At 34.4% G+C, this 60,980-nt stretch overlaps 1 protein-coding gene across 1 annotated transcript; it reads left to right on the plus strand.

Moving 5' to 3' along the window:
• Positions 1-28,316: 28,316 nt before the first annotated feature.
• Positions 28,317-54,000, plus strand: LOC143248390 (acyl-CoA-binding domain-containing protein 4-like). Its single transcript, XM_076496748.1, has 4 exons — positions 28,317-28,392; positions 42,153-42,273; positions 45,493-45,565; positions 52,708-54,000. The coding sequence occupies exons 1-4, from the start codon at positions 28,329-28,331 to the stop codon at positions 52,780-52,782; spliced, it is 333 nt and encodes a 110-aa protein (XP_076352863.1). The 5' UTR covers positions 28,317-28,328; the 3' UTR covers positions 52,783-54,000.
• The last annotated feature ends 6,980 nt before the right edge of the window (positions 54,001-60,980 follow it).

The following is a 60,980-nucleotide window of genomic DNA, read 5'->3' on the forward strand; positions in this document are numbered from 1 at the left end:
GTTTGTCGAGAGTTTTGATATTGTTGTTCCTATTAAGAGAATGGTTTTAATTTTTGGCACTAAGATTATTTGGTTTATTATTAAACAACAATTATAACGACAGGCACAACCTGCTTGGTTTAATATTGAAGTGACCAGATAACAGAAGTACTTCCATGATATATGAAAAGAAAACACTGTGTATTTGTGACTGATTTGGTGCATCGACATTTTGAAGACTGTTTCGAACTATAAGGTTTAAGGCTTGTGCCTTTGTTATCCGGGACTTAAGAATTAGTGAATAAATATAACGATATTTAAAAATAACAAATCTGAAAGTATTTGTTTTTCAAGAGATTATTTATTTCATATTAAGATATGAAGTTTGTTAGAAAAGAAAATTTGTCAGTAAGAAAAGATTTAATCTGGCCAAATAACAACCATAACAAATAATACATTTAAAAAACTCTCATTTGAAAGCTGATGCCCCAAGCCTAAAGTTTTGAAGATTACCTTAAGTTTCTAGACAAAAATAAACTTTTCAGTTACTTCTGTCTGATGTATTTTTGATCTCCAAAAAATCCATCTCCGAATACGTTATTAAGAATATATACATAGGCAATAAGCAGGATTACCTTTCTTTTTGTTATATTTTACAGAAAATGTAATGTTTACAAAGCTAATTTTTAGAATAATACGGCCTCAAAACTTACACAAATTGTGGATATTAAACTGTTTTCACAGTCTAAATCTTACTTTAAGTTGATTCTCTGAAGTCTGAGATACATTTATGTGGTCTAGAATATTACACTTAAATACACCTCCAATACAAGCAGTAGAACAAATTTGAATTTGGAAGGGGAACACTCAGGAGTGAGAGCACTTATTTGCTATGTTGAAAGAGCAACTTTCAATTCTCCGTTTAAAGGGACACTTAACAACAACAAAGTCAAAAGTTGGGGGCACGTATCCCATCTGCCTCACCTTGGCGGTTTCTTAGCCCATGATCGCCAGTTATGTACGTGTTTCACATATTGTGTTGTGAAAATACACGGCTGTTTAGGTGCACTTGTCTCATTCGACTGGCCTATATTTCGTCTTCAGATTTGATTATTAGTTTATTTAGTGTTTTGGTAATTAGTTCAATTTTCGTTATTGAACGATAATGTTGTTAGCTGATCACAAGTAGACATTACTGACTGATCAAAACTAGAGGTATGTAAAAATAATCTTTCAGATCTATCTTTTGTCTCTCACAAGTTATTGTCGAAAAAGTTGTTTCTACTCACCTGTGATTTGTAACCGTAATGGATGACAAAATACGTGATAAAAACAACACCTGGATTTTTGTAACAAAATTTGGATTTATTGGTTTCCGATTGTTCGCCAGCCTTAGGCGTTCAGACCATTATTAATGAAAGTATATATTATATCTGGGTTGTTTAGGAGTTGCTGTTAGGATACTGACGGAAATTGATAAAAATGTGGATTATCACACTTCTTCATGTCATTGACATCGAATCAAAAACTGTATATAATCAATAGCATTCACATTCTTGGACAAAACAGGATGTGAAGTTAATGTGTTTTAAGTGAAAAGTTGTCAAATGTAGCCGACTATGATTTAGAAGCTATACTATTAGTAGTAACTACAAAAAATGACCCATAGGCATTTATGTAGAAATAAAGAATCTTTGAGAATATGTGAACATTTTAGGCTAAAGTTCGGACTTTTAAAGTGCAAACGTATGAACCAGTCTGCGATACATATTTGAGCCATGCCGAGCACTGAGTCCTGTCCACGGGCGAATCACTTTTTTTTTTTTTAAACAAGATATCAGTGAGACTAATATTTCGACGCTTAAATAATTGAAAGGTTATAATTAAATACGTCGCATGTATTTTATTTAATTTATATTATTAATAAAACACCGCATTCAATCTTCAATTGAATGCAAAAAATGTCACTGCTTGTTTTTTGTTTTATTTTTTGAATTTCGCTCAAAGCTACTCGAGGGCTATCTGCGCTAGTCGTCCTTAATTTAGTAGTGTAAGACTAGAGGGAAGGCAGCTAGTCATCACCACCCACCGCAAACTCTTGTGCTACTCTTTTACCAACGAATAGTGGGATCGACCGTCATATTATAACACCCCCACGGCTGAAAGGGCGAGCATGTTTGGTGCGACCGCGATTCGAACCCGCGACCCTCGGATTACGAGTCGAACGCCTAACGCACTTGGCCATGCCGAGCCAAATGTCAGTGCACACGAAAAACGTCCCTGATTTTTGTTTGTCTGAAAGCCTACACTAATAGTTTTATACTGAATTGCTACATGTTGTCAGCTATCTACGATAACGCTGAAAACAGCTTTGTTAATTTCGGTACTTCACCAAATGTAGTAACATGTTTGGAAAACAGTATAATATATAAACAAATTGTCAAAAAATGTGTCAACCTATTGGTCGTTTTTATTTTGTTACAGTTGTTTGTTAATACATCTTAAAATGGAAAGCGTGCGCATCATTCAGTCCAACAAGTCACTTTGCCTTATTAGTTTAATATCATTATTGTTTTAAATTTCTCTACTGCTATAGTGTATCCTGAAACTGTTAACAGACCATACGGTCATATATTATTCTGTGATGAAAAATACTTGATGTTTTAAAATATATGTTTATTCTTATCTGGAACTTCTAGTTTGATATATTCTGTTTCCTCAGCACATTGTCTTTCATGACAAAAGCCTTATTTCTAAACATAACTAGGTAGTAAGTACAAAACATTTAACACTGAATAATTTACATTGTTTCATCAGAAGGCCAAGTCATAAAATAATATATTATAAAATACAAATGTATAAAACTTTTGTGTTTAATAGTTATATAATTCTTACATTCCTTCTGGTATCTTGTTCTTCTTTTAGTTGGATTTTGTTCTGTACACTTAAATCTGAAATTAGCACTGTAATAAAGTTTATCTTACTTTCCAAAAACCCAACTAAACACGAAATGATTTCTTGTGATAATAAGTTCATGACATAAGTCATTATATGTATGAAAGGTTACTAAGAAAGTATTATATATAAAGAAGAATGGGGTATGATACTACAGTTATTGTTTCTTAATTTTTCTATATATTTAATTCGATATTTTCTTGATATATCTGGTGGTTTAATTATTCCCCCCTGCACCGTTCTTCAGGTGTGTGTTTTCGAAATCTAGTTAAGAACTATTGTGAGTATTTGTTACTCGATGGTCGTTCCTCAGATATTGATAAAACTCACGCAATGTGTAAGTGACCTAACAATTCTTTGTTATTTAGGCAATGACCATTTTGGATCATGAGCAGTGCACGAAGACTATTCATACAAAGCCAGTCATCGAAATGATTCTTCTGTATGTGGTTGTGTATCATGACGAATTAGTTTGGAGGGGACGCTGAGGCTAAAAAACTTGGTTTCATAATACCAACAAGTTTTTCTTTGTTTTGAAGTTAGGAATGTGCAACAAGTAATGTCTGTAGACCTGCCTTTAAAAGGAGAGAACATTTATCAATTAATTTAATCAACTCAAGAGATTATGCAATCATTAATAATTTTTAAAAACTTCAAATAAAAATAAACAAATATTAAGTAAAGACTAAGAGTGTATGTTTTCTTATAGTAAAGCCACAGCGGGCTATCTGATGAGTCAACCGATGGGAATTGAACCCCTAATTTTAATGTTGTAAATCCCTAGACTTACCGCTGTACCAGCAGGAGACAGAAAAGACTCACTCAAATTTAATTTCGAGAATAGGCTATTCTTGAACCCTTTATTTATCATTACACAACAAAACAGATCAAATATATGGACTTGTTTCGTATGTCAAACTGTAATTGTGTATGTAAAATAAAGTATAATTTTAGCTCCTTCTCTTTGTGTATGTAATATATAATATTGTAACTACATCTGTAAAATGTTAAAACATCTACCAAACACATGATTTGAATATCGATTCATTTAGGCTAAAGCTTTATTTATAACATAGCATATATAGTACAAATTCCATTATTATTATTTTTTGTATTATTTTAGATGCTGGTTTATTATTTTTGTTTTGCATCGTTAGTTACCTTCAAGCAGCTATAGTTGTAGCTGTATCTATAAAATTGGAAAGGAAATTTAAATTTAAATAATTTCAATTAGCTCCTGGTGGTAAAGTTGTGCTATAAGTTAACAGGCTTGTGAGGTGAAAGAAAGTGTTGTGAGTTATCAGGTTTTGCAGGCTTGTGAGGTGAAAGAAAGTGTTGTGAGCTATCAGGTTTTGCAGGCTTGTGAGGTGAAAGAGAGTGTTGTGAGCTATCAGGTTTTGCAGGCTTGTGAGGTAAAAGAGAGTGTTGTGAGCTATTAGGTTTTGCAGGCTTGTGACGTTGTTGTGAGCTATTAGGTTTTGCAGGTGAAAGAGAGTGTTGTGAGTTATCAGGTTTTGCAGGCTTGTGAGGTGAAAGAAAGTGTTGTGAGCTATCAGGTTTTGCAGGCTTGTGAGGTAAAAGAGAGTGTTGTGAGTTATCAGGTTTTGCAATGGAAATTGCAAGTACACTAATTCCATGTGGACTAAGAACAGATTTTAAGATGATCAGAGACATAAGGACTAGGAAGATCTGAGCTCATAGCTAAGACATATATCTACTAATTTCAGTACACTATCACTTTACCATACTCAACATTTAATTTCAACTAAGAGAAACTGTTAAAACAGACAAGATATTCACTGAAAATGGTTCAAATTAGTATATATTTTTCATATTAAGTGGATCACTGACACGAACATTTGGCATATATTGCCTAAATAAACACGTTAAAAGGTATTCAATAAATAATCAATACATTTTTAACTATAAAAAGTTTTATGCAATTAAGTACAGAAATAACATTGAAATATTGTAAAAATAGAATGAAATAAGAAACATTAGCTTCCTTTTTAGAAGAAAGGAAATAAGCAACCGTTATATGGTTTAGTTACGTAACTACAGTTACGATAGAAAGTGTTCGTACCCCTGCGTCGTGAGTAGTTTTTTTCTTATAACTTAAAAAGTATCAAGATTAGGATAATGAAAGTATAGTATATTATAAATATTATACTAACACACATCTACACAATTTTTATGTAAATTAAACGACAAATAAACTGTTGATAAAAAATAACCAAACATAGGAGAGGCAGAAAGTGTTCGTGCGTCTACTTTAATGGTCAGTTATGTAGCCTTTCAGGTGAATAACTTGGCGCAACCTCTCCTCATAGCCCTCCATGATTGTGTGACAGTACTCGACTGGTATTTTTTCCATTCTTCTTTACAGAAGGTCTCCAACTCTTGCAAGTTTTTTGGATGACGCTGATGAACCCTAGTCTTCAACTCATGCCAAACGTTTTCAATTGGGTTGAGATTGGGTGACTGCGATGGCCACTCCAGAACGCTTATATGGTTCCCCTGCAACCAGGATTGCACATATTTCGATGTGTGCTTAGGGTCATTGTCATGCTGAAAAATCCAACGACGCCCAAGCCGTAAGTTTCAAGCATCATTCTTAATGTAAGTGCCTAATATATCAACGTACTCTTCTTTTTTCATGATTCCGTTAACGCGGTGAAGGCTGCCTACACCAGAAGAGCTGAAGGAACCCCATAGCATGATCGAGCCACCTCCATGTTTAATTGTAGGAACGGTGTTGTTTGAAAGATTTCGTTCCCCCTTCTTATGGAAAGTATTGCGAAAATCATTGTGGCCGAAAAGCTCAATTTTAGTCTCGTCTGACCAAATAATACTCTTCCAATAGGTAAAGGGTTTACCTACATGCTTTCTTGCATAACTCAATCGCGCTTCTAAATGAAAAGGCTTTAAATATGGTGTTCTACGAGGACGGCATGCTTTGAACCCAGAAGAGCGTAACATGTTCGTAACTGTGGAGGTGCTTACTTCGACCTCAGTTTTCCTTACCAGTTTCTGTATGTCATTACGTGTTAAACAAGGGTTCCTACTAACTTATCTGAGAACCTTCCTCTTGGTTCTCTCTGAAATTTTGGTGGGGCGTCCGGAACTAGGGAGGTTAGTAGTTGATCCTGTAAGCTTAAACTTGGAAATTGAGCTTTGAACAGTAGATTTCGGCACATTAAGTTATGTGGCAATACCGAAAAGAGACATGAGACTTGTATTTTACAATAATTCGTTTTTAAAATCACTGGACAGTTGTTTCCTGTTCGCCATGATGACCAAGCGGAGACGGCGCTAAATTGCCGGAAGTACATTTTTTGCTGGCTAAATTCCAATAATTATGAACCCAGTGTCTAGTTCTGGAATGGTAGAATGTAGTTTACTCTTCAAACTAAACAAAATTTTTACAGGAATATCAGTTTTTCAGACTTTCTGAACTGTACGAACATTTTCTGCTCCTCCTATTTTTGGTTATTTGTTTTAAACAGTTTATTTGTCGTTTAATTTACATAAAAACTTATGTAGATGTGTGTTAGTATGATATTTATGATATATCGTACGGCTATTACCCTAATTGTGATACATTTAAGTTATGAGCAAAAAACTACTCGGGATGCAGGGGTACGAACACTTTCTGTCGTAACTGTATATAACTGTCAAGTTCCACATAGGTATCTCAGCAACTATGTGCAGAAGTACCACGGTTTTTACAGTCACGCCTCATCACAATATTTCATGAACTTATTTACTTCAACTAGATATTGGAACGGTCATTTGTACAATGATTCCTGTCTTCTTCTTTTGTTTCTAGATTTTAAATTGTTTAACCTTAGGACTCTAGCTTATAAATTTTACAGTGTAAAAAATATTCCTTGTTATTTTTAACGCAAAACTATATAATATCTTATTGGTGATCTGCCCATCGTGCGGAATCGAACCATGGATTTTAACGTTATAAGTCCATAAACTTGTGTGTGTTTTCTTATAGCAAAGCCACATCGAGTTATCTGCTGAGCCCACCGAGGGGAATCGAACCCCTGATTTTAGCGATGTAAATCCGTAGACATAACGCTGTACCAGCAGGGGAATCCATAAACTTACCCCTGACTCACAGCTAGAATGAAAAGAAATGCAATTTAAAATGTTAGAAAGAATTTTAAAAACAAATCGCTGCTAAAGCTACACATAAAGAAAACATTCTTACTTAATCAAAACTTTATGAGTTTTGATAGCTTTATAGAGAGGCCCGGCATGGCCAGGTGGTTAAGGCAGTCGAATCGTAATTCTAAGTAATTTAATAACAAACAAGCTTTGTATTAGAAAGTTAGAATGTTTTATCTTTCTGTCACTGTAATTCTTTGCTTACTTTTGATATCCATTTCAAATATATGTTTTCTTAATGTCGATTTTCTGGTATTATTTAGTTATGAATTTCTTGTCTCGTCGCATATTTAAAAAAAACCGAAAGCTCTTTTGTCTTGAAATTAGTGTTCACAGATAAAATATTATTCATTTATAATTGAATAAGGTTTACAGAATTCTTAAATTACCTAGTTATAGATCTTGAAAGCAACTGATAAATGCTAACAGATATTAATTTTTTGTCAAACAACTGATCCGTAAGTGTTTTTTACGGCCAAATAAATATGTGTTTAAAAAATTCAGTGAATCCTATGAACAGTGTCTCATAAGTAACTATGTTTTCTTCCTTTGACTCATAAGTAACTATGTTTTCTTCCTTTGACTCATAAGTAACTATGTTTTCTTCCTTTGACTCATAAGTAACTATGTTTTCTTCCTTTGACTCACAAGTAACTATGTTTTCTTCCTTTGACTCATAAGTAACTATGTTTTCTTCCTTTGACTCATAAGTAACTATGTTTTCTTCCTTTGACTCATAAGTAACTATGTTTTCTTCCTTTGACTCACAAGTAACTATGTTTTCTTGATTTATGAGTAACTATGTTTTTTTTCCTTTGACTCATAAGTAACTTTGTTTTCTTCCTTATAAAATATATTAAAAATCCTTTAATTTGTAAGATATCTTATAATTATCTAACTCAAGAGAGATAAATGAAACTCACTGTTCTTATGGCAACATTCCATAGAGAGATCTGTATAAATGTAATAGTACTGTCTGTTGTAGATCTATGTAACTAATTGGCAGGGTGTAGATATATCTTCGCCAAAATGTGGCATAAAGGTTTAGTGGGTTTTAGCAGAAATACATTTAAACTTGCAATTTCTCATTTTGTGTTTTACAGTTGTTATTGGCGTGTTTTTTTTTTTGCATGTTTTACTATTACTTATAAGGGAAAGGGCTTTTCGTGTGCTAACAAATCTTTCAATAGTCACTGATTGATATAACTCCCGTCCAGGAGTCGGTTGTTCCAGCTAATTTTAAAATAGAATACTATTTTTAAACCTTATCATTCTATTATTTCTCTATGTTGTACAAAGCAACTTACTCAGTATTAAGATACATTTAGAAGAAATCTTAGAAAATGACTAAGTTTAGTAATATTTTTAACTTTTTAAACTGGGAATAAATATTAACAGCTTTTTCTGCGACTAGATCAAGTTGTTCTTTTTTATTTTTAAGCACGAAGCTACACAACTGCACTGTGCCAACCGCTGGTATCAAAACCAGGTTTTTAATGTTACAAGCCTTGCACCTTCCGCTGAGCCACCAGGTGGCAGGTGAAGTTGACTAAACCGTTATATTTTCAGTAAATGCCAAATTCATAGTGAAAGAAATCCCCCAACCCTAGTGACACAGTGCCTATGGATTTACGGTGGTAGAAACCGAATTTCGATACCTGTGGTGGGCAGAACACAAATAGTTCTTTGCTTTGCTTTATCTTTAACAAGAAACAACAAGCAACAATCACGATGAAGGTATTACAAATAAAAGAGTTTTGCTCGCAGACGTCTTTAACTAACACTACGTCACCTATTTGCTGAATTTTATAAATATGAAACTCTTATGGAGATGCTGTTAAATAGAAATTCAAATAAGGTGAAAAACATATAAAATAATATTTTAATGATATACAGATATTTTAGTATTCACAAAGTTTCGCACTGGGATTTTAACTCTGATGGAACAGAAGGTATGATTACATAAGAATTATTGATTTAAGCAGAAAACAACATATCTAAAGACTGTGTGTGTTTTCTTATAGCAAAGCCACATTGGGCTTTCTAATATTAAATTAATAGGTTAACAGATCTAATTTAGATACCCTCTGTAATTTTATCAGTTTTGTGAATAACTGCCGTCCGTCCCTGTAGTAACAAAGTAACAATTCGAACCATTAGTATGTTTCTTGTCATTATTCTAAATAAGAATAGCATTTCAAAATCGATATGTTAGAAGCCCAGCGACACCGATTCTCTCCTGGATTACAACAACATCCATCACACATCCATTAAAGATCCTCTCCTCATTGTTTTTCCCGTCTCCAGTTCTGAATCCGATTTTTACTCATACGACTGGTGAACTGTCGGTTTGTTTTCCAAGATACAGGGTTATCTTCCAGACGTGATCAATTCAGCGTGCAGATGTGTTATAATAGAACACAACAAGAGTAATCACAAAAATCTAGTTCCGTTGACTTTGACAACTCGGTCACAAACCATCCAGGTATCTATCATACCTGAAAAACAGTTCTGATGTGCTTGAAAACAGTAAAAAATTTGAGAGATATATTTGGAGAAAAGTAATTATTTCAAATGAAACAACAAAAAGATGCACTGGTTAGCGCACGATTGAAAACATCACATCTTCTATGTGGTCAGGATTCTCGTGCATGTTTAAAACGTAACATGCGGTCAGCACTGTCGTGTATGTTTACAATGTAACACATGTGGTCAGCATTGTCGTACATGTTTACAATGTCACCAAAACTTTAGTACTTGGACCAATTTCTACGTACAGTGGTATGTCTGCGAGAAACCGGGTTTCAATACTCATGGTGGTCAGAGCACAGATAGCCTGTTGTGTAGCTTTGTACTAAACTTTAAACAATCAATCAGACTCCACATAATCTATATAATAAGATTTGTGTGTGTGTGTGTGTGTGTTATGTAACTCCTCCTAAATAGGTGGCTGCACCAACTTCTAAGTACTTCCAATAAAATCGTTTAGGTCGAAAGATTTGCGTGAAAGTAAAAGAAAAACAAAAACCCCCCACCCTTCGATAAACATGATTTCCAGAAAATCTCTTTTCCTAAACTGCTGGAATTTTATATGGTGGTAAACGTATAGTCACGGCCTCAAAGTTTTCACGAATGTTAAACTTTTCACCCAACCTCTTAAGAAATCTGGGTAATTCGCGAGAACACTTTTACGTGGATTCTAGCACACATAAAGAAATAGGCCCACTAATTACCGTAATTTGACTAAATACATTGAACTTGTATTATAGCGACAATGATCATTAAACTGAAAAGTGCAGCTAAGGGGCTCAAACCTCATATTTACATTACAGAAACCATGTGAGGGTGGGTCCTAGTCCCCTAGTAAAACAACCATTTCTCCTACCATTCAAAAAACTGACCCTCCTTCAATCGTCCAGAGCCAATAATAAGAGGAAACAAGACAATATTGAACTCATTTATCGTCTTGGCAACACCCACACGAATAGAATATATTTAAATAAGATATTTTCTTTCCTGTATCTCGTACATATGCGCATCTACATGCGCAGTACGTACAATTAATTATTCTTTTATTACCATTATTCAACATTTTTTGTTTTTCACCATTGATTTTTGTATTTTATAGCATTTACTTTTAAACATCAGAGTACCAGCTGTCTTTCAAACTTTAACAACTTAAAACGTCATCACATTGTAAAATACGCTCTATGTACCTGTTATTACCACTGATTACTTTCCAAGAGTAAATCCCCCCGCTAGCATAGCAGTAAGTCTACGGATTTACACCAAAAACACACACTCAAAAAAATAAAACCTCAATATTTAATTATGTAAATAGATAGAGGGCTCATTTTATGCTAATAAATATTTATTGTTATGAGTTTATAATACTAATTTACATCTTATCCGCGTGAATATTTTTTAGATCGCTTGTATCGTTTTCGAATGTCATATAGCTGATAATACTTTATGGTTATCTAATAGTTTGTTGGTTTTTGTTCACCAAAGCGTGAAATTGCGAGTGGTAAAGATGAAAAAAAAGATTCTTTATTCTCTGATTCACTATTCCCGCTGTAAAAAACTAGTTCGGGTTTGTTTAGGTGCAAAGTGAGGGACTGTATATCGAAATCTTTAGGTTTGCTCAGAAGGTTAGTAAAGAACTACACTTCGAAATGAAATAAATACTAGTTTAGGTTTGTTTAAGTGGCGAGTTTTATTATAGAAAAGATACATCAGACTATTGGCTGTGTTTACCGAGTGGAATTGAATACCTGATTTTATCTTCAAAATCCGAAGATATCCCGACGGGCAGCAGGTGGTGATTAAAGAAATATTCATTGATTTGTTCACTGCAGAGTCTGTGCAGTTTTAGGAATTGGAAAATGGAGGCGACAGAAACGTATGACGTGGATGGGGAGAGTCGTTGCAAAGTCAAGAATGGGAATCTGTGTGTTTGGGTGTCAAGGTGGTTAAGGAATTAGATTCGACTCGCAGTCTGAAGGTCGCAGGTTCGGATACCCGTCACACCAAACATGAACGTCCTTTCAGCCGTTAGCGCGTTATAATGTGTTAGGGTGTTTCAAATATGTGTTACTCCTTCTATTGGCCCGGCATGGCCAAGCGTGTTAAGGCGTGAGACTCGTAATCTGAGGGTCGCGGGTTCGAATCCCCATCGTGCCAAACATGCTCACCCTCCCAGCCGTGGGGGCGTTATAATGTGACGGTCAATCCCACTATTCGTTGGTAAAAGAGTAGCCCAAGAGTTGGCGGTGGGTGGTGATGACTAGCTACCTTCCCTCTAGTCTTACACTGCTAAATTAGTCTTACACGGCTAGCACAGATAGCTCTCGAGTAGCTTTGTGCAAAATTAAAAAAACAAACAATACTCCTCTACTTAAGTTAAAGTTACATAACTTCGCATTATCATACTGATACCATGTCTCTGTCTATACTTCCTTGGTAGGGTAGTCTGTGGGCGACCCCATCTCAAGGAGTGTTTGTTTCATTTTGAATTTTCGCGCAAAGCTACACGAGAACTATCTGCGTTAGCCGTCCCTAATTTAGTAGTGCACGACTAGTGAGAAGGAAGTTAGTCATCACAACTCACTGCCAGCCAACTCTTGGGCTACTCTTTTACCACCGAATAGGGGGACTGACCGTCTCATAATAACGCCACCACTGCTGAAAAAATAACCTTATTTGTTGTGATGGGGATTCGAACCCGCGACCTTCGGATTACGTGTCGAGCGTTGTAACCATCTGGCCATGCCAGGCCTTCAAGTTGTGACACGTAATTTGTAGAAATTGGTATGAGTCGTATATCTTCTCACATATGTGTTATTTGTATTTATCAGTGATCTGACAACTTAGGATTATGATATACTACTTGTAGCTCCATTTTCTATACAGAAACTGTAGTATTTTAGAATAATTCTTGTCTTTGCTCTGTTTAGACTTTTAAGAAGACTTTGCTACCCCAGCAGACACTGAGAAGCCATTACACGCATTATAAAGAACGACCTATAAGTTGAGACACATACAGTCGTTGTAGATAAAAAAATATATATATTTTTCACTTGTGTACTTGTTTTCTTACTGTCGGTATTTGATTTATTTTCCGCATAACGTTTCCGAAGTCTGTATTTTGATAGTTAATTCAAAACTTGCCTGTGTGCCTGAATTTTGCAAATGTAAATTCCAACATAGTGATTAATGCCATCCTGTGAGCAGATAAGAATTCGACCTCGTTTCAAGCTAACTCTTGCGTGATTTGACTGAATATCTATGAAGATTAATTGCTTCTATATGTGCTATTATTATGCAAAGGGCGGTGAGCCCTAAATGTCTAAATTGCACAAGTTCACCGCCCAATTTACTTCTTAGCTATAATGCTAAATTTAGCAATGGACTGAATACTGTCTCTTCTGGTTCATCAACTAAATGTCAAGTGTGGTTTTTTAAACTGAAAACTAGAGTTGTCTAAAATGGAGTTATTAGGATCATAATGAATATCCTATTGTATCAGCTTATACTTCAAGCATGCGTCCCTGGGAAAGAAAAGTGTGAAACAAAGATTGTATTTTTATGTCTTCAAGAAGTCTCTAGACTGCAGAAAATAGTAAAATTTTTTTATTTTGAAACCAAAACTAATGAAAATGCACTAAAAATCTGTTTTTAGAATAATTTAATCCGCAAAGTAGCAAGATTAGGTTTGGTTTATTTGTTGTTAAAAACAAAGTCACACAGTGGACTATTTGTGCTCTGACCACCACAGGTACCAAAACCCGACTTCTAGCGTCGTAAGCTTGAAAACTATTCACTGAGTCAGAGGCAAAGGGACAAGAAACTCTCTCTTTTTGGCAGTTTAAGATAGTTTTTAAATAACCAAAATCACTGAGTTTTAAATGCTTGAAGGTTGAGTTACCTAAACATAAGGAATTGTTGTAATCTCTGGGTAATTCTCGTCCTCCGCTAGGACAACGTTATATCTTCGGATTTACAACGCTAAAGTCGTGGTTTATATTTCCCTCGGTGGGCTCAGCAGATAGCTCGATGTGGCTTTGCTATAAGAAAACACACATATACACACACTCGGGTAATTCTCACTCGCATTAGGATAATGCTTCATTTTCTTAACCTTATCTAGGATAACGTTCCTTTCCTTGTTCTTCTCCAGGATACCGCTTTATTTCCTGTTTCTTCTCCAGGATACCGCTTCGTTTCCTGGGTCTTCTCTAGGATATCGCTTTGTTTCCTGGTTCTTCTCTAGGATATCGCTTTGTTTCCTGGTTCTTCTCCAGGATACCGCTTTGTTTCCTGGATCTTCTGAATTTGTCCTAAAAGTCATTTGCAATCAAATAATAATAAAACTGTTTAGTGGCTTGTGAACATTCTTTAAATAGTGTAGAGAGCAGATTTGTTTTTATCGTTTCAGTTACAAGACGTTTAGGTATCAAGATGTTTGGAACGTAAAACTGAGTTAAGCAGCTGGAAATAGGTCTCCAGTTTTGTTGTCTGTGGAACTCTATTATTCACATTACTTCCAAGAGCTAAGCCTTTCAAAAATATCTTAAACCAGTTTGGAGCAATTATCACGTCATTTTAAAAACGCACTACTTTGGAGAAACCTTCACAAACAAACGTATTTTTTAAAGTTTTGGCTTCTAAAATTTACTCAAGAGATTAGCATTCGTCAGTGCAACATAAAGTAATTGGTAAATCTTACAAACGAAACCATTTAATATTTTTTAGTTTATCATCATCACTACAACAGATGTTTACCACATAAAACATTATTTCTGCAGACTATAACTTATATCTGATAACGAATGTATAACAATTTTAAAACCTACGTTTTTTAAAAGTCTTTTCATCGGATTTGACACAAATATCGTGTCAACTGTCACGTTATTTTACAACTGATATCTCGTGACAAAAAGAGTAACGTTTTGTTTAGTGGCATCTGTCTCTTAATACAGTCCTTTCGGCCCGGCATGGCCAAGCGTGTTAAGGCGTGCGACTCGTAATCTGAGGGTCGCGAGTTCGCATCCCCGTCGCGCCAAACATGCTTGCCCTATCAGCCGTGGGGGCGTTATAATGTAACGGTCAATCCCACTATTCGTTGGTAAAAAAATAGCCCAAGAGTTGGCGGTGGGTGGTGATGACCAGCTGCCTTCTCTCTAGTCTTACACTGCTAAATTAGGGACGGCTAGCACAGATAGCCCTCGAGTAGCTTTGTGCGAAATTCAAAAGACAAACAAACAATACAGTCCTTTTACCATTTATTGTTATGATCATGGTTTATGATTTCTATTTATAAGAGTTCATGACTAAGATACATGCATATTAAAACCAGTTTCACTTATACAGGCTTACACTTTAACAGGCTGTCTTCAAAGTCACTATGTTTTGTAAGGGAATGTTAAATATATTTTCTTGCCATTATTGATATAACCACCTCAAAAATATAATGTCTACTTTTTTTACTGGTAATTTTTTCTAAGCGCCCGCCATGGCCAAGTGTTGCTGGCGCACGAATATACAGCTAATGAAAAGCAAAAAAAAAAAAATCATATATTAATTTACTCGGGGCTACTGAGGATTTCCTTTCGTATAAAAGTATTAACATGATTAATTATATTCTCTTGTATAAAGACAAACTACAAGTATCACGTGTGATCCAAGGAAACTGTGTGAAATCACAGTGATTCACAGACATTAGGAGTTATTTTTGCACATAGCAGTTAGCTTATCATTCGGTTCTAGGTAACTCCAGTGTCTCTTTAGTTAGCGTGACACTATTTACAGCTAAGAAAGATAACTTAGCAGTTTCTTTGGATCATGCCTGATTTCCGGAACGTGACTGCAAACCCACGCATACTTCGCTTGTGAACGAATCGATCTTAAGAATTGTCGACCATTTAATTACAAGCTGATAGCTCGTTCGTTAGGCTTATATTTGCAGTAACGACAGACTTAAATCGTTCGAGTAAAAATTATCGTATAAATTCCAAAAGACATGGTGAATGTAGGACGTAACGTCTAAACATTGCAAAACAAAGAAAAAGAAATTACGTTTATGTTAGTATCACATAACCTACGAGGTGTAAAACGTGAAGTACCACTTAGGCCTCTTACGTTTGAGAAATAATGTGCTTGCTTGGTTTGTTTTTGGAATTGGGCACAAAGCAACACAGTGGACCATCTGTGCTCTGCCCACCAAGGGCATCGAAACCTGGATATAGAGGTGTGAGTCCGCAGACATTTCGCTATGCCACTTGGGGAGATAATGCGCTATCGTTGCGTTAACAGACATTGTATGTGTGTGTGTTTTTCTTATAGCAAAGCAACATCGGGCTGTCTGCTGTGTCCACCTAGGGGAACCGAACCAATGATTTTAGCGTTGTAAATCCGAAGACATACCGTTGTCCCAGCGAGGAACACGTCAAAGTTTGATAGCGTGTATTTTATTAGAAAAGTTCGATTTTCAAAACCAAGTTTGATTGATTAAAAAGGTATGTCTCGAACCTTGATTAAAAGGTATGTCTCGAACCTTTTCTGTTTGGGCTCCCAATGGTACAGAGATATATCTGCGGACTCACGCCACTAGAAACCAGGTTTCGGTACCCGTGGTGGGCAGAGTACAGATAGCCCACTGCGTAGCTTTGTGTTGAATTTCAAACAATCAAACGAATTTTCCTTTTGGTGGCCACAAACGGACCGTTTTGAAAATAACATCAGTACTTCAATAAAATAATATAATTAATAACTAAAACATTATGTTGTATTTATTATTAATCATTTTATTTCATAGCATTACTGGTGTTATTTTCAAAACGAGCTGTTGGTGGGCGCTAAAGGCCCTACCTTTCGAATACAATGTGCAGGTGTTGAAAAGTCCTCATTCATAAAGTTGTATTTAACATGCAAAATGTGTTTCTTCACAATGCTATATCGCTAGGACGTTATGCTCAAAATCACAGTAATTCTCCGATTATCTTTACGTGACTATAATAAAACGAGTCAATATGAAAACAAGGTCTTCCACAGGACTCGAATGAGTTCAATCTGAGGACGTTCACTTTTTTCCATCCGGCTTCTTATTGGCTAAAACGGAGAACAAAGAGGTTAAGGGCCTGTAAGTGAAATACTTTTAAATAGTTACCTAAAATAATACAAAAAAAACGTGTCGTACATGAATTACAAACTAGAGGATTTCTTTACAAGAATAACTTTCATGTTCAAGCTTGATGATGTTATTAATAAGTTGTATGAATAAAAGATAAATGTTAAAACGCTTAACTTAAAAATTAGTATGCATAATTTATGGGAACATTACGCTTTTATTAGATTCAGTTTGATGTTCCTTAGAAGAAAGGTATGCTTCAATTTTTAATGTGACAGAATTCATATCTCCTATTTCTGCCTGTTACATAACGTACTTCTTAGGTCAAAATTAACCCTATTTTAAGTATAAAAAATTTCAACAGACTTAGTTATAACAGTAATATATAGAATACCATTGTGTTTTATATATTTCACCCACTAGACAGGCTTAATTTGTTCTTACTTGAAAAATTTTAATAATCAAACCTTCAAGTTGAGAATATAAAACTGTACTCGACATCACGAGCGCTAAAAAAAAAATTACAGTGCCACCTACCCCATCTTGATTTAAAACGAAGAAAAGCATCATAATTATATTTTCGCGTGGGTATATGTTGTTAGTGTGTAGTAATTCTTAATTTTCTAGGTTCCTCTTGTTTAATTTTTAACTATGAATTTTGTCTAATTTTTAATAATCGTAATGGCGTTTGCTGTGTGACGTCATCAATTTTAAAGTAACACTAACGGAACCGGAGGGGTGGCGTGATTCTTAAACCAGAAGAAACATTTTGTCGACAGGTTGAATTTTCTTAATGTAAGCTCACTTGTACAAGCACTTCCAAATTACCATACAGTTGCTTCATTTTCGTAGTTAACTACTTTTCTTACATGTTCGCACAGTAGTAAAACACACGTCTTTTGTATAATTTTTCTTAATCATGAGCATTATAATTTCTGGTTTTCATAAACAAAAAATGAATGATGTTATTATTAGTTATAATGTAAGAGTTCTATAATTTTAATTGGGTAATTATTTATTACGTTATGGACAATGAAAAATTTTGTTTAAGTATTCAACTGGTGCCCGGCATGGCCAAGCGCGTAAGGCGTGCGACTCGTAATTCGCGGGTTCGCGCCCGCGTCGCGCTAAAACATGCTCGCCCTCCCAGCCGTGGGGGCGTATAATGTGACGGTCAATCCCACTATTCGTTGGTAAAAGAGTAGCCCAAGAGTTGGCGGTGGATGGTGATGACTAGCTGCCTTCCCTCTAGTCTTACACTGCTAAATTAGGGACGGCTAGCACAGATAGCCCTCGAGTAGCTTTGTGCGAAATTCCAAAACAAACAAGTATTCAACTGACTTCATTTAAAATATATATAATTATTTGCTAGCTCTTTTAATACTTTATAATTAGATAAAATACTAACAAAAATAGTTATAATAAATGAAAGAATAATAAGTTGTTTATATTTTGCGGAATAAAAAATAGCGTTCATTCTAAATTTCGAACTCTTAGGTTATTTGGTGTATTTTTAATACTTGTAAATCTTGTTAACTTGACAATATTGCATGTAGTTACATGCAGTTTGCATACCCTCAATATAGTGTTAAGATCTGGTTTCTGGGTAAACATTCTGAGATACGAGTATTTTTTCACTGCTATTGTCCATAGATTGAGCATGTTTTTGTGGGAGGAAGCACTTTTACCCTAAAATGCATATTGATCAAAACCTTATCTATAACTCCATGCCTTTAAGGTATTTTGATATCCACGGACGTTTGACAAACATCCCCTGTGTCTAGAATGCAGAAGAGCACCCCAAATTTCAACGTACTCTCTATATTATCATTTACAGTTGTCAGGGCAATGGTTAAGAAGTCCACCTGCCTGGATACAGATAGTAATTTGGACCTCTATTCCAAGGAAATTTGATTGGTCTGCAATTTTGCGACCGTTTGTCAGAACACCAGTATTGCCAGACTTGAAAGTAAGCACATTTAGCTCCCTTGAGAATGATGGAGTTGATATCTAGCTTGCATTACCTCATGAATTCAAAGTACCAACTTAGATACGATTTCCGTTCAAATCTTGCTGAAATGAATACAACAGAGCTACTGGCAGATTATTATAAAGACGATTTCCAGTACTTTCCAGCAATATTAATGAACGTTTGTCATGTTTCGACAGCATATTCAGCCAACTAAATAATTCGTTCAGACATTGTATTATTCGAATTACCTCATACTTAGTAGATCACATGTGAAAAATCATTATAATTATTTCTTATATCAACGTTCCACACTCTCACCGGTGTCTAATATTTTCTGTGTCTAATTCACATAACTTGTGGCATTTTGACATCTAGCATATATAGACGGTAGACTGTGCTATATTTAAAAAGTTTTTCATGTCACATAAGAACTATTGCCGATATAAAGTCAAGATAGCCCGAATGTTTCAGAACTACAATTCTACGTAATCTGCGCGACGGGTTCGCATCCCCGTTGCGCCAAACATGCTCGCCCTTTCAGCCATGGGGGCGTTATAATGTTACGGTCAATCCCACTATTCGTTGGTAAAAGAGTTGCCCAAGAGTTGGTGGTGGGTGGTGATAACTAGCTGCCTTCCCTCTAGTCTTACGCTACTAAATTAGGGACGGCTAGCACAGATAGCCCTCGAGTAGCTTTGTGCGAAATTCAAAAACATTTCAAAAACAAATCGTTGTTGCTTCTATAGTACCAGATGCTTGTCTATTATGTTATTAGTTTCATGTTTAAACAACCGAGCAATATATATGTTTTTTGTTATCTTAGAACCACTAAGACCATGTCTTTAAATGTAGGCGACTGATAACCCATGTTCGGCGTTTCCATGGACACAGACGTCAAGTGATTCTTTGTAAATAGTAATGGTGATTAATAAAGTGTTTGTTTGTTTGTTTGACTTTCCTTCATAACATCTTGCTGTGACATCAGGTAACAAAACTCATAGAATTACACCCAGTAATAAAACTTGAAGTCTTTCAACAGTAAATACAAAGAATCTCGAATTCTTGTTGATTTTTCTTCCACAACATTGGAGTTAAAATGCCATTTTTATTGAGTTTAAGATATTAAGCAAAATATAAAAGATAAACCTTTGTATGATTTGTAAAGAAGTTTTGAAGATTTTTAACGCTTTGTGTTTGTGTGTTGTTTTTCTTTCAGGCAGTAATAAAATAAAAACTATTCTCAAAACGAGTCAACGTCTATAAGTTTGTTTTTTACAAAGTCATATTTTCGCTGCTTTTCATTGCGTGAAAAAAATCACTTCAAAGTATTTTCCCAATCCTGTTTCTGTTATATGTTGAATTACAAGCTCACTTCACACAAATATTCAAGATAAAATTGTTTTCACTCTCAAAGTTTCATGCTAGGAGTCGAAGAACCAGATTAATATATAGCGACATCTAATATTTCTAAACATTTAATCAGTAATATAATACAGAATTTTATGATACTGTAAACAATCTTTCATTCATCCCAAAAACAATCGTGTTACAAATTGAACGAAAGCAATAGTTCTGAAATTATTTTATGTCTTCATAAAACTTTTAGACTTTGAAATTCGGTGACACCGTGTTCTAAGAATGTTGCTCAAAATCCCAATAGCTATAATTTATTAATTCCTTACCTTAAACATTAAAGGTACTATCATAAAATAATGGTACTATCAACCAGAAACACTTCCTGTGACCCTAACGTATTCAGTTATGTAAAGTTCGTTCTCTGGAAGGAATTGACAATAATATACTTCTGATATTTCAACTTAAGTTGCACATAAATTAACAAATGTTTTGCAAGCCTGTTTGTGCATGACAGCAGTGTTCAACCTTCACCTAACTCTTTCAACCAACTTTGTCAGAAAGTCTTTTATCATACGTAACAAGTTCTAACAAGCATATAATGGATGTTTGGAGCTGAAACTGCTTGAGGAAAATTAATCATGCTTTTTTTTTAATAAGATCTGTAGCAAATCTTCAAATAAACTTACACCATCATTAAACATTAATTTTAATTATTTTTAATCGATTCGAAAAACAGAGCACTACATTCGAAGATTCATATACAAAGGATGTCAAGACATACAAAGTAAATTTCAAGATTTCCTCATTTTTCTAGGTCAGAGGTGACACCTGCTTAATTATTCAATGGAAAAGTTACAGTAGCAACAGCTATCTTTATAGTAAAGAAAATTAAAACAGCTGATGTTTAAAAAATTGCATAGAAAGCCATTTACGATCAAAATATTTATCTTCATAAGAAAGTTTCAAACGTCTTTCTCAAGTTTTTTACAGACCTTTACTTGAAATCTGGTTTCAATTTTTCAGGCTGCCTCCCTCCGGACTGTTAGGTCAGATACATCTTACACGCTAGAATATTTCTTATTGGAACGCTCTGTGTTGGTTAAACTTCCTACAATTACCATTAGTATCATTTTGGGAATGAGGTCACGAAATACTGAAAATATGCAACAGTTATTTTATTAATGAACCTTTTTCTGAAGTGAAGTTGTGACCTCTTGACTACACTAGGTCCATAAAGACAACCTATTTTCTCTCACCATTAAATATTCCGTGTCCAAACTCCTGAGAATAGTTTTTCATACAGTTAAACGTTTAGGCAAACGTTTATAAATTGATTTGGTCTTTGTAACAACTATATAGAGCAAATAAAACGGTAAAGATTAATGATTTCTATACATTAAGAGAGTACATAAAACTGTAAAGATTAATAGTTCCTATGCATTAAGAGAGTAAATAAAACTGTAAAGATTAATAGTTCCTATACATTAAGAGAGTAAATAAAACTGTAAAGATTAATAGTTCCTATACATTAAGAGAGTACATAAAACTGTAAAGATTAATAGTTGCTATACATTAAGAGAGTAAATAAAACTGTAAAGATTAATAGTTCCTGTACATTAAGAGAGTAAATAAAACAGTAAAGATTAATAGTTCCTATGCATTAAGAGAGTAAATAAAACTGTACAGATTAATAGTTCCTATGCATTAAGAGAGTAAATAAAACTGTAAAGATTAATAGTTCCTATACATTAAGAGAGTAAATAAAACTGTAAAGATTAATAGTTGCTATACATTAAGAGAGTAAATAAAACTGTAAAGATTAATAGTTGCTATACATTAAGAGAGTACATAAAACTGTAAAGATTAATAGTTCCTATACATTAAGAGAGTACATAAAACTGTAAAGATTAATAGTTCCTATACATTAAGAGAGTAAATAAAACTGTAAAGATTAATAGTTGCTATACATTAAGAGAGTAAATAAAACTGTAAAGATTAATAGTTGCTATACATTAAGAGAGTAAATAAAACTGTAAAGATTAATAGTTCCTATACATTAAGAGAGTAAATAAAACTGTAAAGATTAATAGCTGCTATACATTAAGAGAGTACATAAAACTGTAAAGATTAATAGTTCCTATACATTAAGAGAGTACATAAAACTGTAAAGATTAATAGTTCCTATACATTAAGAGAGTAAATAAAACTGTAAAGATTAATAGTTCCTATGCATTAAGAGAGTAAATAAAACTGTAAAGATTAATAGTTCCTGTACATTAAGAGAGTACATAAAACTGTAAAGATTAATAGTTCCTATACATTAAGAGAGTACATAAAACTGTAAAGATTAATAGTTCCTATACATTAAGAGAGTACATAAAACTGTAAAGATTAATAGTTCCTATACATTAAGAGAGTAAATAAAACTGTAAAGATTAATAGTTGCTATACATTAAGAGAGTACATAAAACTGTAAAGATTAATAGTTCCTATACATTAAGAGAGTAAATAAAACTGTAAAGATTAATAGTTCCTATACATTAAGAGAGTACATAAAACTGTAAAGATTAATAGTTCCTATACATTAAGAGAGTAAATAAAACTGTAAAGATTAATAGTTGCTATACATTAAGAGAGTACATAAAACTGTAAAGATTAATAGTTCCTATACATTAAGAGAGTAAATAAAACTGTAAAGATTAATAGTTCCTATACATTAAGAGAGTACATAAAACTGTAAAGATTAATAGTTCCTATGCATTAAGAGAGTAAATAAAACTGTAAAGATTAATAGTTCCTGTACATTAAGAGAGTAAATAAAACTGTAAAGATTAATAGTTCCTATGCATTAAGAGAGTAAATAAAACTGTAAAGATTAATAATTCCTATACATTAAGAGAGTAAATAAAACTGTAAAGATTAATAGTTCCTATGCATTAAGAGAGTACGTAAAACTGTAAAGATTAATAGTTGCTATACATTAAGAGAGTACATGAAACTGTAAAGATTAATAGTTCCTATGCATTAAGAGAGTACATAAAACTGTAAAGATTAATGGTTGCTATACATTAAGAGAGTACATAAAACTGTAAAGATTAATGGTTCCTATACATTAAGAGAGCAAATAAAACTGTAAAGATTAATAGTTCCTATGCATTAAGAGTGTAGACGAACCTGTCAAGGCTGCAGGAATCCTTCCTACCAATAGAGCAGATGAACCTGTCAAAGCTGCAGGAATCCTACTTACCAGGAGTGTAAATGAATCCGTGAAACCTGTGAGAATCCCGCCTACTATTGAAGTAGATGAAGCTGTGAAGCTTGTGAGAATCCCACCTACTATTGAAGTAGATGAAGCCGTGAAGCTTGTGAGAATCCCACCTACTATTGAAGTAGATAAAGCTGTGAAGCTTGTGAGAATCCTACCTACTAGTGAAGTAGATGAAGCTGTGAAGCTTGTGAGAATCCTACCTACTATTAAAGTAGATGAAGCTGTGAAGCTTGTGAGAATCCTAACTACTATTAAAGTAGATGAAGCTGTGAAGCTTGTGAGAATCCTACCTACTATTGAAGTAGATGAAGCTGTGAAACTTAAGGCACCTATATATCAGAAGGGCCTATGACTCTGTCACGGCTGTAACATATACTAGAGAGAATTCTCTTCCAAGTGGGGATCTCATCTATCAGAAGAGTAGATACAACCAGGAAGCTTAGGGGATCCTTTCTCTCAGAAGAGTAGATGAATTTGTGAAACCTGCAAGAAAAGTACTTATCAAGAGTGCAAAGGGCTGTGTTAAAGCTGCGGGAATCCTATCTATCAAAAAAGTACGTAAAACTGTGAGGCTTGGGAGGTCTCTTTAAAGGGAGAGTGAACGAATCTGTGAAACATACAAGGAGAGATTATTGACCAGTATAAAGTGATTTAGGAAGATTATTATTTGTGAATTAAAGGATTTTCAAAATACTGAATATTAATAGCAACAGATATTAAACGTACATCTTTCTAAACTTAATGTTATAGTTTCAATATTTACGTGCACATAATTTCCATAAGAACCTGAACAAAAACGTTTATAATCTAGTTAATTCACACGCAACAACATCCGTGATTTGCATAATTCATATATTATCCTGACAAAGAAGAACAAGAGACATTCGTGTTTTGTTACATAATATAAACACGAGACTAATCTTGCCTTCGACTGTCAAGGAGCTGAAAAATTGTACGAGTTTGTTTATTTCGAATTTCGCACGAAACTACACCAGGGCTATCTGAATTAGCCATCCCTATTTTACCTTTGATAGACTAGAGGGGATGCAACTACCGCCAGCTCTTGGGGTTCTCTTTTACTGACGAATAGTGGGACTGACCGTACATTATAACTCCTTCTCGATTGAAAGGGCAAAGGGGTTCGGTGGGACGTGAATTTTAGCTCGCGGGTTTCAGATTGAGAATTGAACACCATAACCACATAGCCAGATCTACAAGTATACAATAAACTGGTGCTGAATGCATCACATTTCTGGTTTCAATAACCGGTTCAGTAATATATATCTTGCACGTTTTACCGGACAGAACAACGTCACCTGAAAATCTAATTTTCTTGTATTCGTTAAAAACGTTATGTAGCACAGTAATGTTTTAGTGAAGTTTTTCATTAAAATGTGATGACTAGCATAATATTTTTTTCTAATTATACATATATGGTCGGTTTGGTTCGTGTTAAACAATATGTCTTAAATTCACAAAAATATGTTTTGATGGCGTAATAAATATATAACCCCCAATAAATTTCACTTATTGCATTAACTCAGTTTTTAGCACACTTTGGTAGCAAATAGAAGCTCAATAAATAAAGAACTTAAAACAGTTAGAAGCAATCTCTTCACTATATTTCAATCTCTGACACAAAAGTGTGATAAATATATATTAACCTTAGCACATACAGTAGCATCGTTTACGTCACTCCAAACTTCTGACACATAATACGTATGTAACCATATCTCGTATATGTATATACATATATTACCGTAATCGACGTTTGTAACTGTTTTAGTGTTACTTACTCCATTTCAAGTATGTTTAAGAGGTTGTACGGCAGGAGGGGGCTGTGTATCAATCATTTACATGCACTTTATCTAAATCTTGAAACATGGTAGTATTAACAATTAGAAGACTTATCACAGTAGTATTGACCATTAACAGCTTTATAACAGTAGTATTAGCAGCTTTATAACAGTAGTATTAGCAGCTTTATAACAGTAGGATTGACCATCAGCAGTTTTATAACATGTTAAAAACATCTTAAGTTTATAAGAAGATAATTGTATCTATTTTCTATTGTTAAACTTGTACTTCTTGACGCCCTTTATCATCGAACAGACAGAAATTCATCAAATCAATAATAGTTGGAAGTTCCTTGACATGTGATTAGTAAGTAAGGATTTTTGGTAGTTTATTTGGTGATATATATATTTCAGTTTATATAAAGAAACAAAAAATGTTTTTGTCCCTTTTACTTAACATATGTGATTAATTTGTTTTTTATTAAAAGTTAAACATGACAGGTTCGTTATGAATTTCACGCAAACTTACACGACGGCTACTCCCGCCAGCCGTCTTTAATTTAGCAATGAAAAACTAGACGACAAGTAGCTAATCATCACCACCAAGTTTTGGCCTACTCTTTTATCAAAGAATAGTGGGGTTGATCATCATATTATAACGTCCCTACTGCTGAGAGAGCGAACATTTTTACATTCGTAGTCAGCTACTACAAAGCTAAGCACATAGCTATTTAGATATTTATTACACAAATATATAAGCCGCCCCTTCCCAGTTGCATAACAGTAGGTCTAAGGACTTACAACACCAGAAACCGGGTTTCGATACCCGTGGTGAACAGAGCAAAAATAGGTCAGTGTGTAACTTTGTTATTGACTACGAACAAATAAATACACAAATATATATTCAGTTTGGGTAAATCAGTTCAACTAATCTAACACAATTAAGTGTTTTGCTTTAAAAATATTCCTCACTTGTATTCTAACTGCTCTCGCAACCATCAATATTTTTACTTATAGTGAAGGCCCGCCATGGCCAGGTGGTTAAGGCATTCGACTCGTAATCCGAGAGTCGCGTGTTCGAATCCACGTCATACCAATCATGCTCGTCTTTTCAGCCGTGGATGCGTTATAATGTTACGGTTAATTCCACTATTCGTTGGTAAAAGAGTAGTCCAAGAGCTGGCGGTGGGTGGTGACGACTAGTTGCCTTCCCTCTAGTCTTACACTGCTAAATTAGGGACGGCTAGCGCAGATAGTCCTCGTGTAGCTTTGAGCAAAACTCGCACATAGTGAACAGAGAAGTACCTTGGTGTCTGATTTTCTATAGCCTCATTCTCTTACGAAAGTTACTTTGCGTAAAATTTCTATAAGAAAAGCACATTGTCTGCAAATATCCTTATATAAAAAGAAGCAATTAGTTTGATTTGAGAATTTTCTTTAGCAAACAACGCGTGTACGTGCATAAAAATAATGTTTGAATTCTTTTACCTCAATAATTTTAAAATCCTACTTTTGTTGGTACAGAAGCCTCTAGTTACCCCAGTTTTTTAGTTTTCTTGGAAAAAAGTCGGACGCTTATTTCAGCTATTAGCTTGAAATTGTTCACCGCGTTTATTCGCTGTCATCGTTTCTCATGATTGTCCCGATTAACCTCCGTAAAGATAATCAAATGGTACCACAAATGTACTTTGAAATCACGCTAACGTCACCTTGTGTTGTTTTTAAGCATAATTTTATATTTAGAGCAGAGGCAGAGTAAGTTTGTGCAAGGAATGTTAAAATATAAAGTAAAGAAACTTAAAATATTTCTGTTGTTAATTATTTGTATGTATAAAATACAGGTTTACGAGATTCCTTATATAGCAGCAATGAGTTTTTCTTACTTATCTGTGACCTACTTATTGTAAGTTGCGTAAATAGAAACTGAGCTAAGACTGTTTGGCAGTATTTATAAGGTATTCTGTTATTGCTTGTTTGGTTGAGGATATGTTATCAAATTTGTTATTACGTACTTAATTGGGGATATGTTATCAAATCAATGTTTGTTTGAGTTTTCTTCTCGTTTATAAGTGTGAAAACCAATAATGTATGTACCTTGCTTACTATATCATGTGTTACGTTTATGAACTCATTCAAATGATCAAGGGTTGGCATAGTCAGGAGGTTAAAGTACTCGAATCGTAATCCGAGGGTCGCGGGTTCGACGTGGGGTCGTTATAATGGGACGTTCAATCCAACTATTCGTTGGTAAAAGAGTAGCCCAAGAGTTGGCGGTGGGTGGCGTGGTGACAATTAGCTGCCTTCCCTTACGCGAAATTCAAAACAAACCACTCGAATGATCAAAATAATGAAAACAGAAATATAGTGATTCATGGTGATGAGAAACCGACTTGAAATAAAACTGTATTCTAAAGACGGCTGGTACGAATACACCAACATACAGTGTACTAACCAAAGAGAGACTCAAACCAAAATTGAAAAAAACACAAATGAACACTTTATTACCTATATTAATTAATAACCTAACATCTATCTACAATACTAAACCTAGTTCACAGTCTCGTCTCCAAGACATATGTTTAGTAACGGTCAGTTTCAAACTGTCTTTGTTAACCTGAAGGTGACCTAAAGTGACCAATACCCGCTCAGTATAGTGAACTGAGCATGAAATCTGTTTTACTGTATTTAGAGAGATAGAAACATATTTTATTTATTTTTCGAAATATCTGTTCTTGTTTGTTGTTAAGCGTAAATCTACACAATGGACTATCTGTGGTGTGCTCACCACAGATATCTAAACCCGATTTTTATCTTGATAAATCTTTAACTGTTGGAATCTTCTTTTCTTTGTAAACGATAACAGTGAATTTCTTTGTGCACAATTTTAAAAAAAATTGAATAATTTCGAATAGTTGTATTTTCTATCCTGCGTCTAAGAACCTTAGAATGTTCTGATTTCACCGAAACCAATATTTTTGCTAAACTTAAACCTGAATACACCATCTATCTACGTACCTATCTAATATCAAGTTTTGGGTTACACTTAAGAATAATTGTAGGGTCGATTACAACCACACAAGACATTCCTATCCTAATTCCTGCGATAGAGGGCGCTATTATATCACTAACTTTCATTTAAAAGCATGCTGCATTGTTTACTAATCATTTATAGGTTGGATTCATAATAGCTTTATCATGACAACTTTAGACGAACAATTTACTGTTGCTGTCAAAGTAGTTCAGAACTTGCCCAAAACTGGTAAGACCATGTCTTGATAATAACTAAACTCAACTCCTTTAGTTTAAAAGAGGAATTGATGATTTTATTTAAAAAACAAACATGAAGTGATTTAAATGTTTACATTTCTTCAAAGTAAATAGCTTATTGTTCGCATATTATGTAAGATTTTTTAAAAATATTTTTGATTTGTTCTGAATCTATATAAAGCTACACGAGGGTCTCTAATTTAGCAGTGAAATACTTGAGGGAAGGCAACTAGTCATCACCAGTCATAGCCAACTCTTGGGCTGCTCTTTTACCAACAAATAATGAGATTGAGCATCATATTATAACGTCCTCATAGATGAAATGGTGAGCATGTTTGGGAAATGGTATTAGGATTCGAATCTGCGTCCCGTAGAATGAGGTCAAAATGTCCTAACCACCTGGCAATGTCAAGCCAAATACGTTTGAAAAGAAAATCGTTGCAATTTTAAACAAATATTCGTTTTGAATGTGTATTTTATCTTGAGTTTGATAACACAAATCATTAAGATGTTAGTAAATGTATATTTTCCAGGCATTCTTGTTGTGCTAGTTTGGATTTAAAACAATAATTTCAAGATAACGTAAGTTGTACTTTTATAATTATTAAGAAATTCTTTATGAGTTTCATTCAAATTACTTATTCGAATTTTTAAGGAAAACAAAAAAGATTCTGCTATGCCTAACATTTTAGTTTTATTTGACAACAAATATCTAAGACTTACACTTTTTCAAGTTCCCTTTAAGACTTACTTAAGGTTAAAGTTCCCCGCTCTCTTTTCTTCTTATTATCATGAAAGGTTTATCCTCTATTCATTTTGCAAGACACAACAGAACGCGTTATTTTTTGTTTTCTCAGGATATGAAATAATCTAATATATTTTATAAGTGTAATAGTGTATTACGTAATATTTCATATTGTATCCAGTCGCATCATTTACGTGTTCAAAGGTGGACCAACAATATGATTACGGGCTTACATAGCGAAAAGCTAGGATTAGGTTCCACGTGGTAGACAGCACTACACAGTTTAGCTTCAAAAACTTATTTACTTTCGTTACATGTACAACACTAAACGCTAAAATGATAATACAAGGTTATCGCCAATTTCAGTTCTCGTAATAAGACTCATTAGTTATCGGACAATGACACAAATATAGCAGTCCTATTCTATTCAAAATATAATTATAAATCTATACCTGGATTGCATTATCGAGAGCAGGCATAGACTAAATCTGTATTTACTGATAATGGAGTAGTTAAGTTTTTCATAACTTTCCCTTGCAAAATACTGCGTTGATGATGTAAACATTCATGAAGTAATTCTTCGAGTCCTCTAAACATTGGTCAACTGTAAACATACACGATAACTAAATGCCTCGCAGAACGTTTTATCAATATTACAAAGCACAAGTCTCACTCAGTATTTCCTGTTCTGAAGTTTTTCGTTTCTAGGTCAGTAAACCTAGGCATAGCCAATAGAAAGACAGATATATTTTTAGCATTTTATAAAATAACGCCTTTTGAGCGCACGGAGTGTCTTGAACAACTGAAGCAAATACAGAAAAAAACAAACTTGTATTACAATGTATGATATACTTTAATAACTGTTAACTTTTCAAATAAGATAAATCGTCCAAATAACTGTACATGCCTAACATTAATTTTGATTTTGAATAGATTGTTTGGTTTGTTTTGAATCTCGCGCGAAGCTACGCGAGGACTATCTGCGCTAGCCGTCCCAAGAGGGAAGACAGCTAGTCATCACCACCCACCGCCAACTCTTGAGCTACTTTTTTACTAAAAAATAGTAGGATTGACCGTTACATTATAACGGCTCCACGGCTCAAAGGGCGATCATGTTTGGTGCGATGGGAATTCGAATCCGCAACACTCAGATTACGAGTCGAGTGCCTTATCTACCTGGCCATGCCGAATCCGTTTTAAATAGAATAAAGCCTACTAATATTTTACTATAAATACGTTAGATTTGAACTCAAGAGTTATGAATAGAGCTATGTATGTATAATTATGTTTGATGAAGTTTTATGTGATATAACAATGCTTACAGTCCATGATGGAACCGAAACCATCCACAGAGTCACGATTTATATAAAACAATATTACTCGTCAATGAAACATAACAAACAAATATTATTTTGCAAAAACAAAAAAAAACATTCAATCCAGGATTCGATTTTCTTCGGTGGACAGAGTATATATAGCCCCTTGTGACTGTGCAATAAGAAAAACACATCCAACGTTAAGTCGTAGAATAAATTTACTGTTGGTATTAGGTGCGGTAAGGCTTAATCCCCACTAAACTACAGCAAAAAACGTACAAAAGTTGCAATGTTAATTTATTTCTTTATTGAATATAAACTGTATTCATAAAGGCCTAACTACTATTAGGCCTAAGACAAGTAGACTTTCATTAAAACCTTTCGCATTATTCTAGAAATCCTGTATTTAGATAGTTACTGTTTCAATAAAGACTATAATTTCAAAGCAAATGTTTTTGGGTCTTTGTTAATTAATATTTTTATTTCTCATTTGGGATAAAATTGACCTTTTTTACTCATCTAATAACATATATTTTGTTAAATGGTGAAATTACTGTTGTTCACATTAGTTGTTTTCAAGTGAAATGTGTAAAAATGGTGAAATTACTATTGCTCACATTAGTTGTTTTCAAGTGAAATGTGTAAAAATGGTGAAATTACTATTGTTCACATTAGTTGTTTTCAAGTGAAATGTGTAAAAATGGTAAAAATCACTATTATTCACACTAGTTGTATTCAAATGAAATGAATCGATACCTTTTAGTTATCATAAGTAAGAGTGGAAAGTTAAACTAGCTATCTTAATCTAATTGGCTAGTAACTTTCCTTGATCAGAACTTATTGAAAACTACGCGAGAAATACGCCGCTGGTATATAAACGATTAACAGGCTGTATTTCTGGATATTATTTCTTTGTGCGTGTACTTTTACGTTATTATTATTTTCAATAATATTTATTCTTCGCTATGGCATCAAAAACTTGCAAAATGACTCAAGCATATTCTATTATAATTGTGGTAAATGTGTTGTGAATTTGATCTCAGTAAGAGTTTTTTTACTTCCCGATTCTAAAAAATCCATTCGCGATAGAAAAATAATTATTTTGAAATGTGAGTAGCTGAATAATGTAAACCTCGTGATAACCTATTTAATATGTTGTAACATGTCTGGTCTTTAGGTTGTAAACAAGTTCCCCTTACTTGTTTAATATGCTGTAACATGTGTGGTCTTTAGGTTGTAAACAAGTTCCCCTTACTTGTTTAATATGCTGTAACATGTCTGGTCTTTAGGTTGTAAACAAGTTCCCCTTACTTGTTTAATATGTTGTAACATGTCTGGTCTTTAGGTTGTTAACAAGTTCCCCTTAATTGTTTAATATGTTGTAACATGTCTGGTCTTTAGGTTGTAAACAAGTTCCCCTTACTTTTTTAATATGCTGTAACATGTCTGGTCTTTAGGTTGTAAACAAGTTCCACTTACTTGTTTAATATGCTGTAACATGTGTGGTCTTTAGGTTGTAAACAAGTTCCCCTTACTTTTTTAATATGCTGTAACATGTCTGGTCTTTAGGTTGTAAACAAGTTCCCCTTACTTGTTTAATATGCTGTAACATGTGTGGTCTTTAGGTTGTAAACAAGTTCCCCTTACTTTTTTAATATGTCTGGTCTTTAGGTTGTTAACAAGTTATCCTTACCTATTTAATATGTTGTAACATGTCTGTTCTTTACCTTGTTAACAAGCTATCCTTACCTACTTCTAAACTCCGCTATAAAGTCTGACAAGTGACTCTTGTTTAACCTAATGATTACAAAGGTGTTTACAAGTTAAATACGTCTCTAGAGCAAAAAAATGAGCTTTCTGTAACACCGTATCTTGTATTGTTATAAAGTTTATTACATAATTTCTTTTTTATTGCTCCTTATATACTTTCCACACTTATACACTTGTTTATAATGTATCTGATATACCACTCTCAATTAAACTATCAGACTTTCCATTTCTTCTATTTAAAACTTCTATAATACTACTTTATAGTTTCATAAGAAACTCAGCTGTCCTAGCAACATTTCTGCCCTCCGCTAGTACAGCGGTAAGTCTACGGATTTACAACGCTAGAATCAGGGGTTCGATTTCGCTAGGTGGGCTTAGCAGATAGCCCGATGTGGCTTTGCTGTAAGAAAAATACACAAAATACACAACAACATTCCATTTCTTCTTTTTACAGTTTCATGAAAAACTCAACTGTCCTAACAACTTCCACTTCTTCCACTGACAGTTTCATGAGCAACCCGACTGTCCTAACAACACTCCACTTCTTCCACTGACAGTTTCATGAGAAACTCTAATGTTGCCTCTTCAAGAACTCAGTTTCAGTTATTTAAATATACTTTCTTCGCGTTCTCATTTACTTTATTCAGTGTCAACTTTCTTTTAACAAACTTTCATTGCAAAGTTTGATTGTCACATGTGAAGTAAGTGCTATTTCTTGAAGTCGTGTTTAAAATATTGATGTAGTAGCAAAACATTGGGGATGACTCTCATTGTTGTCATTTTATTATTACGAAAATGTCTATGTTGAGTCTTGCCAAGAATGGTATTTGATTTACGAAAAATAATTAAGTACGATGAAATGAGGTATTTGTGTATTTTTCACGATATTTTTCTTCTCAAACTTCATATCCATTTCTGTTATGTCTTCATGTCTTATGAAAAAACTGTGATACTAACATCATGGAACAGCTTCAACTCTGTATTTAGAATTACGTATTTTAGTTACCAGTCCAACTTCACAGATCTGATTCACAACGAAATGTATTCAAGTGGCAAACAAGGTTAGACTAAGTACATTAACCCAGTAGGTAAGATTTTACAAATATCTTGATGTGTTTAATCCTTCTGGACTCAACTACGCTGTGTTGAAGCTCTGGTCTCCTTCATTAGAAATTATTCCAAACTCCTAAAATGTAATCAATAGAAAAATATGCATTTAGTTCATCTTCTTTTCACGCTGTGTTAACTAATCTTTAGAAACAGTGGTCCCTACCGTTACTTTTTGAAACTTGTTTAACCAAATAATTACAGTGACAGCTAATATTAATTAGCTGTTAATACCCTGAAACTACGAACAGTAACTTGTATATGGAACTTTATGGTGCCATAAAGGTGTGGACAAGAACTTGTTCATGGAACTTTATAATAACCTCAAATTAAGGAAAACAACTTGTACGTAGAACCTAAAAATACCCTGAAGGTGTGGACAAGAATCTGTACATGGAACCTTATAATACCCTAAAACTAAAGAAAACAATTTGTACGTAGAACGTTAAAATACACTTGTGTACTGTTATTGTAGAAATTTATGGTTGTGGGAGAATTTATATATGTTTATTTGTTATAGAGGACAAAACAATACAATGAGCCATCACTGTGCTCACCGCAAGTATCGAATCCTAATTCTCAGATTTACTTCTGAACCATCAGAAGAATGGAGAGCACAAGAATTTATTTATCTTGTGTTATGTGTTATAATTTATCTCGGACAAGTCTCCAACTTATTATGTTACGTGTTACGAGTTCAAACAGTCTGAAACCGAATTAATTTTATTATGAATTTAGAAGTTATTTAAATGTGGAAATGTATCAATTTATTATGTTTTGCTAACAATATTAATACAAACAGTTTTCTTTCTTAATATAAATATATTTAATATAAAAACAATAATATAATTTATACTTACAGTTATTGTAAAAAGTTAATACAAATAATAATATAGTTTATAACATGGGTATTATAAATAGTTAATAAAAATAGTAATTTACATAAAAAATTACAAACTTACAAATAATATTAAGCCTTCTTTTCGGTTTGGAACTTCCTTGATATCTTATCAAGGGTTCACGATGAACGAATTAATTCCGGATTAATGCAGATATAATTCGCTTAACAAGAAGCCCGATAGCTAATATTCTTCGCTGGCTTTACGCCGTTCAAGTTGACTTTTAACTGCTAAAGTTAAGTAATGTTTTGTAATGTTCGAAATCTATAACTGTTACACATCAAATATCTGCAGTTTTCCAATTAATAAGCGTTCATCATAATAATAGCTTTCGAAGTTTATATTATATCAACTGTATCAAACCAACATTATATACTGTCTCCCTGCATGTTACGATGGCCATCTTTTATAATAATTAGGTGCGATTCTCGAAATTTCAGTTCGCAACAATACTGGCAGTCACTAGTGTCAACATACAAACACAGCACATTGATTCTTACACTAGAGAATCTTCTACAAATTTGGGGGATGGGCGGAAATTTCGAAATATACATTTAACACTATAAGTTATATACATTTTTAAATATATATTTAACTAAAACAAATATCGATATTAAAGTACATATATAATTCTAAATCCGTTACACTTGTGAATGTGTATTGCTTTGTTGTCAAAGATATTGTTCATCGAAGAAAAAAGGTTCCAAAAGAATTGTAACTTTATATTTGCCTTAAAAGAAATGCTGAAAAAACGAGTTATGTAAATCCATAGAAATAAGTACTGGTAATTATAATTTGAGTGTAAGCACACCAAATTAACTCTGGTAAGTGATACAGTAATATCTAAGATTGGCATGAACCTTACAGAACTTCATACTGTTTATAAGGCTTATAAGAAAAATCGATGGCGTAAGTTATTTTGTTGTTCTTTTCTTTGTTGATTTATTACAATTTTGAAATGATATCGAGATGAGTCAGAGACGCAGAAGATTGTTTGGTTGTTTTTTGAATTTCACGCAAAGCTACATGAAGGCTATCTGCGCTACCCGTCCTTAATTTAGCAGTGTAAGACAAGAGGGAAGACAACTAATCTCCGCCACCTCTGCAGCTACTCTTTAACAAACGAAAAGTGGGATTGAGCGTCACATTATAACGCCCCCATGTTTGGGTGCGATGGGGATTCGAATCCGTGACCCTCAGATTACGAGTCGAACGCATTAACCCACCTGGCCATGCCGGGTCCGCAAAATATAATATATTAGTTAATATTTGAATATATAGTTTTAACTGAGTGACTGCAAAACTCTAACAGATTCTTTGATTAATTTATCAAAGTTTTACTCGGACAATTCTATAAAAAAAAATAGTTACTTTATCAAAATCCGGTTCTATTGAGGTAGGAATAGATATAAAAATTATGGGTACAACATGTAGGCAATTACCATGTCTAGTTACGATGTTGCTGTGGGTTTTAAAACGTTTATTTATTTACATAACTTGAGCCAAGCCACACAGCACTATTAACACTAGCTGTCCCTACATGTGAAGTGCTAAAGTAGAGAGAATGTAACAATTCATCCCTGTCCGCTGCTAGCTCGTGGGTTAATCCTTACATTGGGATTTGAACGTCACTTTTATAACGCATTCACTGCCCCAAAGTGCAGTGCGCGATTTTTTTTCGTTAATGAGACGCAAAGCATAAAACCTCAGATCTGCATCCCGACACGCTAACTATTAGGCCATACGTGGTCAAATTTGAAAATTGAACACTAAGCTAATGTGATTAATTCGTTGATTACACATCAAAGTACTTAAATATTTCTATAAGATACAACAATAAAGTCGTAATTCACTAGCATAAAATATTATAGAAAAAATACTCAATTAACTGGTAATTATAATAAGACAGTTCACGAATGTATGAACTAGTAATTACAATAAGACAGTTCACGAATGAGTGAACTAGTAATTACAATAAGACAGTTCACGAATGTATGAACTGGTAATTACAATAAGACAGTTCACGAATGTGTGAACTAGTAATTACAATAAGACAGTTCACGAATGTATGAACTGATAATTACAATAAGACATTCCTTTATTTTTGTTTCTGTTAAAGCCGTTTAGGTTACAGTGGCTTGGTGGTAAACTCGAGAACTTATATAATCAAAATAAGGGTTCGATACACATGCTGAGTACAGTGTAGATAGTTTCTCGCGTAACTTAAACACTAACAAATTTTGAAACATTTAATTAATATTAAACTTTTTATTGAGGCCAGCTAGGAATTACTAAACTATTTGGTTTTGCTTAATCAACCGTTTTCGGTTTAAATAGAATGCAAAAACTGTGAAAAAACGTTTCTTTGAAGTAACCTCTAGTTTTCAGAGAAATTTATAAACGTTCTATCAAAAAACAATTTCTAAAATCTTTGTTTCGTTCACAAGTAGTTACGGAAAGTGTTGAATCTCCGAGTCGAAATATTAATGCACGAATACTAATCCGCATGTTTAGAAACACATAAAGTATTCTCTTAAAAGTTAGGTAACAGATATAGGCATTAATTAAATTAGGTTTATATTTGACATTTTACCAATAAATCATCACTTCTAATCTCTAAAATTAGACGTGGTGATGAGCTTGGTTCATTGTTTAATGAACATAAATAAAATATAAATAATTCATCAAAGAAAAAAATAACGGATGAAAAGATCTAAGACAAACGATTTACCTGAAATCATAGGTTTACTGTTTTATCTATCTACAACTTTGTGTCTCTTGGGATTCAGCGGCATGTCTGGGAGTATAAAACTCTGAACATCGGGTTTCAATACTCTAGTGTACATAGTTGCCGTTGCGTAACTTTGTACCTTTCAACAAATAAACGAATAAAAAAATTCTCGATGAGACGTGCAGAAGATAACATAGAATATACATTGTTTTAAGGTTTTTTTTTAATATTCTGATCGCTATGGAAAATATGGATTTGTTTAGTTTGAGTTAAGAACAAAGCTTTACATGAAGCTATCTGTGCTCCGCCCACCACGAGTATCAAAACACTTATTCTAAGCATTTTGAAACTCATGGGATGTTATATATATTAAGTGTTATTGGTAACACAAATCATTATGAAAATCATAGGATGTGATATAGATTGAATGTTATTAGATATCCAAATCATTATAGAAATCATGGGTGAAAATATAGATTAAGTGTAATTTTTAAAATTTTCATTCTTTTTACAGATTGTAAAAAATTAGCTTTGGATGTTAGTGATTTTTTGACACTCTGAAACGAGCATTAATATCATCTATATTATATTAGTCACAAAGTCGTGGGGCCCGGCATGGCCAGGTGGTTATGATACTCGACTCGTAATCCGAGGGTCGCGAGTTAAAATCCCCGTCACACCAAACATGCTCGCCCTTTCAGCCGTGGGAGGCTATTATCCCAAGAGTTGGCGGTGGGTGGGAATGGCTAGCTATCTTCCCTCTAGTCTTACACTGCTAAAATAGGGACAGATAACCCTCCAGTACAGGGGTTCCCAACCTTTTGGCACTCGTGACCCCTTACCTAAAAGTTTGAAACCCATGTGACCCCTTACTTAGGGCTTACTATCAGCAGCTTAATTTTTCTTTTATTTTCTGTGAAGGAGAGGGAAAGAAACATCTAAAAAAATATTTAAAAATTCTGTAATTATTTATTAGCAAATTAAATCACATTGGTCCAACCTGAATTCAAAAAAGAACATATATTTCTTAAAATAATATTAACATAGGTTTGAACAGCTATCCAACCCAGCTAGTGAGATGCCTGATGTTGCATTTCAGCAGCAAGCTTTGAAATTCGTGGTCGAGCGTTTGTTAGAGCCAGTCTCATGTCATCTCCAACATCCAATCTGTTCCTATTCTTTGTTTTTATATTGACAAGAGTGGAAAATCCGTAGGTAGAAGCAAATGGAACAAGGACACGTAAAGCTATCATGATGACTTTGGAGTATGACTGATACATAGCGCACCAGAACTGAGTCACGGATTTCACCTTGAAGAGATCACGAGCTGAAGAGTCGTTCCTCAGATCCAGAAATTCATCTTGGATATCATCTGGGATGCTGGATACATCAAGTTTAGTACAAAATGGGTTCCTTACCAGGGTCTCCTGTTCCTGTGATACCTCAGGGAAGTAACGCTCTACTTCCTTTCTAGAGACTGAAGATGTTCGGTAATCTTATCCTTAAGGAACTGATCCAGTTGGATCTGAGACTCATCCGTCACTCCACAAAGTTTTTCAAACATAGCGATGTTTCCAAGATGGGTTTTCCGACGCCAGTTTTGCAGTTTGGAAACAAAGGCCCGAAGACTATCTTGAAAAGGAGAACATGTGTTTCCTTCCTTGAAGCTTCAAATTGAGCTTGTTCAGCTGGTCAAAATGTCGGCTAGGTATGCAACCCTTTTATTCCATGCTTCATCTTCGAAGTGAGCTACAAGATCTTTCCTTTCTTGAGTCTCCAGGAATAGCTTTATTTCATCTTTCATTTCAAAGACACGATTAATAACGTTTCCTTTCGACAACCAACGTACTGCTGTGTAGAAGAGAAGGACTTCGTGGTCAGCATTCATGTCCTTTCATAGTTCTTTGAATAGACGAGTGTTGAGTGCTTGAGTCTTCACATAATTTACAATTTTGATTACAGATTCAAGCACTTCCTGCAGAGAGGCAGGGAGAGTCTTACTGGCGAGAGCATATCGGTGAATCATGCAGTGGATGTCCTTTGCTTGAGATGCTAGCTTCTTCACTCTCGACTGGAATCCTGATATCGATCCCAGCATAGCCGGGTCCCCCATCCGTACAAACCCCACACACGTTTTCCCATTGAAGATCTTCGTCTTGAAAAAAAGTTGAAACTTTTTCCATGACATCATCAGCTTTTGTTGTGGTTTCAAGTGCACTGCAGAATAAGAATTCGTCTTTGATGTCATTTGAATTAATGTATCTCACGAAGACAAGCAACTGAGAACATGAACTTACATCTGTTGACTCGTCGAGCTGAAAGGAGAACAAAGGGGAACCCTTGATTTCAGTCAAAACCTGTTCCTTCACATCCATAGACATTTTAGAAATGCGCCTCTGTATAGTATTATTTGACAGGGATACTTGCTGCATCTTCTTTGCACTGGCTTCTCCAAGAATAAGATTTACTGCTTTCATCATGCAGGGTTTAAGAAGTGTTTCTCCAATCGTGTGAGGCTTTTTTTGTTTAGCAATTTCGAATGCAATCTCATATGAAGCTTCCACTACGGCTGCACTCTGCTGCTGAAATGACCCACTTCTATCGACTCTTTGGCTTTTAAGACACCGTTCATGCCGTTTGAAGAAATCTAAACCCTTCTTTGCGTGTTCTGGATGTTTCATCTCGAGATGACGCTTGAGTTTTGATGGTTTCATTGACTCTGCACTCAGATCAGCATGGCACAAAACACACTGTGGTTTCTCGATGCCGTCGTTGGCAAGCACAGTGGTGAAGCCAATGTTGAGGTAGCATTCTGAGTATCTGCGCCGTTTAGCCATGGACACAACTCACCTCTACTGCTTACTTATCTCCTTGTTAAAATAAAATAAAAATGTTGAATAATGAACGCTTTGGCAACTGTAGATCTTACACTGACTACTTGTGGGGGTGCAGGTAGAGTAATGATGGGGTAAGTACTGGGAGGGAAGGGAGCGTGGCCAGTCGCGCGATTCGTCATCCACCAATCAGCAACAGACATGTGACTCACGTGTCGACAGCGAGCACACACACACTTAATCACAGCTAAACAGACACACAAGCATACATACATGCGCGTGCACTCACGTACTCGCTACTCACTAATACACACATACATACAGTTGCAGACACATACACATTCACACAGGCACATTCACTCACAGGCACGCATACATACACCCATAATATCACCTAATGACATTGAACTAACGTAACACACGTTTTGCTTTGCACCGAAACAAAAAAAAATGTAAGAGCATGAAAATGTAATTGATGAAATAAAATTAATGTTATCCCAAGCTACTTCTAACAAGGCTACGCGACTCCCCTGCCAAGGCTTCGCGACTCCCATGCCAAGGCTTTGCGACCCCCCTGCCAAAGCTTCGCGACCACCTGGGGTCGCGGGTTGGGAACTCCTGCTCTAGTAGCTTTGAGCAAAATTCAAAAGAAACCAAAACAAGGTCGTGGTTTGTAGCACAGCGACACGTTATTATCTATTTGTTAACACCTAGAGATGGTTAATTGATTCCGGAATACCATACATGTACGATGCAGGAAGAGGAATAGGTTCGCTCAACTAGTACCTAGATTCTGGTAGCTATAACGAACAAAACAAATACTCAAAAGAGAGAGGGGGGTAAGAATTTATATTTTCTAGTTAATAAACAGATAATTGGTAAATTTTCTTCCGAAAATTGAGGTGTTTCTCGTTTAGAAAATAAAAGGCTTAATTTTCCAAAACTGAGAATCTTTTTCAACCGCAGATTCAAGAAAGAAACATTTGTTTTTATTTCTTAAGGTAACTAACATACAGAATCTCGAAGTGAGGGTTGGATACTTCCAATATTGTTTTGTTTTTAAATCTCCTTCATTTATTAAGATATCTCAATTAAAATGTGTAATCTGGTAGAAACTCAAAAGGTAACCTCTGTTCTTGTAGAGGGCCCGGCAAGGCCAAGTGGTTAAGGAAGCTCGACTCGCAATCTGAGAGTATTAGGTTCGAATTCCTGTTATAACAAACATGCTTGCCCTTTCACCTCTGCGAGCATTACAATGTGATAGTCATTTCCACTATTCTCTGAGTAGTCCAAGAGTCGGCGGTAGAATTTCAACACAAAATTTGATTTTCTTACTAAAAAGCAACTGTAAATCTTACTCTTAACAAGCTGTGTAACCAGCTAAAAGCTAACCAAACATACGAGTAGAAATATGAATGGATTATCACATCATTTCTTTTTTTTATTAATATTCTATTTTCCAGAAGTAATTTTTGTTGTTGTTTTGAATTAAGCACAAAGCTACGCAATGGGCTATCTGTGCTCTGCCCACCACGGGTTTCGAAACCCGATTTATAGCGCTGTAAATCCGCAAATATTTTACTGTGTCACTGAAAGTCCATTCTTTTAATAACTCACTACCCAAAACTAAGCATAATTCTCTTAATACGAGTACAAAGTTTCAGGTCTCTAGGTTTTTGGAGCTATTGTGATCACACACACACACACACCACATACCGGATCTTTTATTATTATAGATACATACCATTGTTTTATACCAAGGCAAAATCAGATATTATTTTTAAAAGTGTTATTTGAACCTAGAATGTTGCTACATATTTTCTTTATTGTTCTCTGAATGCAGAAATGAAAACATTAATAAGTTCAGTTGGTGTTAAACATAAAACTACATAATTGGGTGTCTATGCGCCACCCACCACATATATCGAAACCCGATTTTTAGAGTCGTAAGCATGCAAAGGGGGGCCTTTTAATAAGCAAATTTTGTTTATATTGTAATAAAAAGTTGGATTTAAAAAATGTGACATCATAACAATCCAATTATTATTGTGTTTTCTTTCACGTAGTCCAAAATAACTAATTTTCCAGAAATATTTTGCATCTTTATCTCTGTCTCGACTTTTTATTTTGAGGACGTTTTGATTTTATTGGATTCAGCTACTGCTAAAAAAAAAAAAACTTTGCTAATCTGCTTACGTTATATTCTCTCCAGAATTCAATGAAACCTAACCAGAATTTAAAACAAGTTTACCCAGAAGTTAATCGCTTACGAGGATAATATTTCAGAAAACTTTCTTATTTCTTAAAAAAACATAAGAAATAAATTTTGATCGATGCTTTTATTTTGTAGGGCCTTTCAAACCGTCCATTGAACTCCGTCTTCGGTTTTACTCTTACTTCAAGCAAGCAACAGAAGGACCATGTCGACTAACCCAGCCACCATTTTGGGATTTAATTGGCAAGACGAAGTGGTAATTTTTTAAAATCTATCTTATATTTATAGTTTCGGGTAATTAGTTTATCGCAGTTCAATATATATAAGGCTATGCTTAAAAATTAAAATAAAGAACAACAAACTGTGTACAGAAAGATAGTCTTAACAGAGATGTAGAAACCAAGTTAAAAGTGAGAGGCCAAGACTTGTTTGCCAAGCGAAGTGAAAAAATTTCTTGATGACGAGAAACCCACTTTGTTAACCTGATGATGACATAGGAAGGTCGAAACGTTGTTCTCTGCTTTATTAGTAGAAGCAAAAGAATGTGCGCAACCATTACGGCTTGGGTCCAGGGCTCGCCTTAGGGCCCTGGAATCTCTTGAGTTCTGGGTTAAAGTTTATGCATTCTCCTGCTTTACCTGGAAGTAATTTTCCTAATTTTGATGCATTTTTACTGGAACATATTTAAAAGTGGGAGTTATTTTTCATTTTCTACGTCACTGTTTTAGTTCTGATCAACAGATGCTGTAAAAGCTACATGTAAAATGAGATGTACTTAATTTGAAATATGGTTTTCAGTTTATAGTTCTACCTCACCAAACCAGTTGTTTAACATCTATTAAAAATTGTTTTAAATCTTGGATATAATCATCATAAATCTAATTAGTCAATTATAAAGAAACTAAAAATATTTAAATAGTAAAGTTGTAACTCTACAATGTAATTCGTTGTTCTCAAGATTCCTATAAAACGCACCATGCGGTGGCAGTTTCATAAACTAATTACACGTGCCTACTCGAACTGACGGACACCTTCTCCTGTTTCAAACTTATTCTGAAAAAAACAAACCCAACAAAACACGTTATTATTTTGGTGTATAACAAGATAAAGTTTGCAGATGTTGTTTCAGTTGCTCTTAATTTTTATTTTATTCATCATGGGCATAGTTACGAAATTATAGTGGAAGCTAAGTTCTAAGCCTTTTTGATTCATATGCTTTATTTCATGCATGCTTAGATAACTGTTAACTCGAATAAATCTTTAATTCTTAAAAGTTACTGGTATGGTTTACTCAAGTTCCAAATTTGTAACAAGTACTAACTTTTCTTTACAATATTTTACTTAAATAAAAAGTATTTAAAAGAGAAGATGACCGAAGCTTTCCCCCAGTGAATCAGCGGTAAGTTTATATTACAATGCTAACATTCGAAGTTCGGGTTATGCTAGTGTTTTGAAATAGAATTTTCAACAACTACACAACTCAGTTTGATTTACGTCTATAATAAACTAGAAATATTTACTTCTTTTCATTATTTTTTTAAAATTAAACATAACATGATAAAACACATAATGTTTTATTTCTAGGGGATTTTAAGATGCTGTTCTTTGATTACTTCAAGTAGGACTCTTACATTTTTTAAAAAATTTTGTTTCAGGATTGGCTTAAGCAATGCATTCGACACTTATACTGAGATCCTATGGAATTATTCTAGCTCTTTGTTTGAATTTGTCATTAAGTTACAGATAGGACTAAACATCGACATGAATAATCCATTAAAAAAAAAACAGCTTACCTGTGTAAATGTTGTTGTTTCGAAAAAAATAAGCCCACATAGGGTTTATTATTTAACCACAAATTCCGCACTAAATTATAAAGTTTTTTGTTTATAAGACAGTTCTTTAAGGTCAGAGAAATAATTTAGATGTTAACAGGTAAAACCATACAACATACAACTAGGTATTAAAAAAATAAAGTTTTTCCTTGATGTTTTTCAGTTGCACTTGGTCTCCAGATCTACAAAAGGTTTATATAGCTCTTATTTAGAATCATCTACAAACAAAAGCCTTGAAACATACTTTAAATAAAAACATCAGAAAAAGAACCATGCAGGCTGTTCTGGTCGGTTCGTGAGATCGCTGTGTCCCACGTAATAACGAAAACAACTCTTTATGAATCTATAAACCATAAATCTAGTTCAGGGAGAACATGAACATATAAAAGACAGGAAATTTGAAAATTAGGTTAAAAAAGTGAGAAAAATCAAAAGATATATCCTGAAAATAGTGTACATCTCGTTTCAAGCTCAGAACCAGTACACGTGCCAAAGTCGTGCTGTTTCGCTAGATCATTTGTTGACGTAATCCTGGTCAGTCACTTTTTATTTTATTTAGTGATTGTTATCTAGTTCAGCGTTCCTCAGCCTTCTTCACAATAATTCCCTCTTTGGTAAACAATGAGCGCTCATACCCTCCTTCTAATATGAATGTCGTCGGTGTTTGGGTACATACCCTGAAGGGTCAGGTTCTCTATGACCTCTTCCTCCAAACGAGAAAATCGAAAGACGTACAGCCTCTCGGGTTTGCCACAAGGATCCCCGCTCGGGGTCTCCTTAACATTTCCTCACCACCCGTCGGTGCCCGCCTAGAGTGGATTTTCGGTTCTTTCAGTTTCGAGACTTTATCACATGAAACAGGCGGACCCCCTCTCAAGACTAAGGGGCCTCATTAAACCTAGCAGCCGAGTTTGTCCCCGCGAGAAAACAGAGCCCGCGTGCTCGTGTAACCCTTACGTTTCCTACCCTGACGGGGCAGAGGATCCTTCTGATAATATTTTAATACAAGTACTATCAAAAATGCCGCGAAAAGAGATATGTGCTTAATTAATAAACGAGATGTATTGAGGTGGGCGTTGCTTGCCACAGACACACCCACTCAGTGAATTTTTTGCTTAAACGTGCTGAAAAAGAAACGCCTTATTTTTTATAGTTTAATTTTGACAAGTATTAGTTTGAAATCCCCAAAACTTTTGTGTTCGCTCCCCGTAGTCCCTTCAGAATTTACTGTCCCCTGAATTTTAAACATGCTCACTAAGGGACGGTACCGTCCAAGTTGTAAAACACTCATCTAATTTATTATAAATGATAACAAGTTAGATCAACTACTACTTTATTGATAAAAGTGTAACAGTTTATTTATCTACCACAAATTTTCACTTTTATTGTTTATTAATCAAAATTTTCAAAACTTAGCGTCGTTTTCTGTGTATTTTGAAATTGTTATTATCTTTTATAATTATAATCAGATTATAGGCTTAAGTGCTGTCAATCAGGTAAAATTAAGTCGTACGAACACATGAACAAATATGGAAATTTTGGAAATTTTTTGCCCTCGAACATTTTAAAAAGTGAGGCTACAACATAGCTGTAACATTTGAGATCCAAAGCTTTCGAAAATATTTATATTTTATTTGTCCCAGGAAAGTGTGGTCAGATCTTGGTGAGCTGTCACAAAAAGAAGCGAAGCAATTATATGTTGCGGAATTAAAGAAGGTAAGGATTTTATAACGGACGAATTTGTAGTTTTAACACTTATTTACTTTTTTCTTTACTTGTTATTTATCTAAGGCTTAAGTTTGAAGTTTAGTAGCAAACATTAACTATAACATAATTTTATATTCCCCTATTGACACCAGTGAGTCAACAGCAAGTCTACGGACTTACTACGCTAAATCTGGTGTTCGATTCCTCTAAGTGGACACAACAGAATGTCCAATGTGTATTTGCTAAAAGTAACAAACAAACAAACAATCTTTCTCTATCTCTTGGGCCTGGCATGGACAGGTGGTTAAAGCAATCGACTCGTAATCCGAGGGTTGCGGGTTCGAATCCCCGTCACACCAAATATGCTCGCCCTTTCAGCCGTGGGGGCGTTATAATGTGACGGTCAATCCCACTATTCGTTAGTAAAAGAGTAGCCCAAGAGTTGACGGTGGGCGGTGATGAATAGCTGCCTTCCCTCTAGTCTTACACTGCTAAATTAGGGACGACTAGCGCAGATAACCATTGAGTAGCTTTACGCAAAATTCAAAACAAAACTCTTCAAATCATTTACATTGATTTGATGCTGTGTCACGGGTGTACGTACAAGTACTTGTTACCTTTAAACTAACTGGCAAACATTTGGATAAAATATAAGTATTGTTTAGCATATCCATAAATCTGAACTGTAATGTCTCAAGGATCAAAACACAGATCGTGAACTGAAAACATAACCTTAAGAACTAATGGACAGTAAATCATGTACATTCGATATATATTCTAGCAACTTTGTAACGTAATAAGGTTGTCGAATGAAATTGTAATTTAACTCTGGAATGTTCCAGTTACTTCCATTGATTCGCTGGTAAACATTACGATCTTCTTCTCATACTTCCATTAAAAGGATCAGAAACTGATTAACTAATGAAATGTTTTTATATCATCAAGAAAATAGATACAACTTGGAGTACTGAATATATAAGCCATTAAATAACTCTCAATATTCAGTTATTTCATTGCTTTTGACTACTTAATTAACAGATAGAGTCCACGTTCGATTGTTACGACTTTGTACATTTATTATCTGTATCTATGCAATTTCTAAGCCTAAAATTCATATCAGAAAAGCAAACTACGTAACATGTGATATTTACGTGTAATAATCCATCTTTAATAGTGTTAGTTATCTCATTCTTATAACTTAAGATATTGTACTGTATTGTTCTTCGTTGTATGTACTATTTCCGTAATCCTTACCAATCTGTAACTATATATGAACATTGATTAATAATCTGACAAACATACTTACAGAATGGCTTCATTGCGTCATTTATTGGCCATTTTAAATTAAAATTGGCGATCGAAAAACAAACAAACAAGAGAGCCCTCAATGGCTTGATGGTAAATTTGCAGGCTTGCTACGCTAAAAATCAGGTTTCGATACCCGTGGCGAGAGAAGCACAGATAGACCATTGTGTAGAAATGGACTTCAGAACAATCAAACCAACAATCTGTGTGGAAAGTTTAATTATTTCGAAATCAGTTTTATAAATACATTTTTTTCTAAGTTGGTGGAGTTTTGAAAATAGTGACATTCTCACTGCCAAATTATTATTTTTAACTAATGTTGATTGCCACACTCTTTTTACCTCTTTTTACCTGTTAATACCGAAAAGTGAGAGGTGCATCCTGTTAATACCGAATAGTGAGAGGTGCATTACCGAGAAGGTTTATACGACTTCATTGCAAATGGGCATATAAACATAAAATTTTCATTGTTTGTTTGGAACGTACATAGTCGGGTAACCAGTACTGTTAAAACATCTCCATATTTTCCCGAGTTTCCCACTGTCTTTGGGCATCCTATTCTGAGCTGAATCTTCCCCGTGATATCGCTGACCTTCCCCTAATCGTGGAACCACTTTCCCTCGTAGTTTTAACTATGTCTATTTCCTTGGTTGCTTCCAATATGCTTCGTGTGCTTAATATACTTTCTTCACCACTGCCTTCCAAATCTTCTTTCATACTCAATGCAGTCACTCCACGAGTACGAATCTTGTTGAATTATTTCCAAAACTTGAGCTGTAGTGAAAGATGAATACCTGCTCGAAGCCATCTTGAAAACTTCGTTCACAAAATTCTTCCCTTTCTTTGCGTCCCGGAAACAATACTAATCACGTGATCAGGTTCGTGAATATGTAAGTAGCCCAAAATAAATATCTAAGCTCGTGAATATTAAGTAGGAGCTTTGCATTTACCCTAAAGTGCTGCTATCCATTGAATAAAGAATACACTATAAAAATTCGACTATCGTCGCAAATGGCATAAAGCCGTAGGATCGACTACAGTAGATGTTGTTGTTGTTGTTTTAAATTGAGCACAAAGCTACACAATGGGCTATCTGTGCTCTGCCAACCAGGGGCATCGAAACCCGCTTTTTAGCGTTGTAAGCCACTGGGAGGCGACTACGGTAGAATTTGGCAGTGAAAGAGCTAATTGGATGACGTACACAGAGTGCAGTCACACTTTTAAACAGCTTTGATCTAATGAAGCATCGATTAATCAAACTGTTTATTTTGCATTTCTGTATCGAAACATTAAAAAAAATTAATGACGAGATGTTAAACTTGTTTTTAAAATTACAAACGAAATTGTATTCAACAAATTTTGTTTCAGATGCAAAACGAGCTTAAATTTGAAAATGCGAATCCTTCAAAAATTGATACAGATTATCTGGAGTGTTCGCGAATATTGTTATGTAACTATGAAAAAAAACCCTGTATTTTTCTATGTTGTTTAAGAAACAGAAAAAATAAATCCTGTTTGCGATGCTTTAAACTTCCATAAATATTGTGATGAATACCTGAAATTGTGAGGTCGATAAGCCAATTACGTTCGAAGCTTCATCTATGATTTATGTGATATATTGAGCCACGGTCCTTTCGAGAGATCTGTCATCATTAAATGTTTGTAAAGACCACATGCAGAAGACATCAGGTTTCTTGTTGCCCCTGCGTTTAGGGAAAACTTTCCTACAATATTACAAATCTCTAGGGATAATTCTTGGACCACTAATGTGTTTTTCACTCTGATGGTCACATAATTCTTCATAAAGTAAAGAATATTTACTCACAGCCCTATAGACTCTGACAGAATATCATTTAGAGTGCATTTGGAAAGTTGTTACTTTTGCATAAAAACAATATACATATATTATCAATAATAGACCTTCGTCTTGTAAAACAAATAATTAAAACTAAACACGTATTTCAGGTTTTAACGTATACGGAAAAATATGTCCGATTTTGATTACTAGGGAAAGAGAACTATACAAAAGTAATACGAATTAGTTCTTCTTATAGTCCTACAAAAATGATGATGTAAGATTTTTCATATTTCAAATTAAATATATAAAGAAAAACAGGTCTTAGCAACGCATTCTTGAAATGAATTCATCTATAAAAACAAATAAAAAAGAGCGTAGGTTACCAAAAACGATTTCTTTCATGAAGCTATCCCTTAAATAATATCCGATTGTAGGTTCAGAAAAAGAGAAACAATTTCAAACGCTTTTAATGTTATTTAATCAATAATGTATGTTCCATTATTATTAATTACTTCCTGCCAATGATTCAAAAGCTTCTGAATGCCATTTCTATAAAATTCTTGGGGTTTGGAGGAAAAGAATATAGAGAGGACAGTTTTGACATCTTCATTTGTTCCAAGCTCTTTTCCATCCAGATAGTTCTGCAAACTTCGGAATAGATGATAATCAGATGGGGCAAGGTATGGAAAATAAGGAGGATGTGGAAGTTTTTCTCAGTCTAGCTCTTCAATCTTTCCAGATGTGATCCTTGTTGTATGGGGCCATCCTGATGTAACACAACATCTTTACAATTGATCAAAGCAGGCCTCTTTTCATTCAGTACAACATTCAAGCGCTCTAACTGTTGACAGTAGAAGTCTGATGCAATCGTTACATTAAGTGGCAGCAACTGAAATTGGATCACACCAACAACATCCCACCAAAAGCTTAACAAGACTTTCCTAGGGTCGAGGTCTATTTTGCATTGACCCATTGTCTGTGGCGCTCAACATTTTTATAAAATATCAATTTTTTTCATCACCAGCCACTAACTTGTCTAAAAAAGGTGCGTTACGTTCACGAGGGTGCAGAGAAGTGCAAATGTCCACTCTTGCTCTGAGGTTGGCTTCTGTCAAATCATGGGGGACACATTTTCGAAGTTTTGACACCTTTCCAAGCTGTTGCAGATGACGGTGAACTGTTCAATAGGTTGAATTAAGATTCTGTGCTAGTTCTTCAACTGTTACAGCACAATCTTCATCAAGTGCAGCCAGCAGCAAGTCATCATTAAACCCAACAGGACGACCTGAACGTGTGCATAATTTAAGCCAGTTGTTCCTAACCTGAGTTCAATCGAACCCCAGGGGTTCGGTGAGTCAGTTTCAGGTGTTCGGCGGAGGTCAAGACACACATATTATGTGTATGTCCATTCCATTCACCCCATTCGTATGTTTCGTGACGTCATGCTTCACTTGGCCATCATTGGCTGCGGCTGATCACGTCACATCACTTAGCCTTAATATCTGTGCTGCAGGAAACTGCGCTTAGCAGTCGACTTGTGACTGTAGTAATCGTGCGTCATTTGTGTTTTTTTCCTAATCTTTCAATCTCTTCATACTAACTATGTCAAGCAAAAACAGAAAGTGGTCGGACGAATACGTACAATATGGATTCACGTGTATAAAGGAACATGATGGGAGTCAGCGTCATCAATGAATGATTTGCAATGCCAAGTTGAGCAATTCTAGTCTAGCACCGGCAAAACTAAGAGAACACTCCCTAGAGCTGCACGGAGATGGGAAATACAAGAACACAACGCTTGCTGAATTCAAGGTAAAGAGAGCCAGGTTCGATGAAAAGGCTACTTTGCCTGTTCTCGGCTTTGTACCCATCAACAAACCGATCCTCACAGCATCGTACGAAGTTGCATACTTGATCGCAAAGCAGGGCAAACCACACACCATTGGTGAAGCACTCGTAAAACCAGCTTCGTTGAAGATGGCGAATATCATGCTGGGAAAAGTTGATGAAAATAAGTTATCCCAAATTCCTCCTTCAAATGACACCATCAGCAGCAGAATAGATGACATGAGCGATGACATCTTGGCTCAAGTAGTTGTAGATCTGATTTCAAGCCCAGCAAAATTCATCCTTCAACTCGACGAGACCACCGACGTTTCTAAGCCAGCTTGTTGTATTCGGGCGCTATGTGAAGAACGACGAGATAAAAGGTTTTTTATTTTGTAAGCCTCTTACAACAACAACTAAGGCAGCCGACGTAAAGAAACTTGTGGATGACTTCTTCAGAGACAACGATCTTTCATGGGATATGGTTTCTGCAGTTTGTTCGGACGGAGGTCCAGTCATGCTGGGACGAAACTCCGGTTTTGGTGCGCTGGTGAAAGCCGATGCACCACACATCATTGTAATGCACTGTGTTCTATACAGGCATGCGTTGGCAACAAAAACCTTGCCTTCAAAACTGGCAGAAGTATTAAAAGTTGTCGTGGAATGTGTGAACTTTGTGCGAAATAGTGCCCTGAAGCACCGCATCTTCAAAGAGCTGAGTAATGAAATGGACTCTGAATTCGAGGTACTTCTGTACCATTCTAACGTTTGGTGGTTATCCCGGGGAAAGGTGCTGAATCGTGTTTTTGCCATACGTGTGGAATTAGCCCTGTTTTTGCGAGAGCACCAACATTGTCATGCAGATTGCTTCAAAAAATCTGAGTTCATTCTCATTTTGGCGTACATGGCCGATATCTTCAATGGTCTCAATCATCTCAATCAACAGATGCAGAGCGGTGGAGTCAACATCATCGAAGCGGAAGAAAACCTGAAGGCTTTTCAAAAAAACCTACAGTTATGGAAACGACGAACAGAGAATGATAACTTTGCAAACTTTCCTCTGCTGGATGACTGTGTAAGATCGAAGATGTGTCTGAAATCGGAGACATTTCTGTACCTGGAAAGCTGAAGCAAGCAATTGCCATGCACTTAGATGAGCTCCCAAAGTCTCTCGACGGATACTTCCCCACCAGAGAGTCATATCCAGCATGGGTGAGACAGCCGTTTACGTTTAGTGTTGCGACAGCAGATGTCAATGATGAATACCTCGACGAAATCATTGAACTTCAGCAGAGCCAGGTTGAACAGCAACTTTTCAGAACATCAACGCTCTCAACGTTTTGGTGTTACCAAATCGTAGCGTACCCTCTTATTACTAAGAAAGCCCTTGAGATACCCATACCGTTTGTTACAACGTATCTTTGCGAGTAATCCTTTTCGGGGATGGTAGACATAAAAACGAAGAAAAAGAACAGACTTTGTTGCGAAAATGATATGAGAGTGGCACTTGCCAAGGTGAAGCCGCTTATTTCCGAACTTGTCTCTGAAAGGTAACAGCAAAAGTCACATTGATTTGCATAAATATTAATTTAGTTATGTTTTTGTTTTTGTGTGAAATTCGTGTTTTTTTGGTTTTGTTCTTTGAACACAGTGATATTGTGTGCACTAATAAAATATCTACTTATGTTTTGAATTTGAAAAAATCATATTTTATTTTTCCAATTACGAAGGGTTCAGTGAATGCAAGTATGAAACTTCCGGGTTCAGTACCTCCAACAAGGTTAAGAACCACTGACTTGAGCTATTGCCACCTGATCTAAATTTCTGAAACACCACCTTCGATATTTTCTTTCATTGAGAGACTATGCATCATAAATACCTTGAATGTTTTGTGTAATTTCTGCTGCACTATTGCCTTTTCTAAATTCATAAAGCATTATATGCCTAATGTGCTTTTCAGATACATCCATCTTCATTAGGGTTTATTTGATTAAGAATATGAAAACGTGGAGTTGGGTTAGTTTCTTTTATTTGTCTGAACATCTTTATACACGTTCTACTACATATTTTAGTCATTGAAGCGTTTTACAAAGACAAAAATGATGATGCACTTTCTGTATTAAATTTTCGGACATTACTTATGGGATGACCTGATAAGTCATTACGTAACTGTATGTGGAAATTTGATATTTAAATTTTCATATTATCTTTTGCTTTTCAGGCGTTAGACTCGATTCCACCGCCTGAAGAACATTACCACTTCTTTCAGCCCTTCTTTGAAGTGTGTCGCTGTTGAAGACAACAAAGAAAACAAAACAGAGAAAGTCTGTCAGCTGAACATAGTTTGTTTTTATATATATGTTTATTAATCATAATGAAGTGGTTACTCTGAATTTTTTACATTCTACCAAGTCAGTTGATTTTAAAAACAAGGATTTTGAAATTTTGATTTTAGGTTTGTTGTTACTGTAATAAGGAATGTCACTATTTGATAATACTGTTGAAACTTGCTTCTCCCTAGCTTGTACAGTAGTAAGTCTACGGATTTACAATGCTAAAATCAGGGGTTCGATTCCCCTTGGTGGACTCCGCAGATAGCCCTCTGTGGCTTTGCTATAAGAAAAACACACACACTTACATTCAAACGTGCCCACACTACATCTTCGGATACCTTGATTACAAGTACGAAGACCTGCAGCCTCCATCGTACTTTCTGCTCTTTCTATACACTGTATTAACCTGTTGAATGCCAAGTATTTCAGCTGCTATGGCAACTCCGAACCAAGGTCAAAATACAATTTTAATACTTTTTCATTTTGTAATTTTTTGCGACGCCATTTTGGATCGAAAGTGAAACAATTTGTAAGTAGGTCAAATGCATCTATGGTGCTGACATCTAGCTTTGAAGTTAAGTATTATTGAGAACGAATTAACTCGTCCGTGGCACTGTGTTACCGATCGACTTGGACGAATTATCTCGTCTACGGCACTGAACAGGTTAAGTTACTAGAAAGATGGATGTTAGCAGTAGAGACTGCTATCTAAATGTATTGTAAATATATATCGTTAAAACGAAATACTTCATTTTGAGCAATAACTTACAAATTTAAGCACTTCATAATTCTTTACTACTAGAAACACAAGTTTGTAGCTTTTTTTAAACACAAGGTAAGTTAATAGAGGCTTGTAGAATAACTTTTGCAAACCTTTAATCCAGTGTTCATATCGGTGTGAGTAAATATCGTGTCCATGTATTCAGCTATCTCCTTTACCCTGATTCATTGTAGAAATGATATCGCGTATTATTTTCAACTTTATAAACCTTAAGTAAACACGTAGAGAGAAATAAAATTATATGATCCTGGCTGTATCATATTTTTATAAAGGGCGTCAGAAACTGTTTCAAAATTCTACTTTTACTTAAATAAATCAAATAGATCAAAAAATAAAAACAGTTTTGTATTTACCATTAGCTTTCAACAATTAATATTTTTTAATACTGCGAAAAAAGTTATTTTTTGGACAAATAAAATCATTTTTAACAAAACTTCTGTTTAACTTTCTTTTTGTATCACTCATCCTTTAACTACCAGAGCAAGGGTTAAGAAAACAATCTTAACAAAATATGTTGTTGAATCAACTTGTACAGTTTCCTAAAATTCCAAATAATTATTTGCAAGATTACAAACATATGTCTTTGTGATGACTTCTTGAGAACCATATTTTGTTCCATTTTATTTTCAAAGTTTGCCACATTGTTTTTATGAAATTTCTTAGATTTTTGACACTTTTTTGGGCCATTTTAATGAACTAAATTCTATAAAAGATGGTTAGATTTCAGTTGATTACAGCGAGACCATAACACTAATCTTGGCAGGAAGATGAAAACTTTGAAGCAGGTATATACAAACATTTATTGTTAGACTTTGGATAAAATACATAGTAGGTTTGACCATCCTTATAGTTTTCCTAGGCTCATACGGTGAAAAATGTGAATGAAAGACACTTAGTTTATAAATGTAATATAACAGTCATTCGGCTATGTACTGACTGTCCTTTATTACACCGAAAACAAGATTGCAGCTCTTGTTGTTTTTATAACATTTTCATAAGCTTGTTTCACAAAACCAATTTCAAAGTTCAAGAGAGTTCACAGCTAAACAAAGTGAATGTATGATAAAGTATGAACGTTTTTTGTTTTTTTTTTTTTGGGGGAGGTAGTTCGGTTATTTGCTATACATAAATGAGTTACTAACTTTTACTGGTGGTAACTTTTTTATCCTGTCTTTATAACCTTCTTAGTTGTTTTATATAAAAAATCTCCATGGAACTGGTTAAGCGTGAATGTTTTATTTCATGTTTGCCCGGTAGTCGTTCAGAAGTGTGTCTGTAGATATATAACGCAAAAATTGAGTTGCGATACCCAAACTGGGCACAGCACAAATAGCTCGTTGTGTAACTTTCTGTTTAACTGACTACAAAGAAGTCTTAAATATTTTATAGTTTCTAATAGTAGATATTTTTGTTCTATTTGCTCAGTTTTATGAGGAAGCTAAGTATCCTTAATATTGTGTATCTTTCCACCAAAATGTTCTCTTAACTTGACTGAAAATTTACAAACAATAATTTTCATTTCAAAAACTAGAAATAGCAAATGTTGTTATATTCTAAACATTTATTTGTTGCACCTTTTTCCATGTAAAGTTTTAAGGGTCTAGTTTTATGAATATCGTTCGAGATATCACTCAGGGTTATAAAAAGGGTACAGAGCTTTTAATTTCTTATTTTCATTTAAGAACAGCATTTGTAACAAATGAATACCCTTCCCAGATCTGTATGGTTACATGAAAACCAGTCTGCTTACCTAAGTTCTTTATTTTATAATTGTATTACTGTGGTGATAAATATCCTCGCTACTAAAGTGTGTAAGATTTGTCCAGAATTATATCGTTACAATAATACACGGCACTGTATGGCCAAGTAGTTAGGGCGTTCGATTCGTAATCCGAGAGTTTGAATCCCCATCGCACCAAACATGTTCGTCCTTTCAGCCGTAGGACGTTATAATATTATGGCCAATCCCCCTATTCGTTGGTAAAATAGTATCTCAAGATTTGGCGGTGGGTGATGATGACTAGCTGCCTTCCCTCTAGTCTTACACTGCTAAATTAGGGACGGCTAGCGAAGATAACCCTCGTGTAGCTTTGCACGAAATTCAAAAAACAAACAAACAAACAAATTATTTTCTAGTTTAATGAGTGCCAAAAAAAATAATCAGTTACACCTCAGTAAATCACAAGACTACTTATCAAAACTTATCCATCTACTTATTCTTCAAAACTGTTTATGTAAATACATTATATGTAGTAATAATATGCACGTATTTGCATATATTTGCATCTATCAAGACGTTGACAGAAAAAACTAAAGAGAAGCATTATTTAGTGTTAACCCGCCGTTTAACTAGTGAAAATATGTAGTTCATTAATAACGTATTTTTTTTGTGAATCAGGAGGAGAAACACTAAGTTTACGAATAATCGATTTTTATTTAACTCAGAATTCAAATGTGTTGTAAATATGAAACTAATGTAGTGTCTTTTATATTGGCAGAACACGTTTGTTTGTTTGTTTATTGATTGGGCCCAAAGCTACTCATTAAGTTATCTGTGCTGTGTCCACCATAGTTATCGAATTTACCCGTTTTAAATTTCGCGCAAAGCAGCTTGAGGGATATCTAAGTTAAACACCCTAATTTATCAATGATAAATTATGGGGAAGGAAGCAAGTTCTTGAGCTAATAATTTACCAACGAATAGTGGGAGTGACTGTCACAGTATAACGCCCCACGGCTAAAGGAGCAAACATCTTCGGTGATAGAGATTCGAACCTGCGTCCAGCAAATTGAGAGTCGAGCATCCTAACCATTAGGCCATGCCGGGATCGGATATCGAATCTCTGCCTCTGGCATACACGTTTACAGACTTATCATTCAGCCACTGTTGGGGGGAGGTTTATAAATTATGACAAATACATTAGAATAAAAAGTAAAACGAACAATTTAATATCTAACGTTGTAAAATCAAAAAACGATACTTTATGAAATAATATACTTCTATCTAAATTGTCCGGAAAGTAGCTAATCTTGAATCACCATATTGGTTCATAATAGGGACCGCAAGGAATTGCACAAAACCGAAATATGGCGTTCTGGTAAAATGTACCTTAAACAAAAACGTTTCAGTTCAAACAAAACTTTTAAACATTTACTACTGACTTCTAAGGCTGTACACATAAAAATGCACAAAAAGACGCATATTAGACTTTAAAGTAAAGAAAATCCACTCGAAACGACCCGTTTGTAATTCTTATTATTACTATATCCATACCAGTCTACAACAAAAACAGCTCGGTATACTGCACCCAAACCTTTTGTAGAATACTAAATGATGTACCGCAAAGGCTGTAGGGATATTGAAAAGTCTATTTGTTTCCTCAACATTTTAAATAAGCTAAAAAACATTATAATTCTAGTGCGAACGGTGTCACCACTCCCTTTTGAAGTTAGCTTTCTTACAAACACTGGTGTTCCTTTGAAAAGCTTAACTACACAATGAAACCACCAAGATACAGGTAAACATAACAGTATTTGAGTTATTTTTAATCAATTACCCACCAATACAAAATACATAGAATTCCGTGATCATTGCCTTATTTCTTTGTCCTAACTTAAATTTGTTCATTTATTATAATAACTACTGATCAGTTGCAAATTATCGTGAACTAAGATATTTGTCATAACAGGAATCGTAGGGAATAATCATCCTAATAAAACGTTTGGGTAAACAGCCAAAAAATAACAACGACATCTTCAACAGTAAAGATTCATTCAAACAACAAAGCAAGTGTGTTGGACTTACAACGACAAGAAAATCTGTTCAGAACGACCCGTTTGTAATTAATTACTGTTGTTTGTTGTAGATATTAAAGTACTATGACAGTCGTAGAGTATTGTAAGGTCTATTTATTTCTTCTGTATTTTACGTACACTAAAGAATAATTACTTTAAAAGACATAAAAGTTTATTTAAAGCAATGTTTAAGACGTATATGTTTTATTTAAAAAGATTGCTTTTCTCCTCCTAAAACGTTATACGTGCTTATTGTGGGTTGTGCCTCAATCTCGGTATATATTTACATATTACTATGCATTATATATGGACAATTTTGTTAAAGAACAATTATATAAATGCTCACTATATTCTCAAAGAAATCTCTCGCTATAGTTTAACATTTTACATCTCGACCCAATGCGATCGATCAAACTATACACAGTAAGTCATCGCGAACGGTATCAGCTAGCTACCCTATCAAACAATGTGGATTGAACATAAAACACACACACACACACATCTGCAAAAAAGAAATAATAAATTGGGGATTTAAAAACCTGCAAATATGGATTGCTAAAAAATAATGAAACAGGATGGAGATACTGTAAACATTATTTACCCAAACTACAAATCCCCATTTTGACTCCATCAAGTGTAATTTTAGGTAACAGAATGGATCCAAAATCGGGGGTTTTAGTTTGAGTAAACAATCTCTACAGTATTGTCCCGTCACTGTTTTACAATCCCTATTTGCAAGTTTTTAAATCCTCAACTTTTTACTTATCTCGTATTTAATGCGAAATTCAAAAACAAATTAACTAACTAACAATACCCAGATACATGTACAACTAAACCACTTATAAGTTCGCATTAAATACGAGATAAGTAAAAAGTTGAGGATTTAAAAGCTACACGAGGGCTATCTGTGCTAGCCGTCCCTAATTTAGTAGTGTAAGACTAGAGGGAAGGCAGCTAGTCATCACCACCCACCGCCAACTCTTGGGCTACTCTTTTACCAACGAATAGTGGGATTGATCGTAATGTTTTAACGCCCCCACGGCTGGAAGAGCGAGCATGTTTGGTGCGACGGGGAAGTATTGTTAGTTTCAAAGCAAATATTTATCCAAGAAAATGGTAAAAGTATGAACTATGACAAGAAACTAAGATCAGGATAACAAATGGTTGTTCGAAATTCCTTATATAATAAATATCGACACATTTGATAATATGATTACCTCAGTTTTACTTTACAGAGCAGACATTTCGAAATGAACAAATCAGATATACGTAGAAAAAGTACGAAATATATTTTGTAGATGTTTCCTGGGAGTTTTAAAATCTAATAGCTGTATTGGGCGAACATGGAAACCTATCTTTTATCTATCAAATATAAGACAATATATGGATTCTGTTTTATATGAAAGGCACAGCAGATAGGTAATAAAAACTATTCCTGAACGAATTTTAACAAAGCCTCAGTAGTACATAAATTCAACAATTGCACTTGGAGTTGCATGGTAAGAGTTTATAAATATAATTTAAATCAAGTTAGAAGCTAGAAAAACGTATTAAAATTCTATACCTATGCTACTGACCTAACACGACTTTCTAATAAGATTGAAGCGATGGTTGGGTTGCCGAAAAAGAAAATAACTGAACATCATTTCCTCAATCAGTAAAAACGTAACGAGACAAGTGCAGAATGTAATATCCAAAAAACGGTCCCAACGCGAACATTTAGCGAAGCAAGCGAAATCCCCTTTTGCCTTATTACTTTTTAGTGAACAAGGTAGTGACGTTCAGCTCTTTTCTCGTTTGGCATCGACTATCTTAATTACAAATCGAGTCAGCTCAATGACTCGGATACAGAACTTTAGGATATTTTTTATCGTTTCAAAACTGATTTAAATTTTACACATGGTACGAAGCGAATTTGAATGTACTTGATACATTTATTACTCCAATTTTTGTCATCTATTTTCACTTAACATGTTAAATTTAGTGATAATTACTACTGAAACGATAACACGACACGTAGTTTAAAATTCAGAACTTTTCAATGAAATGTGGTGTTCGCAATATAATTACCCAAAATAAAAGTTAATTAGAAATATGTAAGAACGTCTTTGTGTGTGATAGACAATATTTAATATAAAGAGTAATGAGAAAAATGTAAAAAACAAAAATGCATTAATGTGTGATAGAACTTACCCAAAACAAAGGTTAATGAAAAATATTTAAAACGTCTTTGTGTAACAGAGCTTATCCAAAACAAAGGTTAATGAGAAATATTTAAAACAACGTCTTTGTGTGAAAGAACTTACCCAAAACAAAGGTTAATGAAAAATATTTAAAACAACGTCTTTGTGTGATAGAGCTTACCCAAAACAAAGGTTAATGAAAAATATTTAAAACAACGTCTTTGTGTGATAGAGCTTACCCAAAACAAAGGTTAATGAAAAATATTTAAAACAACGTCTTTGTGTGATAGAACTTACTCAAAACAAAGGTTAATGAGATATATTTAAAAAGAACGTCTTTGTGTAATAGAACTTACCCAAAACAAAGGTTAATGAGATATATTTAAAAATAACGTCTTTGTGTAATAGAACTTACCCAAAACAAAAATTAATGAGAAATGTTTAAAACAACGTCTTTGTGTAACAGAGCTTATCCAAAACAAAGGTTAATGAGAAATATTTAAAACAACGTCTTTGTGTGAAAGAACTTACCCAAAACAAAGGTTAATGAAAAATATTTAAAACAACGTCTTTGTGTGATAGAGCTTACCCAAAACAAAGGTTAATGAAAAATATTTAAAACAACGTCTTTGTGTGATAGAACTTACTCAAAACAAAGGTTAATGAGATATATTTAAAAAGAACGTCTTTGTGTAATAGAACTTACCCAAAACAAAGGTTAATGAGATATATTTAAAAAGAACGTCTTTGTGTAATAGAACTTACCCAAAACAAAGGTTAATGAGATATATTTAAAAATAACGTCTTTGTGTAATAGAACTTACCCAAAACAAAGGTTAATGAGAAATATTTAAAACAATGTCTTTGTGTGATAGAACTTACCCAAAACAAAGGTTAATGAGAAATATTTAAAACAATGTCTTTGTGTGATAGAACTTACCCAAAACAAAGGTTAATGAGAAATATTTAAAACAACGTCTTTGTGTGATAGAACGTAACCAAAACAAAGGTTAATGAGAAATATTTAAAACAATGTCTTTGTGTGATAGAACTTACCCAAAACAAAGGTTAATGAGAAATATTTAAAACAACATCTTTGTGTGATAGAACGTAAACAAAACAAAGGTTAATGAGAAATATTTAAAACAACGTCTTTGTGTGATAGAACTTACTCAAAACAAAGGTTAATGAGATATATTTAAAAAGAACGTCTTTGTGTGATAAAACTTACCCAAAACAAAGGTTAATGAGAAATATTTAAAACAATGTCTTTGTGTGATAGAACTTACCCAAAACAAAGGTTAATGAGAAATATTTAAAACAACGTCTTTGTGTGATAGAACTTACCCAAAACAAATGTTAATGAGAAATATTTAAAACAACGTCTTTGTGTGATAGAACT

This window comes from Tachypleus tridentatus, chromosome 4 (assembly GCF_004210375.1).
Source record: "Tachypleus tridentatus isolate NWPU-2018 chromosome 4, ASM421037v1, whole genome shotgun sequence".
Lineage (NCBI taxonomy): Eukaryota > Metazoa > Arthropoda > Merostomata > Xiphosura > Limulidae > Tachypleus > Tachypleus tridentatus.

What these genes read in the sequence shown, in the direction of transcription:
- LOC143248390 (XM_076496748.1), top strand. Translation starts at nt 28,329, where the DNA reads ATGACAACTTTAGACGAACAATTTACTGTTGCTGTCAAAGTAGTTCAG. An exon ending in TTAATTGGCAAGACGAAGTG is followed by an intron (nt 42,274 to 45,492) that starts GTAATTTTTTAA and finishes TATTTGTCCCAG; the next exon opens with GAAAGTGTGGTCAGATCTTG. An exon ending in ATGTTGCGGAATTAAAGAAG is followed by an intron (nt 45,566 to 52,707) that starts GTAAGGATTTTA and finishes TTTGCTTTTCAG; the next exon opens with GCGTTAGACTCGATTCCACC.